The 52,500-nt window shown below is 34.4% G+C and overlaps 1 protein-coding gene and 1 pseudogene across 1 annotated transcript; both read left to right on the top strand.

Annotated features, from left to right (window-relative positions):
• The first annotated feature begins 12,956 nt into the window (after nucleotides 1-12,956).
• Nucleotides 12,957-14,143, top strand: LOC136835781 (uncharacterized; annotated as a pseudogene).
• Nucleotides 14,144-14,374: 231 nt separating this feature from the next.
• On the top strand, nucleotides 14,375-30,370 carry LOC136835780 (aspartic and glutamic acid-rich protein-like). Its single transcript, XM_067099638.1, has 6 exons — nucleotides 14,375-14,511; nucleotides 14,871-15,084; nucleotides 29,442-29,609; nucleotides 29,645-29,800; nucleotides 29,831-29,992; nucleotides 30,023-30,370. The coding sequence occupies exons 1-6, from the start codon at nucleotides 14,375-14,377 to the stop codon at nucleotides 30,368-30,370; spliced, it is 1,185 nt and encodes a 394-aa protein (XP_066955739.1).
• Nucleotides 30,371-52,500: the final 22,130 nt, after the last annotated feature.

Genomic DNA, 52,500 nt, shown 5'->3' with positions numbered 1-52,500 from the left:
TCCTAAAACTCTTGCAACACTCCAATGTGACCTCTTTCCGGAAGACAAAAATTAGAAAGGATATTAAAAAGAATTTTTATTCGTCATATCATTAACGCAAATTTACAAATAATATCGAATTTATAATTCTAAAGTTAATGATATTGCATCATACAATATTTTCAAGAATTAAAAATGGTATTTCAAGATCCTTGGGACAAAGTGGCAGTAATCTCGAAATACGGTTTAAACCACATAAATATGAAACTGGAACGAGTAATAATACTTGTAAGTTATCTCAACACATGGCTGAACGTGGCCAGGCAATCAACGGATAAAATGCAAAGAAGATCACGCTCTGTAAAGAAAAAAATGAAATGAAATATTGCCAAATCATGTATGATATAGAAATATCGTGTTGATTTGATCAACAACAGCCTAGGGCCGCACAGATTGGACGAACTACTTGTAAATAATATTTTTAGACGATTCGTTTTTAAAAATGTTTATGATAGATTTAATTTTTATGTGTTGCTGCCACAGAGGTGTTTTTTTAACAACTCGTGATTTTTTTAATCACTTAACCCTCGGGAGGTGTAGGAACACGATGTAGAAATATATATATATATATATATATATATATATATATATATATATATATATATATATATATATTATATAAAATATATATAATAAAATATATATGTATATATATATATATAATATATATATATATATATATATATATATATATATATATATATATATATATATATATATATATATATATATATATATATATATATATATATATATATATATATATATATATATATATATATATATATATATATATATATATATATATATATATATATATATATATATATATATATATATATATATATATATATATATATATATATATATATATATAGTATGTGTGTATGCGTGCATGCATGTAAATTTTAAGAAGAATGTAATAAATAGCAGTTTATCTATTATAGCTTAAAAAAAATAGTAAACACGCCAATAGAGAAGAAAAACTCGGCCAATAGAAAAAAGTTGCGGAGAGTTGGATTAAGTTTTATCGGTTCCCTTAAAAGGTACTTAATACCCTTATAACTTCGCACCCAACTGCGACCCTAGATTTAGCAACCATCTTGGAAATGGCGGCCATCGCCTCTTTGGAATATCACGCTCATGCTTGCTTCAAAGGAAAATGATTACGTCTTCTCAGCAAATTATCTGAAATATAGGAGTAACTGCCTCTGAGAGTTGATGTTACCAGCTGATAAAAAAGGTAGAAATTAGGAATATTAATCTCCATACAAAAGTGGTCATGATTTACAGAACACTCCGTCGAAGTATGCGAGGAAAATTCCTCCATGTCTTCACTCAGAAGGACGAGGGAGCTTAGTTTCTCAGATAACAAAAACGCTTAATGGATTCCCTTTAAAAGGAAAAAAAATTGCGTAGCCAACCAAGTAAAAAAATAAAAATAACCTGGTGCACAGAACCTTCATCGTATTCCCCCCGTGCAGGAAACGTTGGCAGTAGGTCAGGTACCCGGGGAGTTACTAAATAATTTCTGGAATATAGAAAAACATGTCGAAAGCGAAGAAGGAGAGATGTATTCGAAGGAGATGAAAACTGTATTAAGATCAGCTTTCATGATTAAATTCCTACATATTTTAAGATTTTACCAGATATCTTCACTTTATATTTATTGCACATCTTCAAATGCGACCACTAATAACTTTTAATAACTTTCAAGTTAATTTTGTGTATGAGCAGATGTTTAAAAAATAAAAAATCATTTTCGTGTTCTTAACGATCCAGTAGTTCGGCAGCTGCGGAGACAATCCTTTCGAATTCAGTTATCTATATAATCTCGATTCAGCGATTATTGTTAAGAATTCGCCACTAGAATCCTTAACATAAAATCGCATGCACTTGATAACTTGACGAAGGTATGATATAAACTACAGCACTTGGTTTGGTAAAATCTTATCTTTTCAAGGGGTATTTCTTTTTTTCTTGATTTAATGATTGTTAGAGTTATATCGTAACCAAACCAACACGGGTGTTTAAACCAAGGAAATAATACTGATGGAAATCAAATGCCCAGATATATAGGTGAAGACGGAAGTAAGATTCTAGCGACACAGCTTATTCATTAAGAAAATGACAGAATTTAGATGAAAGTTACACGATTTTTATAAGATTTATTTTCCAGATGAGAAAAGGGGAAGGTTACACATCGTTAGAAATGTGGCTGTTTCTATTCTTTCCTCACCAGTTTCAAACATTTATCAAACATTCCAAGAAGAACCGATCCATGAATAGGCATAAAGAGAAACCTCGAGTTTTCAAATGTCACAAAAAAAGTTTAACTGATTTCCTTAGAAATTTATGGTAAAAGGAAAAACATTGACAGAAAAACTTTCATAACATTCCTCAGTGCAGGAAGCAATGCCGGTATGTCAGGTACCATAAAAATAAATTGGTTTTTTCCAAATATAAAATGTACTAATCCAGGTGAAATAAAAAACGGAAGTAGTAAAAAGAATTTTAAAAAAGGAGAGTTTCTAGTGCATATATACAGAAAGGAATTTAGATTAACTTTCATACTTTTATACCTAAATACCTTTAGCATTTGCTTCGATTGTGGCCATCTGTCTGCGTTTATATGTATATATAAACAGTATAATATATATATATATATATATATATATATATATATATATATATATATATATATATATATATATAAAAAAAATATAATAATATATGTATGATGTATATAATATATACATAAACACACACAGACACATATATGTGTGTGTGTGTATATATATATATATATATATATATATATATATATATATATATATATATATATATATATATATATATATATATATATATATATATATATATATATATATATATATATATATATATATATATATATATATATATATATATATATATATATATATATATATATATATATATATATATATATATATATATATATATATATATATAATATATATATATATATATGTATGTATGTATAATTTCTTGTGGCACCCATGAGGATGCATAGGGCCTCGATGAACTCATGCCACCACATTCTGTCCTGGGCTAACTCCTCAAGATCTTCCCAACACTCATCTCCTGCTTCCCGCCTTATTGTCCTCAACCACGCCTCCTTCTTTGGAATACCTCTACCTCTTCTACTAAGGGCAACCCACCCTGGTGTATCTCGTACTATTCCCTGTCTTCTGTGCACATGGCCTAGCCACTACCAGCGTGAGAACCTAATATACTCATCGACCAGCTGCACCCCTGTTACTTCTCTGATTCTGCTATTTGCTAGCCTATCCCTCCAATTAATTCCTAATATTCTTCTGAGCGCCTTATTTTCAAATGCTAAGAATTTATTAACAGAAGTCACTGTACTGTACCATAACTCATGCCCATAAATCAAAATACTTCTAACCATTACCTTATAAATTTTGATTTTTGAATGCGCAGAAAAACTGATATTATTCCAAACATTTTTAAGCATTCCCATTGCCTGATGAGCATTTTTCAATCTTTCCATAAGTTCTGTGATCAGAGAACCATCCTTGTCTAAAGAAATACCTAAATATTTAAACTTATCCACACACACACACACACACATATATATATATATGAATATAAGAGGGCCCATAAAACACTATTTAAACGTTGAAACCATATATTTCGGGCACTTGCTTCTGTGCCCCTGTTCACTGGTAGAATATGGATAGAGAAATGTTACAAGGGTATATATACAAAACATAAAGGTGTGGCCTTAAGGCTCCGATGGTATGACGGTGACCGTTTCCTAAGAAGGAGGAGAGAGACCAATTCCCTAGTGGTTTTTGGCCTCATTAGCTCCCGTTTGGCGATGGATCTGGAGGTCGCGTTTCTTGGGTCATCTTCTTCAGGAGGGGTCTGAGGATTAAGGCGTCGATGTCGTCCGATTTCCAATGTCCTCCTGACAGGTTCATATTGTTGGCTTGATTGATGATAGCAGATTCCAGCATCTTTCTTTTGTACGGACAGCTACTTTTGAAAACCAACTCCGCCCCACTCCAGTTTATGACATGTCCTGTATTTCTGATATGTAGGAAAATCCCCGAACTCTCCGAAGTGTAACGTACTGATCTTTTGTGCTCTGTTATTCTTTGCGAGAGCGATCTACCTGTCTCGCCTATGTAAATGTCATTACAATTGCTACATGGTATCTTGTAAACTCCGGCTTCTTCCCCTTTGTTATTTAAGTATACGTTAATGAGCGAACTCCCGATGGATTTGGGATAATGAAAAATGAAGGGATTGTCAGACCTGAGTTGTTCGGTGGCTTTTTGGATGTTTTCGTCGTACGGAGGCTTTATTTTGTTGTTGAAATCTATTTGTCTGTTGTGAGTGGGACCTCTATAGTATATTTTATTCGCTTTGTTAATAGCCCTCTCGATAATGTGTGGTGGATAGAGCAGTTGCGTTAGGTGTTGGCAGATCGTGTTGAATTCTTTTATCTAGGTACTCATTTGAACATATCCTAAGTCCTCTGAGGAATAAGTTGCACCCTACCATGATTTTTACGGAGACGTCGTGGTAGCTTAAGAAATGAATGTAGGAAACAGCGAAGGTGGGTTTTCTATATACTGTAAATGCATATCTGTTCTGTTTTCTTATGATCAGTACATCTAGGAATGGCAGTTTTCCGTCCTTTTCCCATTCCGTTTTAAATTTTATGGTCGGAACTAGCGAATTTAGCCTATTAAAAAATTCATTAAAGTCCCCCCAGCTATTGTCCCAGAAAGTAAAGATATCATCTACGTATCTAAGCCAGATCATATTACGGGGTTTGATAGACGACAAAAGTTCTGTTTCAAAATATTCCATGTACAAGTTTGCTAGAAGGGGTGATAGGGGACTTCCCATGCTACAGCCAAATTTTTGTTTGTAAAAATTACCATTCAAAGAAAACACGTTGTTAGTTACACAGAGGTTGATAAGTTTTAAAGTTTTATCTATCCCAAGAGGAAAATGGTCTTCATATGGTTGTAACTTCCTCTCTAAGAAAGACCATAAAATTTAAAACGGAATGGGAAAAGGACGGAAAACTGCCGTTCCTAGATGTACTGATCATAAGAAAACAGAACAGATATGCATTTACAGTATATAGAAAACCAACCTTCGCTGTTTCCTACATTCATTTCTTAAGCTACCACGACGTCTCCGTAAAAATCATGGTAGGGTGCAACTTATTCCTCAGAGGACTTAGGATATGTTCAAATGAGTACCTAGATAAAGAATTCAACACGATCTGCCAACACCTAACGCAACTGCTCTATCCACCACACATTATCGAGAGGGCTATTAACAAAGCGAATAAAATATACTATAGAGGTCCCACTCACAACAGACAAATAGATTTCAACAACAAAATAAAGCTTCCATACGACGAAAACATCCAAAAAGCCACCGAACAACTCAGGTCTGACAAACCCTTCATTTTTCATTATCCCAAATCCATCGGGAGTTCGCTCATTACCGTATACTTAAATAACAAAGGGGAAGAAGCCGGAGTTTACAAGATACCGTGTAGCAATTGTAATGACATTTACATAGGCGAGACAGGTAGATCGCTCTCGCAAAGAATAACAGAGCACAAAAGATCAGTACGTTACGCTTCGGAGAGTTCGGGGATTTTCCTACATATCAGAAACACAGGAAATGTCATAAACTGGAGTGGGGCGGAGTTGGTTTTCAAAAGTAGCTGTCCATACAAAAGAAAGATGCTGGAATCTGCTATCATCAATCAAACCAACAATATGAACCTGTCAGGAGGACATTGAAATCGGACGACATCGACGCCTTAATCCTCAGACCCTCCTGAAGAAGATGACCCAAGAAACGCGACCTCCAGATCCATCGCCAAACGGAGCTAATGAGGCCAAAACCACTAGGGAATTGGTCTCTCTCCTCCTTCTTAGGAAATGGTCACCGTCATACCATCGGGCCTTAAGGCCACACCTTTATGTTTTGTATATATACCCTTGTAACATTTCTCTGTCCATATTCTACCAGTGAACAGGGCACAGAAGCAAGTGCCTGAAATATATGGTTTCAACGTTTAAATAGTGTTTTATGGGCCTTCTTATATTCATATTACACTGTAGTATTACAGGAAAAGACATTCATATATGTATATATATATATATATATATATATATATATATATATATATATATATATATATATATATATATATACATACATCATTCCAACTGTTAAATTTATTATATTGTGTATGTAAAATAGACCAGTGTTCAGAGACATATTCTCACTTGGTAACCTTCAATTCTTAGTTGTCTTTCAGTTATTCTGTTTGTCGTTTAATGAGGGTTTTTGTAATATACAGTATATATATATATATATATATATATATATATATATATATATATATATATATATATATATATATATATATATATATATATATATATATTACAAAAACCCCTCATTAAACCACAAACAGAATAACTGAAAGACAACTAAGATATATATATATATATATATATATATATATATATATATATATATATATATATATATATATATATATATATATATATATATATATAATTTATGGATTATGAGCAGGTGACTGCATTTTTCTTTACTTTATTAATCCTAGCCTTACAAAAACCCCTAATTAAACCACAAACAGAATAATTGAAAAGACAACTAACAATTGGAAGGTTACCAAGTGAGAATATGTCTTTCAACACTGGTCTATTTTACACACACAATATGATAAATTTAACAGTGGGAATGATGGACAAATCCATGTTCGTAGGAGGTGGGATTTATTTTTTTTGGGGGGGAGCACCAAATTTGCCCGAATTTCAGAAACCCACAGAGTTTTTTTCAAATTGCCATATATATCTGTGTAATAAACACCAAACTGCTGTTAAATTGTGTTCAGTAGGTGCGAATTTAAAGAAGTTCAGCAAAACCAGTTAGCTATTATTGTTTCTTCCGCTGAATGCCCGAATATCCCAACCCATTTGCCTGAATTTTAGCAGATTCCCAAATCCAGGGGGAGAAATTTCCCCCCTTGCCCCCCCCCCCGGCCTCCTACGCCTATGGACAATTCTCACTAAAACATACAGGTGGAAAAAGGGCACAACAGTAATTCACTTAGTGGATAAATAATGCATCAGTTGTACATGTAAATGGCCAATTGCAAGTGAGCTGTAAGCCAATTGGCAATGCAGTTATATCAGCCTCGGAATGGGCAGATTCTTCAGGCAATCAGGAACACAGAGGAACGACTACATAGGTATCTTGTACTGATAACACTCCTGGAAGTGAAATAACTCCATATAAGACTACTGACGAAGTACTATCTTTCTAAAAATGAGTTAATGCGTTAATTAGAGGTTATGGCCTTACTCTACTCACTTCTTGGCAAGGGGCAAGAATTATGTTCTTCACTGTTCAAGGAATTACACACTGGATAAAGAATTCACTTGAGTGGTGAAATGTGAGAGAGGGATGATAAAAAATGAGTCAAAGAAAAAGTACAGTGGTTGACCATTTCCCTTCTAGGGACATGCTGTGTTTGCATACTGGTACTGCTTGCACACACAACTCTTAGTTGACCGGATCATGGTTCCTCTTGGGCGGTATCCAGTAATGGGGTCATGATCAATCCAGTGTAAGTGAAAATGAGTTCCCATCTGCCCACGGTTCGATACTCAGACGGACAGAGATTTGCTGTGGTGACAAACAGACTAACTGGCGATGCAGGGCACTGGTTCCTAAGGGCGCATATGTTGCTTGGGGGCTTGACTTCAGGCACTGTCGCCAGCCATGACCTGTGGATTAGAGAAATGGTCTTGGGCCAGTAAGTGGAGGAAAAAGCAGCGGAGTTTAATTAAATTTTAGGATCTAGGCAGAGGAAACAGTGACCTTCTCCATGCGTTTTCCCCCCTGAGGCATTACGGGCTCAGCCTTTGAAGAGGGCTGCGAGGCCACTCCTAAATCCTACCCTGTCATTCCAAACCTTGTGGGTCTACCTACACCCATACTGTCTGGTATTTTCTCCATAACTTTATGAGTTAGCTATCCAGTGGTGTAAAACCATAAAAATATTACATACTTATTACAATATATATATAAATATATATATATATATATATATATATATATATATATATATATATATATATATATATATATATATATATATATATATATATATATATATATGTATATATATATATATATATATATATATATATATATATATATATATATATATATATATATATATATATGTGTGTGTGTGTGTGTGTGTGTGTGTGTGTGTGTGCATATGTATGTATGTATGTGCATATGTATACTAACAGAGCTTGGCATTTCCCTACGAGAATTTCGTTCAGACATGATGCTAATCTTCTTCGCTTCCAGTGGGAATATATTTTGCGCGGATTGAGGAAGACTCATGAGCCTATCAAGAAATGCAGCAAAGTGGCACGCAGATTGATGTGCAAATTAGGAAATGCAAATGAGAGGATTAGGAAAAATCCCGCTAAAGCGGATGTGGGATTCGCACGATCTGTCAGTCCTCAAAGCTCTCTGTCTTTGGACATGTTACGTACCCTACTTTTTGCTCTCTTTCTTCAAGCGTTGACGTTATTCCATGACAACACGCAGATGTTTACCTGTAATTATATATGTATGTATCTATACATATATATATATATATATATATATATATATATATATATATATATATATATATATATATATATATATATATATATATATATATGAAAAAACATCTGCGTGTTGTCATGGAATATATATATATATATATATATATATATATATATATATATATATATATATATATATATATATATATATATTAAACTTTATCACATACACAATTGTTCTGTGCATTAGTAGAATTGCTAAAAGGACCTCATTCAAACTGGATGGTATCTAATGGAGTTTTTATTCAAAAAGTTACAAGCTTTCTTGGACAAACAGTCCACATTATCAAGTATCCGTACAATGAGCAGACGCGTAGTCCGGCTGTATTTATATCTGTGTGCTGGGTACTTTTATTAATCGTATAATCGCCTAGCTCTTCCTGTGTGACCTCCACCCCCTCTTGACCTTGGTCTTTCTCTGATCCTTCCTCCTAGGTGACCGTTTTCCGTGCGTTCTCTTACGTTTTTTCTTCGTTTCCTTGCTACTGTGGAGTATACGATTTTTCTAGATATGCTGTCTTCAAAGCCGTTTCCGGTGTTCCCTGCCATCGTGTTGTTGGCGCAAGTTATGAAGGCGTTCTCTACAACCAGTCTAGATGTTTTGTTGGTGTTCCTGTAAAGAAAACTCATATTTTCCCAGTCTATTCTGTGATCATTTTCCCAACAGTGTTTGGCAACTGCCGACGTCTGATTATAATGCCTTATGTTCTGCAGATGTTGTTTGCTTCGCTCTTTACATGATTTGCCAGTTTCGCCATAGTACCCTTCTTCACAGTCTAGACACGCTGCCATATGAACCCCCTCTAATCTCTTCCCCCTCTACCGACTTTTTGTTTCTAACTATTTTATTCCTAATGGTGTTTTTGTAGCTGCCTATCAATTTGAAATTATTTAGCTTCCTGTTGATGGGTGCAATAGAGTTGTTGTCCGGGACTGTAATTATTTTCTTTCCTACCAAATGTTCCTTTTCTATCCTTTCCCTCTCCCCAAAATAGTTTCTCCTTGCTTTGATATGTGCCCACTCCCACCAATACTTAGGGTAGCCTAATCTCCTAAAACTCTCCCTCAGGTAATCCAACTCTTCGTCTAAAAATTCGGGACTGCAAATCCTATAAGCCCTGATGGCCAACCCTGTCATTAATCCTATTTTTATTTCTTTCCTATAACTGGAGAACCTATGTATGTATGAATTGGTGTGTGTCTTCTTCCTATATACCTTGAATTTTAAATTCTCCCCTACCCTCTTGACCAGGACATCCAAGAAAGGAATTTCTCCCTCCTTCTCTTCTTCTAATGTAAACTTGATGTGTTCATTTAGTTTATTTATGTTTTCTAAAAACTTATGTAGATCTTCCCTTTCTCCCTTGTAAATGATCAAGATGTCATCCACGTATCTTACCCATTTTACGATATTTAAGTTCCCTTTATTTACTTTGCCCACCTCTTCCTTTTCAAACCATTCCATAAGGATATTAGCTAGAATTGGTGAAAGACTTGAACCCATGGCCACGCCATTTTTTTGTATATAATGGTTTTCGCTTGCTTGAAAACATTAACGCTGAGGGCCGCTGTTAGCACTTTTATTAAAACGTCATGATCTATGTCGCATGTATAGACCCCCTCCTTCATATTCTTTTTATTATTTCCATCGTCGTCTTTACTGGTACGTTAGTGAACAGGAAGTTACATCCAAACTTGCAAATTTGCAGTCTTTTACGTTAATTTTGGATAATTCGTCTATCAGGTTCATGTTATGTTTTAAATGCCCTTCGGATACTAATCCTACAGCATATCTAGAAAAATCGTATACTCCACAGTAGCAAGGAAACGAAGAAAAAACGTAAGAGAACGCACGGAAAACGGTCACCTAGGAGGAGGGATCAGAGAAAGACCAAGGACAAGAGGGGGTGGAGGTCACACAGGAAGAGGTAGGCGATTATTGGATTAATAAAAGTACCCAGCACACAGATATAAATACAGCCGGACTACGCGTCTGCTCATTGTACGGATGCTTGATAATGTGGAATGTTTGTCCAAGAAAGCTTGTAACTTTTTGAATAAAAACTCCATTAGACATCATCCAGTTTGAATGAGGTCCTTTTAGCAATATATATATATATATATATATATATATATATATATATATATATATATATATATATATATATATATATATATATATATATATATATATATATATATATGCAGAAGTAGCAAGAAAAGTGAAATACTTGGAGTAAATCCCAGTGTAATATTTTCGCACGTAAATATGTGTGTGTGTGTGTTTGTACGAGTTATTCAACTATATTACCCTCTTTTGATATTTCAAAGGTATACTTATAGACAAAAGCACTCATATAACTTTTAATATTATTCGATTGAATTAAAAATCAAAATTTCACAACTCAATTTACTTTCTATACGTCCCACCCACAGTAAACGAAATGTAATTCCCTCGTATAGTTACATGTAAACAGTTAGTGTGTAAATATTACAGTAACGGACTTCAGTGACCGCTGTTAAGTGAAACTAGTTCTAAGAAAATCTTTTCGATTATTCTCTTTTTATATCCGAGTCTTTGATCACCTCATCTCCATTCCCTTCTCAAGTTCCCTCTCGTAAACTTTACGGTGTCATAAGACTTGAAGTGGAAAGTTTTTCATAATTCCCATTTGGAGAGATCAACGGATTTTAAGTTTTATGACCGGCTTGCATATAGATCGGCGTCGCCCCGACTTGGATATGCCCCGGGGAGAGATGAATCATCACTAAATGTGCGGATAATCGCCAGTTTCATAATGGGATCAGGACGGTGGTTGAAGCTGTCAGATATGACACTGAGAAATAGCGGAACCTATAATATGTCACATACCCAAAGGTGTCTCATATATTGCAAAGCACTGTATGGGGCACACACACATACACACACACACACACACACACACACACATATATATATATATATATATATATATATATATATATATATATATATATATATATATATATATATATATATATATGTATGTGTGTGTGTGTGTGTGTGTGTGTGTGTCATGTATGTGCGTGTGACAGTCAAGTTTCCAAATTACAGCGGACTCTGGAGACAAAATAAGAACATAGTACCTTCCTCTCGTTATCCGTTGTTGGATTAAGAATTAAACACCTTTGCAAAAAAATTCTTGGGTCCAGTCAGTCAATTTTAAACTTGCCCCTAAAGCGCTGACATTGCTACCCTACAAATTATAGTGCCGCAGATAAAATCATTTTTGCACTAAAATACTTTAGTTAATGATGCAAGCATGAAATTTGGCACATATCTTCTCCATAGGCCACTTTTTGAAAATTACTGGGTTTCCACTCAAAATTCCAAAATGGCTGCCGTTTTTGAAGATGGCCGCTAGTCAAGGTTTGAACATGGTACTCATGTGCCTCTGGTCATGTTTTTATGCATTTGTTTTGGTTATACACATTATAGGCAGAGTCACCAAGTAAAAGTAAAATGTATTTCTGTTAAAGGTTTCATATAGCATATATAAAGAAAGATGGCATCCAATGTGGCAGCCAAAAACCTTAAATAATCACGTCTCAAGATTCAGCAGGATTGGAAAAATGTCTTCCCGTTCAATATAATAGTTTGCAAGTGTATATATAATTTAGGTGTTGGTTTTATCTTTAGTTTTAGTTTAAAAGAGTGAATGTCAGCGCACATCCAGGACACATTGTTGACTCCACTGCTGTGTAATTCAGCATGGGGTTCAGTGTCAGCTAATCTTGCTTTACTTATGCTGTACCTAGCTTTGCTTTAGTGTAGTTTAGTCTCTCAAATGCTGTCTAATAGTCCCATATCAATTAGCTGGTAGAAAGTACAGTATATATATAGCTGGTAGACGTAGTTAGACAGCTGCACCTGATTTGACAGGAGGTGCCAACACAGGAGAGCCGAGCCAAGGATAAGTGGGGCTCTGCATGGCTTGTTCTACTTACTGGATGGTGTACAGATCACACGGGACTCAAATGGCACTGGATGAACGAGCAGGCTAGGTATAGGGTGACTGAACCTAGTTGTATCCCATGCATCAATGTTCATATCAGGTTAAGGTGGGAAAAGTATAACCCCTCGGCCTTAGTCAAGAGCTCATAATGGCAAGTGTAAATTCAGTCACAGACAAAAGGAAGACCGACTGGACCAAATGTTGTCTTTGTCAGGAAGAAAAGAAAAATGAAGGTCTAACTTCACCCTTGGCCTCTCTATATCATAATCCTGAAAATGATGGGTACATAATGATTTCGACCAATGTGCCATTGTTCCAGTAGATTGGTGAAATGCCACTTAACTTTGACCCGGCAAGGTTGGATGAAGGCAGTGGCATAGAGGCAACACTGCAACAAAACATGGCAAAATACCACAAGAGCTGTGGGTCACGTTTAATAATGCAAGACTTGATCGTGCAAGAAAGCGAAGATCTACAGTTGAAGGCAGTAAACCACAGTAAAAGCATACTAAACAGCATCAAATGAGTCATGGCAATGAAGCATGCATTTTTTGTGAAAATGTGGCACCTGTATCAGATCTTCGACAAGTAATGACCATGAATCTCAGCAGGAGACTACTAGAGTGCGCTCACACACTTAATGATGATAAATTATTGGCAAAACTATGTGCAGGTGATGCAATTGCAAAAGAGCGGAAAAACCATCTTGTATGTCTCAATGGCCTTTACAATAGGGAAAGGTCCCATCTTAGAAATCTTGAGAAAGAACAATGTCACAGTGAAGAACCAGATGTATATCCACTGGTTCTATCAGGGCTGGTTAATTATATCATTGAAACCAACTTGAGTTTGGATGGTCCTGCCATAGTTCCTCTTGCAGACATATCCCAATTATACCAGCAGCTCCTGGAACAATTGGGCATTGCCTCGCCCACTGTAAATACAACAAGATTAAAGGACAAATTGTTAGCAGAAATCCCTGAATTAGAAGCACACAAGAAAGGAAGAAGTGTGGTACTTGCCTTGTAGAAAGATGTAGCTGTAGCCCTATCTCAGGCATCTGACTACTCAGATACACTTGTGATTGCTAAAGCAGCAAAGATATTGAGGAAGCATATTCTGGATCATCAATCTAGGTTTGACAGCGCCTTTGGTGAAGGATGCATCAATGATGCAGTACCTCAAAGCCTGCTCCAGTTGACTAGTATGGTCGAACATGGAGCAGACATAAACTGACAGTTAAGGTTTGGCTCATCAAAGTCAGACCTGGCTATTGCTCAGCTCCTGCAGTACAACCACTTCTCAAAACAGAAGGAAGGAGCAAGTGTACATTGACACTCAAAGGATAGGGAAACTCCTTTTCCAGTGTTCATGGGCAGGACTATCTATGCCAAAACCAGGAAGAGAAACCTGGTAGAAATGCTTCATGATCATGGCATGAGCATTTCCTATGACTGGGTGCTGGAGATATTAGCCTAACTGGGAGATGCCACTGTCACCAAGTATGTGGAAGAGTGTGTAGTCTGTCCGTCTGTCTTGAGAAAAGGGTTGTTTACCATTGCAGTCATGGACAACATCACTCACAACCCTTCAGTAACTACAGCTAATACCTCTTTTCATGGGACCAGTATTGCGGTATTCCAGCACCCTGCCAAAGCAACCAGGGAAAAGAGCTTCAGCCAGTACAGTTTGGGCCAGAGAGGGTAAAATCTGTACCTGAGCTACCCGACTCCTTCACAAATATCCCCCCTGCTTCCTTCAAGTTCAAAAATGCTACAGGCTTGGGCTTACATACACAGCTTTGTGTAGCTGCAAATGTGAGGTGTAATCATGATGTGAGGTGTAACTATAATGTTGCAAATGATGCTTCAGATGCATCTGAATGAGAATTTCGTCACACTAAAGGGTGACACAATGCATCTTTAAAATCTTGCGTTCATTTCAGGCTTAAATAAAGACATTCAGACAGTGCTCGAACATAGATAAGATACTTTGTTATCATACTTCATTATAGTCTTGTGCTTGTATACTTTTCAGTAGCATTATGGGGTCCCTTTCCAAGATGTAATATTGATAATAGCCCAATACAAATGCTAGAAAGATTCTCTGGCCTCATAAATGTCGGCGTAGATAAAAATATCATGTCTCTGTCTTGTATAGTTGCAGAGTTATCAAGCAAAATGTTTGATGGCGGCCATTTTGTACGCCATCTTTATCACAATGGTAAACACAGTAGTAGGAGCTCTGGTGGTAGGATACTCTCCACAAACACCATGGTAGGATATTCTCCACAAACAACATGGCATATTATGTTCGAGTTGAGGTCAGTCTATTTATAGATGACTATTACCGTACTTCAGAAGTTATCAAGGATACATTTCTGGAGGCTGAACTCCCAGAGATACTAATACCCCTAGGCAGCGGAGCGACATGTTAGGAGAAATTGGCTCTTAATTGACGGAAGAACTTCTCTTCCTGAGGCCAATAACATCTTAGATAACTCGAAAGGAAAAAAATACCAATCTCGCTGCCTCTCTGTCTTGTGAAAGACATAAATAAATCTGAGGTCATGGGGTCTGTAAAACCCTCTTCTGCGCTGATATATATATATATATATATATATATATATATATATATATATATATATATATATATATATATATATATGTATATATATGTATATATATGTATTATATATATATATATATATATATATATATATATATATATATATATATATATATATATATATATATATATATATATATATATATATATATATATATATATATATATATATATATATGTATTATATATATATATATATATATATATATATATATATATATATATATATACATACATATATATATATATATATATATATATATATATATATATATATATATATATATATATATATATATATATATATATATATATATATATATATATATATATATATATATATATGTATGCATATAATATGCATACTATTATATGACTAAAAATATATATACATATCTCTAAATATATATAGTTTAAATATATATATAACGATATTGATATATATATGCATATATATATATAGATTTGGGAACAGAAGATGGATAAAAAGTGATGGGGTCAAAGGGATGCAATGCAATCAAATGCATACTAATAGTTAACAATATGACTGACTAAAAATTACTAGACAGGTTTGACAACCTGTACATATCTCTAAAAATAGACAGTTTAAACACAAAATACAAAAGTCGAAGGAAGTTGAGAGGAAAGCAAGAGAGAAACGGGTGGAGAAACTGCGTATGAGTTTGAAAAATGCATTTGGCTGAAAGCAGAGAGGAAGTTGGTCAGGATATAGATTTGGGAACAGAAGATGGAGGTTGAAAAAGTGATGGGGTCAAAGGGATGCAATGCCGCGCTGTTTTAGTATCCAGAGAGGACAGTTGAAATTTGATAATGTGGAATTGAAACGTTCGTCATGTTTTTCTGATGGAATGTAAAACTTTTACAATTGACAGAAATTACTAGACCCAGGAATTATACAAAACAACCTGTTCTGTCATTACAATGTATATTTTAATCAGATCACGAAATTTTAACTTTCCTTATAAATCAGAAAAGTCTGTGAGATGAAAATATTTGTGCTTCGGCAAAGTTGAAGGTTGTTAAGAGAACAAGAAAAGAAAATCATACACTTTTAGTTATTGAGAGAAAGAATTTAGTCCTTAGGCGAACTTTCAGTGACAAAATATTAAATGCACGGAACCAATATCCCATCCAGAGGTAACTCGGTTTTAATTGTACTGGGATCAACAAAGCTTTCAATAACTATTGTTCTGCACATGTCTCTTTCCTCCTCTCATCAGTCAGTTAACTAAAAAAATTCTTTATTCCTTTGCTAATAATTGTTCTTCTGCTACCAGTCATATTTTTCCAATGCTTTCGTTGCTCAAGCTTTATCAGTTATGTTTGACCAGGAAAAATTTGTTCCCTCTGGTAAAGCAGTTTGAAAACCATTTGTCTGATTTTGCTTCCTCCCTTTTAGTTTTCTGTAAAAGAAAACTATTGAGATGGATAGTTGTCTGTCCGTCCGCACTTTTTCTGTCCGCCCTCAGATCTTAAAAACTACTTAGGCTAAAGGGCTGAAAATTGGTATGTTGATCATCCACCCTCCAATCATCAACATACCAAATTGCAGCCCTCTAGCCTCAGTAGTTTTTATTTTATTTAAGGTTAAATTTAGCCATCATCGTGAGTCTGGCACCGCATTAGGTGACGACAGCATAGCCGACCACTGGACCGTGGCTGAGTTTCATGGCCCGCGGCTAATAGTTTCATGGGTCGTGTCGTGGCTGAGGCCACCACTGGACCGTGGCTGAGTTTCATGGGCCGCGGCTAAGAGTTTCATGGGCCATGGCTGAAAGTTTCATACAGCATTATACGCTGTGCAGAAAACTCGATTGCGTCGAAGAAACAGCGACGCATTTTTTACTTGTTATACTTAAAAACACTTTATAATGCGATCTTTCACACTTCTTTAAGGTCTTTATACGATTCCCTTAAAATGAAAAGTGCAATCAGCCCAAGTGGATGATGGGGTTGACCGGTGCAGCGCTAGGCTTGCTTTTGCAGAGTCAATGGGTCACTCTCGACCAATAGCCCACCATTCCCTCCAGCACTAAATGCGTATGTTAACACCACTAAAAATGATATCGAACTAAAAAAATACTCACGCATAAACAAACACACACACACACACACACACACACACACACACACACACACATATATATATATATATATATATATATATATATATATATATATATATATATATATATATATATATATTTAAATTTTACTACTATATCTTTCGATCGGTCTCATTTTGTTAAGTAATTGTAAGGCATAGCGTAGGTTCACGCAGTTCATGGAGCTTTATTGTATCATGTCTGTGTAACCCTTGCTCGTTGATATATCAGAGAGATTCGATATTATTAACAATATACAGAATAACCGTTTTCGTATACCGAGCTTTGAGAATTGCAATATAAATATTCTTGTATTCCCCTTTTCTTTACAAGGAAGTCTAAGAGTCCTTAGTCTTTGTCAGTTGCGTATTCATTCATTTAAATAAATTTCTATCATTCTTCAAACGTGGTTAATTAAAAGGTATATATCTCTTCAATAACAGGAGGTATGTCATGGATTATATTTAACTCACATGTATTACAAAAAGTTCTGAATACATGATAAAAGAAAATAGCGTTGGCCTAATTCCATTTTCTCCTGGGGATCCTAAGCCAGCAAATCTGTCAGATTTTCCATGAAACATGCTTGTCAAAAACACTACATCTTTATTAGGTAAGCAAATAATGTCCCGGAATATTATTCAAAATATTACTTCCATGAAAGAAAATCTGTAATCAGATTTCCAGTGCATTCTAACCATCGCCAGATGAGGTTGTATGACTAAGCAAAAACAGGACCAATTCTTTCGCCCCAGAGCTAGCATAGCCATAAAGCCTAAGAGGCTTTAAGCCTTACAATTTTTTCTTAACCTTAGGACATCGTAAAGTTTATGGTGGTGCCACGGAAGGAAAATTGAGATGGGCGGAAGGTTTCCTATCGAAAGAGATTACATTCGCATCAAGGAGGCCTTTCCTTCATGATCGGCTTTTGGGGGGGGGAAAGAAAGTTTCTGAAGACACTTTAATCTCAGAAGTCGGAAAAAAATTACCATAAAATTGATGGCAGCGGTGGCTTTTTATACATTAATCTATGAAGTGATGAGGCATGGCTTCCTTGCCCCCCACCCCTTTTCCGTCCCTCCTCTCCGCCTCCCCCAGACCCTTTACCCCGGCCTCACTTTCTCTATTACTTGTGGATTTCTTTTGTTGTTCCTGCCGCTTTCAAGCTAAGGGCATAAATAATAATAACAATAAAACGTACATAGTTATTACTAACATCTGTGGTAATTACAGCAATAATAAGTGTTTCTACTTCTTATCCTACATTTATTCCAACTTCAGTTTCATCTTATCAAGATTTAGACCTTATCAAGATGAAGACTATGAATGAAAAGACAAATGAATTAACAATACGATAGGAAGGTTGAATAAACCGAAAGATTATTCTCGACGGAAGGCTTAGGGAGCAAGGGACGCTTACGGTAAATGGGAGGAAGATGAAGATCCTCAAAAATCCCGATTATGTATAGGATTATAAAAGGCATGAATCCGGTGATAACACATAATAAAGACGGCATTATATTCCGAGGCAGAAATGTAAGTGAGAACCTTATCATAGAAGGAACCTAGAATTAAACGGTTCTAAATTTCATTATTTAAACGCGCATTCATAACGGTTTAAGATTAATTCTGTACCAATGACTGTAAAAAGAAGAGAATTAATAATCTGAAAGCAAATAACAATAACGAAAGATGATGGTTACTTAAGTTTTATTACAAACTACTGGTTAAAAGATGAGAACGTTCAACTCGAAATAACAGAAAATTAATATTGGTTGTCGTCTAATCCACTGTTAATACGAATGGAATAAGTTCATTATGTCAGGATGAAGATAATACCTAAAGACAATCTCAGAAAAAAATATATATAATATATATATATATATATATATATATATATATATATATATATATATATATATATAAAAGCACATTCAAAGTTTAATGATTCGTAATAAAATTGAATAACCAGAACTAAAAGACACATTTTTGGAATCTTACAGGGATATCAAGAAGGATTTACGCTTTAATCAGGATCAAAAGTGGAACAATATAAATATAAAGATGCTGGATTTCTTGAATAAAAAAGATGACATAAAACGGATGAAAAAGTAAAATGAGGAACGTAACGTGTGGTGCTGTAAGAACTCTGTAGGCTTAAGTACTGCTTTTCTTGCTTTAGCACTACTTTTCTTACTCCTATTTATTGGTACATTGTATGGAGGGGACTGGATAACTGTTGATGATCCCTCTCTGTGATGGGATAGATGTGGAAGGGGGGATAATGGCCGAATGCTTTCATTTTAAAAGAAAATATCTTGAAATAATAACATAGAATTTGCAGTTCCAGTAATGGTGAATTATATTTTAATGTACTGCATGGTATTGTCAAATATTTCTAATTCCAGTATTAACAATGATAACCTGAAAATAGTAGGAATCACATTCCAGTACTCTGTCACTGGCAAAGAGGAACAGAGGCTGGATGTGCTGTTCCATCTGATTTGTCTGCTGATATCAGATTAGCTTATCTGCACAATGAGCAAACAGCTCATTATTTACCTAAATCTTTGTAGAGGATATTTGTTATGAACAGCACGTGACATATAGACTATGCTCTCTCTCTATCTCTCTTTATATAGATATATATATATATATATATATATATATATATATATATATATATATATATATATAAAGAGAGATAGAGAGAGAAACATAGTTTATATTCCACGTGCTGTTCATAACAAATATTCTCTACAAAATTTAGGCTAAATAATGAGCTGTTTGCTCATTAATACAGATAAGCTAATATATATATTATATATATATATACATACATATATATATATATATATATATATATATATATATATATATATATATATATATATATATATATATACGAGTATATGTGTGTGTACATGTATGTATGCATGTATGTGTGCACGTATGTATGTATATCCATGCGCACACATATGTACTGTATATATGAGTGTGTGTGTGCATGTATATGTATATGTTTAGGCTTAAAGTACTTTTTGTAACAGGTGGGGAGGCGTGGCTCCCAAGACTAGAAAAGATGATGATCATTGTCATATTTTATATTTAAAGGGCTGATTCGTCGATGAACCCCTCTGCCATCTCATACACCTAAAAGGAAAGATTATCAGGATTTATTGACCATTTTACGCTACAATTATTTATGATTGACAATTATTTTGTAAATGTACGAATGCAAATGTGCAGTTATCAGTCTATCGAAGAGGCTTGACGGCTAAAGAATTCTTTGATGTTTTGTAAAAATTCCATGAATACTAATTTGTTACTTCAAAAAACAGTTTCGTGTACAACTCGCTTACAACACTAGCGGATCCAGGGGGTGGGGAACCAAGGGCACGTGCCCCACCCCTTGAAAAATAATGAGAAAATAATAATATTGAAGATTTAGATAATAACATAAACAAGGAATATAAAAATGGGAAAAAATCAAATTGATTAAAGAAATAATATATATATATATATATATATATATATATATATATATATATATATATATATATATATATATATATATATACATGCATACCTGTGTATGTATATATATATATATATATATATATATATATATATATATATATATATATATATATATATATATATATATATATATATATATACATATATATATATATATATATATATATATATATATATATATATATATATATATATATATATATATATATATATATATATATATATATATATGTGTGTGTGTGTGTGTGTGTGTGTGTGTGTGTGTACATCAAACGGGAAGGCGGACAGGAATACTCTTGAATAGTCATTTGATTACATGGTTATTCCCAACGTTTCATAATCCATGATTACATCATCAGGGGTTCTAGAATTAAAATCAAAAAGCATTGACAATAAAAGTTACAGAAAAAATATACAAAAGGCAAAGTCAGAACATAAAAAATTACAATCGACTTAAAAGGGAAATTTGTACACAAAGGACACCGAGGAACAGGCAAAACACTGAGAAATTAATTAAAACAATGCTTTTTGTTTTTTAATTCTAGAACCCCTGATGATGTAATCATGGATTATGAAACGTTGCGAATAAACAAGTAATCAAATGACTATTCAAGAGTATTCCTGTCCGCCTTCCCATTTGATGCCTGTATTCAGGCATTCCTGTCCTTGCTCATTTATATATATGTATATACATATATATATGTATATATATATATATATATATATATATATATATATATATATATATATATATATATATATATATATATATATATATATATATAATAATCTAATAGCCACAATGCCCTCTTAACTTCAACTTCCGATGGTGAGGATGGGTCTATTCCAGCTCTAATGAATATATCTGAAAACGACAGGTATATATATGTATGATAGACTTTTATCCTTCTCGTGGTTAGGTGGGCAACGTGACCTCCTTGTGATTAAGGTAACTCGGGTACAGGCTCTCCATTCTTCCCTTTGGATCTATCGGCTTCGTAGTTACAAGCATATCCAAAAAAGCGCGAAGAATTAGCAAAGTTAAGAGGGCATTGTGGCTATTAGAATTACATATGTGTCTGGTAAAAAGTGACCAGTAGATTCTGCATATATATATATATATATATATATATATTTATGTATATATATTATATATATATATATATATATACTGTATATATATATATATATATATATATATATATATATATACTGTATATATATATATATATATATATATATATATATATATATATATATATATATATATATATATATATATATATATATGAAAATTGGTGCCGCCCCCATGAAATTTTCTGGATTCGCTTGTGCTTACAGACCAACATCGCAGTTTGTCATCACTAATCAGTGGCAGCTGATAAAACCGAAAGTAAATTTGTTTATATTTTAATGCTTAATATCCTGTTTAATATATTTATTGAATCTGGAAGTGACGCATAAAAACTACGTTGTTGACCTTTGCTGAAGGATCTCTGAAATAATTGCTATATCACTTAATCAAACATCTCTCATGCCATCCATAGGAATTGTTACCATTTGTCAATATAAAGAAATAATTTCGACGTCAATATTAAGCTCAGCAACTGGCGTGAAATGGAACTGACATATACATTTGTATGAACAGCAGAAATTGTTTTCCGTTTCCATTAGCGACACAAGTTGAGACGAAAAGAGATATGCCCGTTTCTCAAATACAAAAGCCTTCCTCTTTTCCTTTTTGTCTATCCCAACACTGTCTCGTCTTTAAACGTTAGAGTTCTTGCTCCCCTCCGTCTGAATAGTGCAATTATTTTGGGGTGAAACACACTGTATTTCGAAATTAAAGCCATTATGACCGCTAACATGCTGTAGTTGGGGTTTCCGAGAAATAAAGCAACAAATTGCAATCTGGGGTGTCTGTATTCTTCTCTCATTTTTTTTTTTTTTCTGTGCGGTTTTAACATGAATTTTTGTTGAAACAAAATTCAGTAATGAGAGTATTTTGTCACCCAAAGTTGATTCATAAGATGACAAATATTAAATGTGAGCTACTGAGATATTCAATAATACTGAATAATTCTTATTCGCAAAGATGGAAAGCTGCCGTTCTTGTTTTGCTACTAGATAATGTTCATTAACTAATACATATAATTTTCTCTAATTCAACTGGTAAATACGTCATGCTGCATGGAAATGACTTTTATAGCAAGAGCAAGAAAAAAAACAGACAATGTGAAAAAGGGAAACCTCGACAATACATATAAAATAATGCCATATTTTCGAGAGACTGGGAGAAAACTGACTTCAGAATTCCAGGTCCGTGACCATCGAACAAGAAGGGCGTTTGCCTCCTCCATTTCCCGATTCAGTTCAGGTCCGATTTGATAAAAGTAAACGAAATTGCTCGAGATTGAGAGGGAGTCGTCTTTTGAAGGCTGAGAGCTGGAAATGGCCGATGAATTTAAACTCAAGTCCTCGACAAACGATTGAGAGTTTTGATAAGCTGAATGCCAGTGAATGGAATACCTAAATAAAATATATCGTTTAATATATATATATATATATATATATATATATATATATATATATATATATATATATATATATATATATATAATATATATATATATATATATATATATATATATATATATATATATACATTTTATATATATATATATATATATATATATATATATACATATATATATATATATATATATATATATATATATATATATATATATATATATATATATATATATATATATATATATATATATATATATATATATATATATATATATATATATATATATATATATATATACTGTATATATATATATATATATATATACATTATATATATACATATAATATATATATATATATATATATATATATATATATATATATATATATATATATATATATGTATATATATATATATATATATATATATATATATATATTTATATATATATATATATATATATATATATATATATATATATATATATATATATATATATATATATATATATATAATATATAATTATATATGTATATATATATATATATATATATATATATATATATAAATATATATATATATATATATATATACATATATATATATATACATATATATATATATATATATATATATATATATATATATATATATAAATATATATATATATATATATATATATATATATATATATATATATATATATATATATATATATATATATATATATATATATATATATATATATATATCTATATATACCAGTGCCACCTGTTTTCGTAGCTGAATGTAATTTGCACATGATTGTAGGATAACACAAAGTTACATTATTAGTCTTGCCATGAATTGATACATATATGTGTCATAAATACTTACTTTTATAAGAATACAGTGCCTAGCAGAATATCTCACGCAAGGAACAGCGAAAATGTGAATACCTCTAAACTTGCAATCATCCTTGTTGAACGGTACCAGGTGGTTTCAAGACTGTTTTTTTTTTCGATTAATGCTTTTATTTCCCTTGTATACTTTTTGTTAATTACAGCCAAACAAAGAACGATTTTCTTTGTGGAATGGATGGCATTCCGTATCTCTTTCTTGTGCAACATCGAGAGAGAGAGAGAGAGAGAGAGAGAGAGAGAGAGAGAGAGGTGAGTTGGAGTTAGGGCTCATGGCAATAGATATGACCTACATATTATGCCTCTTCGGGTTATATTCAATCCCATTATGAGTGTTTGTGAAAAGAAGACGGTCATGATATTTTCGCCCACCAGGATACCTTCGAGATGCAGGGGAGAACGAAAAATAATAGTTATTTTCTTATTTGATTATTGTGCAAGGAATATCATCTGAAATGAGTATTCTTAACGCCTTAGGAATCGCAGTGAGACGAAACTTACATGAATAATGTTGCGATATGAATAATGTTATACAACACAATACTCTTGTATCTTCTTGCTTGCATGGACAAGTGAACACTTTATTCTGACGAGCTCGAGCCTGTTTTCCAGCGCAGTTGACATCTTTTGTAGTAATGTAAATGTGTTGTGACTATTTTTATTTGAATATTACATATTTTGTCTTGGTGACAGACTCCTAAAATAATCTCAATAGAACCTCTTTCTTATAATGTATTTAGCAAGCTTGCTTTCAAGTTACTTGTTTGAAAAGTAAATTTCCTTTAGTTTATAAACTATGTCCACGCTCTCGGTGTTTACAAAAAGCATTCTAAGGTTGTTTCGGGGAGTGTTTCTTTAACTAAAGAACAAAATTTGTATCTACTTCTTAAGCTGAGTAGTTTCAAGGGTGATCGTACATCAAAATTTACTTATTGCGATATATATACGCACGCACGCACACACACGGATATATATATATATATATATGTATGTATGTATATAATTCCATCTATATTTATATATATTTCATATATACGTAATAAATGAAAAATGTTGATACGATATCATTTATAACGTCCGTGCATATATATATATATATAATACATATATATATAACATATATATATATATCTGTATATTTTTTTCATATATATTTATATTATCCATCAGTTTATATATATATGTCAGTGTTTTATATATATGGATATATATATATATATTTTGTATGTTTGTGTGTATAGGCTGCCTAATTCCATCTATATTTCTCTCAACAACATTTCATCAAAACGTAATAAATGAAAAATGTTGATACGAATCATTTTTCCAACGTCCCGTGCATAAGGAATCACATTCATGAAAACAAAACTGTCAATAACAAACACTCGCCAACTCTTCCTTCTGTAAGTTTTTTTTTTTTCGTGCAGCTTTTATATTATCCACTCAGTTTCTCTTTTTACCACCAGAAATAGCATCAATAATGTTTTTATTATGGATGACTAGAAATCTGCATAATAAAACTCTTTTTTTAAATGTTTACGAGGACTTCAAGTCCAAAGAAAAAGCTGTAAAGCAAAGTTCAGGGATTATCTCTCTCTCTCTCTACTCTCTCTCTCCAGTTATTTACCTTTCTTATTAAACAATTACAGTTTTGTCAAACGTAAAGGCGAATTAAATAATAAAAGAACATTTTCCGATCCAATGGATGGTTTCTTATCAATGTTTAGCAACATTTCTCTCCAAAACTCATCATAGATCAACAATTTTTCTTTTTTCTATATTCTTGCTCTGCCCATTAATATAATTTTCCCACATTTTTTACCACCAGAAATAGCATCAATAATTGAAGTTATGCTTTCAGATGACTAGAAATCTGGTATAATAAAACAAAGCGTAATTTTTAAATGTTGGGAAAATACAATCCAAAGAAAAAGCATAAATGCAATCGGGATTATCAGCGACGCATTACCTCCAGCCAGTTATGAAACTATTTTTCCATCAAACAATTCAACATATCTTGTCGATGAAAGCATTTAGATTTACTGCAGACATTTTCCGAAATAAAACCTTTCATTTATCACTTTTCTATACTTCGTAAACAGGCCAGTGTACATATCAATGTCAATTTTTTTCATCACTAACTTGTGTATTTGATTAGTACTAAAGTTGCGCTAAAAATCACACACATACATATATATATACACACATATATGCATGTATATATATATATATATAATATATATATATATATATATATATATATATATATATATATATATATATATATATATATAAATTATGTATATATATATTATATATATATATGTATAAATATAAATATAAAAATATATATATACATAAATATATATATACATATATATATATAGTATATAAATAAATATATATATATATATATATATATATATATATATATATTATATAATATATATATAGATTATATAATATATATTATATAATATATAATATATATATATATATATATATATATATATATATATATATATATATATATATATATATATATATATATATATATATATATATATATATATACATACACATATACTCATATAATTATGTGTGCGCGTTTCTCTGCTACGCGTATAAATAATTAAGCTTTGAAACCAAAATAACATATTTCACTACATCTGTAAACTTATATAAAAATTTCTTCCAATACTGCATCTAAACGAGGAACGAAGATACAAAATACAGCTCAATTCTTTTCCCGAATCTCTACAACGTGGGAGTGGAGAGGAGAAACAGAAAGATGGAGTGAAAATGAAGGAAGAGAGAGAGAGAGAGAGAGAGAGAGAGAGAGAGAGAGAGAGAGAGAGAGAGAGAGAGAGAGAGAGAGGATAATGGAAGACACTCACTTTCTCCGAAATAAGTCTTAAGAACCTTTAACTCGTTCGAGATTGGAAAACGTGAACCTGGCGATATCTTTCAATCTCCTTCATAAGTTAGTGCGGGGATATTTCCGTGATCTAGATTAGAGGATTCCCAATATACCCTGGTCATCAGATACTGCTTTTGTCATCGTATTTTCTTCGCGTTCTTTAGAGGACGTCCTATTTAGGAGTGGTCGATTTCTGGATTAGGAAACAATGCGGGAAAATTGGGGATGGGGCTCATGTCGCCTGTTTCATTCGAGTCTCTGACCTGTTTAGATTCAGTGTGTTTGTTTCTTCTTGCGTGTTTGCGTGTTGAATTTTAGGTTATCTGAATTTACAAAGCAATGAGAATCAACGTACTCATATGTATACGTACTATTTCATGTATATATATATATATATATATATATAATATTTATATATGTATGTATATATATATATATATATATATATATATATATATATATATATATATATATATATATATATATATATATATATATATATATATATATATATATATACATACATATATATACATGCATGAAATGTTCGTACGTATATATGTGAGTACGTTGCTTCTCATTGTTTTGTAAAGTCAGATAACCTTAAATATATATATATATATATATATATATATATATATATATATATATATATATATATATATATATATATATATATATATGCTATTATATATGTATATGTATACATACATACATATACAATGCCTGAAATATATAGTGAGTACTATAATAACACGATTAATGGTAAAAGCACAGTTACAAGTGTACATATTATATAACAACTTTGACTTACTTTCCGACGCTTGCAATATTTCACATTATCGCCTATGGTGTGTCCGCACTCTGATCCCAAACCTCCAACTCTGTTTGTTTCATTGAGGTCTGCCTCTCTTTTTGTCTTCAATATGAACTCGTGTTCAAAATACTCACCTGCACAAGTATTATAAATTGGAGAGATATTATATATATATATATATATATATATATATATATATATATATATATATATATATATATATATATATATATATATATATATATATATATATATATATATATATATATATATATATATATATATGAATTTTATCACTTCACACCATGATTCATATACAAGCATTAAGCCACAAGCGTCCTTTAATATATAATTCACTCTGCCTCGGAAATAATATCTGGGCAGGGTGAGTAATTTAAAGTCATGAATGTATACAGAAGACAGAGGAAAGGCAGACCTCAATGAAATTGTAGGGACACAAACCATAAGCAATAACACGAAATGTTGCAGACATCGGCGAATATACCTAAACTGTTTTATGGTATGTACCATTGTAACTATATATTTCAGGCATAGGCATGTGATAAAAGTATTGTTTGGGCTTGTAAAAAAGCGTGTTATGATATTGCCGTTCTGTATGATGTAGAGTCGTTACCGAGCGAGGATACTTGGACTTCTACATAACGTGGTATTACAGAGCTGTTGTGTATGTTTTGAGAATGCTGCTATGACAAACAGGATATCTTGGACTGTTCAGTACACGTTTCACATTAGTTTTTCAATTCTGCAATTTTATTTTATATTCTAACATTTATATATGCTAAGTTTTCCAATTCACTAAATGTGCATTCTTGTGGTAAGGACATTTACAATTATTCTAACTCTTAGTTATCGTTATCATTTCTGTTATTACTCTGCAGTGCACATGCATGGAAGAAAGAAAGTATAGAAGTAAAGACATATTGTTGCAAACTTGCTCTTTATGAACAGCATTGTTCTTTTCTGACCAGTCCGTCTGCCAATTATGTTTATTTGGTTACTGGCTCCCAGCTCAAGGATACTTATAGAAGTCTCTGTAATAAATTTATGGAGGACAATTAATGGGTTTCACGAGGGAAAGGGTGCAAAACCCTGAGTATAGGTGCAGTAGCACTCCACGAGCTCGAGGAAGATTTAGAGGACGACCTTTAGGACGACATCGAGGACGAGCTCGAGGACGAGCTCGAGGATGACTTCGAGGACGAGCTCGAGTACGACATCGAGGACGACTTCGAGGATGGGCTCGAGTACGATTTCGAGGTCGTCGACCTCGAACGACCTCGAGGTCGACTCGAGGTCGACTTTGAGGACGACCTCGAGGTCGACTTTGAGACGACCTCGAGGTCGACTTTGAGGACGACCTCGAGGACGACCTCGAGGACGACATCGAGGACGACTTCGAGGACGAGCTCGAAGATGACTTCGATTATGGGCTCGAGGACGAGTTCGAGGAAGACTTCGAGGACGACATCAAGGACGACCTCGAGGTTGACTTCGAGGACGACCTCGAGGTCGATTTCGAGGACGACATCGAGGACGAGCTCGAGGAGGACTTCGATTATGAGCTCGAGGAAGACTTCGAGGACGACCTCGAGGACGAGCTCGAGGATGACTTCGATTATGGGCTCGAGGACGAGCACGAGGAAGACTTCGAGGACGACATCAAGGACGACCTCGAGGTTGACTTCGAGGACGACCTCGAGGTCGATTTCGAGGACGACATCGAGGACGAGCTCGAGGACGACTTCGATTATGAGCTCGAGGACGAGCTCGAGGAAGACTTCGAGGACGACCTCGAGGACGACTTCGCGGACGACCTCGAGGACGTCTTCGAGCACGACCTCGAGGTCGACTTCGAGGTCGACGTCGAGGACGACTTCGAGGTCGACCTCGAGGTCGACCTCGAGGTCGACTTCAAGGACTACGTCGAGGACGACCTCGAGGTCGACTTCGAAGATGCCTTCGAGGTCGTCTTCGAGCACGACCTCGAGGTCGACTTCGAGGACGACCCCGAAGTCGACTTCGAAGGCGACCTCGTGGTCGACTTCGAGGACGACCTCCCACTCCTAGCTCTCTCTTGAATATTTCTAGCATCGTACCTTGTGCCGATGCGTCGCCAGACGCATTGCTCAGACTATCGATGTAAAGTAAGTTTCATCACTGAAGATTACATTTTTCCAGTCATCGATATCGTAAACATGTTGCAGAGCAAAGCCCAGACGAGTGTCACGATGCCATTCCTTTAATTCCTCTTTGACCTCCGGAACATGGCACCTGATCCCATGCTCCCTCAGTCGCTGTCTGGTTGTCTGTGGAGTGCACGAGAGATGCAATTCTTGCGTGATATTTACTGAGGTTTTCAGGGGGTCGTCTATGGATGCTGCAATGATTTGTTCGTCTTGTTGTCGTGTTGTTATGCGTGGGCGTCCTCTCCTAGGTCTGTTTGCCAATGTTCCCTCTTCCCGTCATCTTGATATCCACCTTTGTACTGTGAGAGTTGACACTCCAACGCTCACGGCAATATCTCGTGTTGGAACACCACGCTCCCACTCACCAATGATCCGACCTCTTTGAGTTATATGCTCAACAGAGTTGTCTTTGTTGCCCGCCGCCATCTCTACAAAAAAGAATGCCATATATAAGTATATATTATATAGACTAAAGAAGACAACAATATGGTGGAGATTGCCGTAATGTAGATAATCGTGTTTACCAGCTAATAAAGTTACACAGAGGCTGCAAAATCCCCAGCCGTCAAAACTACTCAGCTACTGGCTTTTGGGATACGCATCGTCCATGGCTGTGTCGCAAACTCCCTCGTCGGAAAACCAGGTCCCCCCACTTTCCCTCAAAACTATTCAGAACGTAAACGATGATTATAAGTAATGCTATAATGATACATATCTATGTCTCCATGGCGAATTGGAATAAAAGATGTTAACTGTTATCAATAAGGGTATTAATATCGCCACTTCAAATATGTTGATAAGCGAATCTCGTCAAGCCCTATCAAGTTCGCAGAATTTAAAGTTCTTCACCAAAACAAGTTTGCCTATATACCATTTTATATTCACCCCATTGCCCATCACTTTTAACCTCCTTATCATAATATCCTCCTACCCCCCGCCCCCCCGTGCTCGGTGCTTAAAAGAGATAATTAATATCGAAATAAAATACGATTACATTTCTTAAAATAAAATCTCTCTCTCTCTCTCTCTCTCTCTCTCTCTCTCTCTCTCTCTCTCTCTCTCTCTCTCTCTCCTTGAAATATATTTCAGTCATTATTGCACTTTTTTGTCTGAATTTGGTAATTTCCCTCCTCATCTCATTCGAACCATCGTAACTATGCATTGGTGGTTGTAACTTCAGCTACCGTTCAGAGCAAGAAGGACATGATCTCTCCCAGCAAGGTTTGGCGAGGCGACATCGGTTTTTTGTGCAAGGAACCCAAAGAAGATAGAATGACTGTCGGTACTGATGTGGTACAATGGAAGCGGTTTACTGCCATAGTTATTTGTTAAGTAAATTTGATATACGATGACTGCATAACAGCAGAGAAGAGTTAATGTATAGGTGAAATAAAGAATATAGTTGGGTAGGTGCAATATGTTGGAAATAGACTTGAGTGGCAATGTATGAAGGAATTATTAAGACACGTCTCCATAATTAGATTAATATATATGTTAACTGAAAGCGAAGTACATAAAAAAGGTTGAAGCTATTAAAAGAAGTATTTAAGTAGTATACACGACTTTACATGCCTTAAGAGGGTGAATAATATATGTAGTTAGGTGCATGTAGTTGCAACAAGTAAAAAATGCGCTGAGGTTTCTTCGGCGCAATCGAGTTTTCTGTACAGCGTATAATGCTGAATGAAGCTGAGCCACGTCCCATGAAACTCACAGACGCGGGCAATGAAACTCTCAGCCACGGCCCGGTGGTGGCCTGTGTTGTTGGGACCAACAGCGGTGCCTGACGGACGATCATGGCTAACTTTAACCTTAAAATAAAAACTACTAAGGCTAGAGGGCTGCAATTTGGTAAGTTTGATGATTGGAGGGTGGATGATCAACATACCAATTTGCAGCCCTCTAGCCTCAGTAATTCTTTTAAGATCTGAGGGCGGACAGAAAAAGTGCGGACGGACAGACACATAGCCATCTCAGTAGCTTGCTTTTCCAAAAAACTAAAAATTATTAGTTAGGTGAAAGGATGTCTCAGAGTTATTCAACATGGTTTGGTCATGTAGCAAGAATGGAAGCCGACAGACTGGTAAAAAGTCTGTATAATTCGGAATTTCAGGAGTGGGGAGGAGGGTTAATGAGAGACCAAGAAGGCAGTAGATAGATACTGTAAAATAAGTACTGGAAAGGAAGGGCATTGGTATAGAAGTGTATTAGAACTATCAAGATAGACTTTGGTGTATGAAGTGGCAGATGTTAGAAAATGCCACACATGTTATATATATATATATATATATATATATATATATATATATATATATATATATATATATATATATATATATATATATATATATATATATATATATATATATATATATATATATACACCACACACACACACACACATATATATATATATATATATATATATATATATATATATATATTTTACCTCAACCACTTATAAGATAAAAATCTCCTGTGATATCATCTCACAATTATCTACGAAACTTTGGACGTTAATGATTTTCCTTGCCAGTAATTATGGTACTTTCTCTTTGAGCGATCCATTATGTAATAGATTTCTTTTATTACGTACCCTTTTTTTATGGCAATATCTCTCTACCCTCTAACACAGCTATCTACTGCTCGGAGAGAGATGAGAAGAAGGGAAGTGAATGGAGAGAGAGAGAGAGAGAGAGAGAGAGAGAGAGAGAGAGAGAGAGAGAGAATTTAAAAGAGAGTTCCTCTTCAGTTTATCTAAGCAAAAGGGCAATCGCAGATTGCAAACTTCTGCAACTGAGCTTTAGAATACTTTCTCTAACAGTTTAGGATATTTGCGGAATTTTTATTAATCTAGGCTGTTGATAGATTTTAGTCATATTCATGCCAATAGTAATTAAAAACAAAAAATAAAGGATGAGTTCTAGACTCAAGTCCAAACAAAATATGGTCAATGGCTCATTCGGTCAAGGTATATCTTCAGAACAGCTTAAAGGTCCGTTTTTCCGTTTTCACCTAGTGATGAATGAGATGAATTAACATATAAGCTATACAGGAATATAAGGACTGTTACAGAAATTCTGTTATATATAAAGGTGAAGTTTAGGTGTCCTCTTGACATTTACCATTAAGTGAAAGAAAGACATCCGCAAAGTTGAACAAGATTTTGATATTTACCTTCCAGCACAATGCGCTGCACTGACTTCCTTTTTCTCATAATTTCAATATTCCAGTAATTTCAGTTCTCTGAAAAGAAAGCATTCTAGAAATGCTGCCAGTTTGACGAGAGATTTTTGCATGGCAGATTTATGAGCAGCGCGTCAGTCTCTTTTATATATATTTTGTAGCTCACCTTCTCGTATACTAAGTACCTTTTCCACTCCGTCTACGAAGCTTATTCTAGGTGTTCCTCTCTTTAATCTTGCCATTCCTAGAAATTATCACAATTCAGTAACTGAATGACTTCAATCCATCATTAGTTTTGATTAATCTGCACCCGTATGTCGATTGTTTTAATGATTTTACTTTCAAGATTCCTTTCTCAATCAAGATATTTTCACTTAAGGGCCATCTTCCCAGGGCTGATCCTTATCAATGTAGTTTACAGTTCGTCACATAAGTTCATCTTAATAGAATAAAAGGAAAATAGGCTTGAATCCTGTTTGTATCGTACACAATTCAGTGATTTTAACACCCTCGTTTCGAGGCTAGCAGACGAGCCCCTTACGCTTTTAGTTACTCCGTATAAAACAGCAGTCTCCCTCATTCAGCAATCCAACTGCCTCAGTTCATTAAACGTGGCACAGTCTTAAAACCATTCTCCACAACATCTTTCATTTTTTATAGTCACTGTTCTTAAAATGCGGAAATCCTTTTCTACCACACACATGGACTGTAAATTCGTCAGTGAACTGTATTTCATTTAATGTACTGTACATTTCTTTCATGTTTCATTGTAGTTTATTTGGTCCATACAATCTTTATTTAAAATATGTCCTCCAAGTTTTTTTGCTTTTTTTATCGCGTTTTATCCCAATATTAGTGTCAATACTAATTTTAGCTACTTCATTTTTTAATAATATATATATCTATCTATCTATAAGTCGAAGCTGAACCCGGCCCGAATAGTCACTCGGTCTGTGCCTTCAGCACCTTATGGTAGTTACTCCTCCCTATCCTTTGTACTTTACTTTTATATTATTTGTATATATGTATAAAGTTTTTTTTTTTTTACTTAATTTTAGTCCGAGTTTTTATTTTAACCTTTAACTTCTATTTTTATAGCTTGAAAATGGGACTTTAGTCCTGAAACGTCATAACAACAATAAAGTACCTTGAAAGGAATAATGGAATGAACCTTCACCCTAACCTATACTGATATCTATCTATATATATATATATATATGTATATATATATATATATATATATATATATATATATATATATATATATATATATATATATATTAGACGTAGCATAAAAGGTTAAACAAATATCCAATATTCCTTCACCTAAAAGGGGTCGAAGCATCAGAAGATCGCACATAGCAACACCTAGTAAAGATTGATGAAGGAAGGACTATCCTTGCTTTCTTGCCTGGAGGAAGTTGTTTGACCTGTGATGTCGAATCGATTGAAGGAAGTGCGCTGTTGCCAAGGAAGGACGAATTACTGCCGTATTAGGTAAGTGAAATGTTGAGCCCCGGAAAGGCAATTGCGCTCTGGTTATTGAAATGTCTGTTTATTGCTGTTCCTTATTATACGAGGAAATTTTATGATGACAATTCCTCTGTCAGAAGTGGATGTACATTTTTGTATGGATGTACATTTTCTGTACATCCACTTCTGACAGAGGAATTGTCAAAGTGGATGCACATTTCTAACCATACAAAAAAATACATCCACAATTCCTCTGTCAGAAGTGGATGTATTGTCATCCACTTCTGACAGAGGAATTGTCAGAAGTGGATGTACATTTCTGCTTAACCCATACAAAAATGTACATCCACTTCTGACAATTCCTCTGTCAGAAGTGGATGTACATTTTTGTATGGGTTAACAGAAATGACGCTATCAATGATCTTTATTATTGCATTTTGCAAGATTTCACACTCGTTTAGATCAGTGAAGTTTATCTACCATCGTAAGTTAAAGAAAAATAAATGATTGACTCAGCAGCCATTTGATTGTTAAGTAGGCAATATCGTTCGACTAATTTAAAATTTTATTTGTTTTCTTGTTTTAAATCTGCAAAGGTGGCATTTTTACACCTCTACTTATTAAAATGTATTTATTTGCGATAAGTTATGTGATGCGAATCAGTCTAGATGTGGTTAAGCTTGGAATGAAATATTTTTTAATATTTCTTTCCACACTTTATAATAGGGATTTAGTATTACTACTGTCTAATATTGATATATATATATATATATATATATATATATATATATATATATATATATATATATATATATATATATATATATATATATATATATATATATATATATATATATGTGTGTGTGTGTGTGTATATATATATATATATATATATATATATATATATATATATATATATATATATATATATATAATGCATATATATACATGCAATCATAGACAGATAGAAAGATACATAGTGGTACATTCCTTTTGTACTTACCATTCTATCAGGCAAATTATTAGTTATTCCTTGGAATACCGTTTGATATCTGAAAGTTCACAGCTCAAAGAAAGAATGTTTATTCAATCTAAATGTCATATTTATTTTGAAGTAAACGTTTGCAAAATCAGAGAAAACATTGTCGTTTCATAAATGGTTATTTTTGTATTGAAGACATAATTTAATGATTAATAATAAAACATGTAATAGTAAAAATTTAATTATAAAAATACCTTATACATCTGCTATTTTTCCTTCAGAGGAAAATGCAAAAAATATTTCACCCAGAGATCAAATCGATACTTTTCTTGAAATAGCCAAATATGGACTTTCCTGTTTTAGCGGATGCAATAATACGTTTAACGAGAACGGACCAATTGCACTGTTTAGTGAGGCGAGCGGGAGATAAGGGAATTGGTACTTAATGAGTAATCTCACATAAAAGGATTAATTAAAAGGGATTGATGTTATTGGTGCAGCAGCTTTCCGAGGAATTTATTAGAGAAGTGAATTTTTGTTTTTTGAATGATGCATTTTTTTTTGGGGGGGAGTCTTTTCTGCCTTAATATATACACATTTGATATTTTAATATTAACTCAGGTTAATAGTGCTTATTTCATTATTTGGACTGAACGATCATTTATCAAGTTCGCAGAATTTAATGTTCTTCACCAAAACAAATTTGCCTATATACCATTTTATATTCACATATTTATATATTCCCAGCAATGCATTCCAGTGTCTGATTTAGAGGCTTATAATTTCACAGTACTTGTCATTGGCTATTCCTCCATTTAAAATACCATACCATAAACCGTAATCGCCACAACTCGAAATAATAAGTGCCATATAAATGTAAATTTTTTCACCAGCATAAATCCGGGATCGTGGACAGCTTTCCAATGCTTTATGCTTTTTCATTGAAGCGTCCGAACGAAACTCTATGAAAATAACCAGAGATGCAAAGAAAAGTGTTTAGATGAAATCAATAATTTATGATCTGAACAAGTCTAAGTAAATGGTAAGCCAAGCGCTGGAGTTATCCTTTCTTTTATTCATAGGATAGGACAATTACCAAACAGGTAATTCCAAAAGGTAAATAAAACTATTTGGGACTCCGCACTACTAAGAATAGATAAATAAAACTTTCCAGTTACTGAACCCTGGAATAAAATTCACCCCGCCGGAAAGAACCAATTCATCAGTGAGTCGAATACGGGACAAAGCGAAAGCAGTCTTACCAAGTAATCTCACATGAAAGGATTAATTAAAAGGGGATTAAAGTTTCTGGTGGTGCTCTCCTGGCATTCCTGGTCGAGGGAGCTTCCGGTGTTCTCGCAAAAAAAGCTTCTCCTCTGTCAAAGTATCTAAAAATAATTGTAAACACTTCACAATTTATTGCACTGGATTTTTATGTCTCAATAAAATGCAAACAGTTCCCTTTGATTTATGTGTGAAAAGTTTTATTTTTTTTTCCACAATTCAGAAAAAAAGGAAGTTTTTTTTTTTATAAAACCAACTCGGCATTTCTGCTCATATTATGTGGCTTTGATCATTTTTTAAATATGTTTTATGTAATGCTGACACTATTGCTACGACAGTTCAACCCTTTGTCTGTCCCTCACTGCGCAGCAGAAATTAGGTTGTCAAACCGTTGGAAATGCATGCAAGTAAAGGCTGACTCACATTATAACATCACGTCACCGACACATCACGTCACGTCAAAGTATATGAGAATTTCTTACATGTTATCAAATGGACTTTGTTCACACCATCACGTCACATCACCATCAAGCACACGCCATCCACCGTCACATCACGACACGTTTTCTTGGAAAGAATATTTTGACGTGACGTGACGTGACGGAACTTCTGCAAGTTTCTTAACGCCAAATCTGTGAGTCGCTGAGGTTGGGCACGAACTGAACGGGATTGTGATGGATAGTGTGAATACAAGGCACGGCTGATGGGACGGCGACGTGACGTGATGTGTCGATAACGTGATGGTATAATGTGAATCAGCCTTAAATATGAAAGAATTTGTTTTCATTTACTAAGAGCGATAGTATTATTTCTTGAATGATTAAATGATTTTCTCAGAATTCACCATATTTTCTTTTTTTCCCAGTATTGGTGGAGAATATTTTCACTGTAAAAGTTCTTAATTGATCCCATTTACCATTGTACACATGGTTCCAAGATGCTTACAATGGTAAATGGGATCATTTAAGAACTTTTACAGTGAAAATATTCTCCACCATTACTGGGAAAACTGGTTCCAAGATGCTAAAGTTCTTCATTGTAGAAGTGGGTAGAGCTCTCGGCTAGCAAACTGGTGGGTAGAGCTCTCGGCTAGCACACTGTTGGCCCAGCGTTCGACTCTCCGACCGGCCAGTGAAGAATTAGAGGAATTTATTTCTGGTGACAGAAATTCATTTCTCGTCATAATGTGGTTCGGATTCCACTATAAGCTGTAGGTCCCATTGCTAGGTAACTAGTTGGTTCTTAGCCACGTAAAATAAGTCTAACTCTTCGGGCCAGCCCTGGGAGAGCTGTTAATCAGCTCAGTGGTCTGGTTAAACTAAGTTATACTTTTTTCAAGACGCTAGTGCCGTACGTTTGTTAAGGAGCGAGTACAGGTGGGGACCTTCGGAATCATTCCAACTAACCGCGACTGATCGCTAGGAAAGTTCAGAAATGAAGTAGAAATATTCTTTTTTATATTTAATAACTTGATGAAATATGAAGATCTAAAACATATTTCATCCTTTATACATCGTGTCAGCACGATTTCTTGTTTGATTGATTATGAAATTTAGGTCTTGAAGACCAAGCGCCGGAACCCATCGGGATTATTCAGCGTGATTGATAATGGAAAGGTGAATGACAACATACTGTACTAGTAAAATTCAGTGTTAAAATATGAACTTAAAAATGAAGAATGATAATAGATAAAACCCATAAAAAATAAATATAAAACTTTTATATTTAAAACATATTTCTTGTTGCCTGATAGGATAAAATGAATTTGAACAGAAACGGTTACTCGTCGGGACTCTTATCCTTTTAGTTGCCGAATAAGCATGGAGTCCCAAGCTGAATATCATTTCCCAGGGCCATAAGCATTCGAGCATCTACTAACCCCATGGCTCATCACCTACCATTTCGTATTTCCGGTTTATAGCTTCCAACTCTTACTTCCCAGGTAGTTCCCCAATTTTACACCTTTTACTAATTCGTCCTTTGTTCTTTCCGCGTGACATAGCCTGTTCAAAGCACGTATTACAGTTGCTTACCTCCTGAAGGAATAAAATGAAGGTTATAAGTGGATAACCATATCTAGTGATTCATTCTTTGCGCCCACTGCCGTACTGCGACTTTAATATGTAGGTTGGTCAGCTGTTGAAAACAGCTTTTTGCAAATAATGAGTTCACGTTTACGAACTAATACAGCATACCCTTTAAACGTATGTTAAGGAATCACTTATCGGTATCCCAAAATAACTAAAGAAAATATGTTCAAAACATATTTTTTCAGTGGTAATTCAGCAACAACCCACGCATTAACTGAAGGTGCAACAAAAACATCAGGGGAATGATGCTATTAGATGTTTAGTTGACGGTATATGATTTAAATATTTTCACAGTAACCATATTCTACATTCACTTAAAATCTAATAGCAGAGGAGTGATATGAAAACGCGTAAGCAGCAGTCTGCCATATACTACATGAATGAAGACGCAGCATGAAAGGAGGTAATTACGAAGGTATGCTTTAGGCTGCGTCCACACGATTGAACTTTGTTCGATGTGACGTCAGAAGCGGAGAAACAGTGGGCGAAGTTATGTATGGTTTTTTTCGTATGATTATCGAAGTAACGAGGCTTTGCTCGTTGAGAGTTAAAATTGGGGGATTTAGAGAAGTCGTTGTCTGACGTACGAAGTTACGTTGTTCATCAATGTTAGTGAACTATCATTCCTTTTATTCCCTACATTTAAACATGCCCAAAGTTTACTGGTCTCGTGAGTTAACTTTGAGCTTGATAGAGTTATATCATCAACACCCATGCCTTTGCGATGTGAGAGACGATGTATATAACGGTCCATTTTCTCGTACACCAATCACTCTTGCTGCCGTCAGCACCAGCCCCACAATGCTCAACTGACATCGTTTGGACACCAGCATAAAAATCGTTACCGATCTTTGTTCGACAAGAAGCAAAGTTCATCGAACAAAGTTCGATTGTGTGGACGCAGCCTTAGACCGAGTCTGAGTTCTATGCGTAATCGAGTAGCTTCCGTTCAAAGGCTGTAGTCAACATTTACACATAGGTTGCTTCAATACTTCTGCTGGTCGGATTTAATTAATCTGCCTTGAGTCAATTATTAAACGGAGGAGTTTAATTAAGGTTAGGGTAATTTGTTTTCACAAGAGAGACAGCCGAAATGAGTTTCGTAAACGCTATTCAAAAATATATTTACCTGGGTACACGGCTAGTGGCCTGTGGCGTCCTCAGAATCATCTCCTCGGGTAAATCTGTTGTTTATCTTCATCTCCTTCCTCTTTTAATTTTATATTTAATATTCTTTTTTTATTTTCCGGGTCTCTCCTTTTAGGTAAAGTAATAATATTTTCCCTATTACGCAGCAGTGATTTGTGTTATCTAAAATTCTCAAGGAAACTTAAATTCTTGCTTAAATGAACATGTTAGCATGTTAGCAGATGGGTGTTGCCACACGCTTGAATGTAATTGCACATGTACGTACATTTATTCCTGTCATCTTACGTTTGCAATAGGCCAAAATCGAGCCTTCACGTGCCAGGATAAGATGATTATCAGTATTAACATTGTAATTGCTGCCTTTCTGACAAATCAAGCCTTTTACTTCATAATATCGGTTTGTTATGTATCAGTCATATTGAAAACTATATTTTTTTCCATTACTTAAGCCGGAAAGAATAGACCACTGTTGGAAATGTAGCGGGAAATCTCATCTTTGAATAAGTTATTGAAGACAGTAACAGATACTGGGTGATTATCATGATGTCATGAAATATATGCTCTTATTTATACTGTTCTATCATCACCGTGATAAAGAAATTGTACTGATTACACAAACTGTTCTCTGTTTGGCTGCTTCAAAGATACCAACGAAATTTCGTTGCTTCACGTCTATCTCGGTCTCTCTGAACCCCGGGGGAAATAAAAGATCGATAAAAGTTCGGAAAACTTCCGTTGAACATATGATCAGCCCTTACACAGATGTCAGATGAATTTAGGAATACATTTGATCGAGTAAAACATTTTACTTTTTACGTTGCTTGTTTCTCTCGCGAGCACTGCGGTAGAACACCAATTATCGTAGACTCTGGAATCGATTTTCGCTGTCTTTTGAGTTTTCTGTAAAAGAAAACTATTGAGATGGCTATTTGTCTGTCCTTCGGCATTTTTTCTCTCCTCCTCAGATCTTAAAAACCACTGAGTCTAGAGGGCTGCAAATTGTTATGTTAATCATCCACCCTCCAATTATCAAACATACCAAATTGCAGGCCGCTAGCCTCGGTGGTTTTTATTTTATTTAAGGTTAAAGTTAGCCATGATCGTGCATGTGGGATCGCTATAAGGACAAACAACACAGGCCACCACCAGGCCGTGGCTGAAAGTTCCATGGGACGCGGCTGAGAGTTTCATGGGCCGTGGTTGACAGTTTCATACAGCATTATACGCTGTACAGAAAACTCGATTGCGCCCAAGGAACTTCGGCGCATTTCTTACTTGTTTTTTAGTGAAGCTAATCGTGACTGGCTGTTCATGCTTACGGCACATTTGTAGGCTATAGGTAGTAATATTTTCTTCGTAGTTATCTTTATTGCAGTGTCTGGCACCATGAGTTATTTGTTTTCCATTCGTCAGATTGTGGAACAGTCGTCTTGACAATGATATATATATATATATATATATATATATATATATATATATATATATATATATATATATATATATATATATATATATAAAGATGAAATCCACCAAGGAAACGGAAACTGCTGCGAGGCCTTTCGACGCTAGGTCCTTTACTTAGCAGACTGAAGAAATATTTCGGGTATTTTATCTTTATTTATATATTCATCACGTTCCATATTTTCGTGATTCAGTTATACTTACACACACACACACACACACACACACACATATATATATATATATATATATATATATATATATATATATATATATATATATATATATATATATATACATATACAGTACAGTATATATATACACACATATCTATCTATCTATCTATCTGTCTATATATATATATATATATATATATATATATACATATCTATATATCTATCTATCTATCTATCTATATATATATATATATATATATATATATATATATATATATATATATATATATATATATATATATATATAGCACTATCTGACATTGTGGAATAGTAACTCATGAGGTTGAACACTGCAACGATAAAGATAACCACGAAGAACATATTAGTAGCTTTATAAGCTGGGCTGCCAATCGCGATTAGCTTTAGTAAAACAAATACACAGCAAAATCGTTTCCAAAGGTGTTGGCGACTGGTGTTCTACTGCGGTGCCCGAGAAGGGAACAATAATTAACGTAGAGAATAAAATGCTTTACCTGAGTAAAAGCAATCCTAAATTCATCTGCCATAAAGCAAAAAAATGTTGCTCGCATCTTTGAAACAGCGAAACAGAGAACAATTTTCAGAATGAATACTATGTCCTTATTACGGTGATAGCAGAACAAGTTAAAAAGTATACCTTAGTTTTACCAGACCACTGAGCTGATTAACAGCTCTCCTAGGAGCTGGCGAAAGGATAGACTTATTTTACGTGGCTAGAACCAATTGGTTCTAGCAACGGAACCTGCAGCTTATTGCGGATCGAACACATTATAGCGAGAAATGAATTTCTATTACTGAAATAAATTCCCTCCTAATTCCTCATTAGCCGCCGGAGAATCGGACTCCGCTTTCTTGAGTGCTAGCCGATAACTCTACTGACTCTCCCAACGAGGAACTGATAACAATATAAATAAGAGCATATATTTCTTTGGAATGACGTCATAATATTCACACAGCATGTCTCTCCGTCTTCACGCATGTATTGAGAGCTGCAATTTCTCCCTGCATTTCCAATAGTGGTATATTCTTTCCAGTTTGAACAGTAGAAAAAAATTTCGTTTTCATTATGACTGATACACAACAAACCGATATCATGAAGTAAAAAGACTGATTTGTCAGAAAGACAGCAATTACAATGTTTATACAGACTCTCATCTTATCCAGGCACTTGACGACTCGATTTAGGCCTATCTTAAAGGGAAGATGACAGAAATGAAATGTGTATATGCGCAATTATATATTTAAACGTGTAGTGACACCCACTTACAGTATTAACATGTTCATTTAAGCAAAAGTTTAAGTTTCCTGAGAATATTATATAGCACTCATGTACAATACACACATACTTGCACACACACACACACACACACACACACACACACATATATATATATATATATATATATATATATATATATATATATATATATATATATATATATATATTTTATGTAAAATAACTGACGAACGTTTCTATCATTCCGGAGGAGTACTGCTTCGATATTCCTTCTCTTTGAGAACGACAGACAGACAGACAGAGCTAAGATAATATCGTATTTCTCCCTGAATCTCCAAAGAAAAAAAAAGAAGGTAGACTCGGAGAAACCTGATTTTTCAATAAAGTTTCGTCACATCTTTGGAGGGAGTCTCATGTTCCCTAATCTTTGAATAGTCGTCGCCCGAACATTCAGCGGAAAGGGAAAAATTCCGGAGAAAATCTCTTTAAAACAGGTGCATTAGCCCAATTTTCTCTCCTCACGGTCTCACGGTAAAGTTAGGCTGAATGAGGCATTTTTCTTCGGCTAAACTTGACTGAAGTTCCTCTAATTGGGCAACTTCTCATTAGTCTTATGATGGTCTCTGTTTTATGATATTTTCTTCATAAACAAATGAAGCGCGATCCAATTACGTAACTTCTATAAATATCTTACTTATTTCTTGATTAAAGTTTCCTAATTTAAGAGTTTTTTGGGGGTAAATACTCTTCTAACTACATGATAACATTTCCTTTGCGTATATTCCGAATTTCTACATATTTTCTTGTAAAACGTTTTATGTCGCCAAAAATGTTAGAGATTGCAGTTCCCATTTCGTTTACTATAATCAGAAAATTTTTTGTGAGCTCGAAATATTAAAATGAGTCCGTGAGAACAATGCTGAAGGTTGAATAATCTCTCCGATGTGTCATATGATAAAGTTATGTCCCGCAACAGGCATAGAGTATAATTCTCTTTCTTCTACAGTGACCAAAATTGCCATTCTTGCTCTACTTTTCTTTCAGCTGCCCGAAAGTAAATTAATCCTTTCTGAGTCCAGTTGAAGTAGGCTGGACCGATGGACAGATGAAAATGGTAAGAGTATAGAATTATATGAAAAATATTTTACAAGTAGATTTGTCGTTTTACTCACAGCATCAGCCATTCACACTCATGCGTATGATCAAGAAAATAAGTAAGTTAGGAAAATTGGAATATTCATGTCAATAAAGCAATTAAGTTAAAAATAAGCTAAAATAAATACATCCAGGAAATAATAATATTTCTCTACTCCTCATAACTTTAAAAACAATGATATAGGAAAGTTTTCATTATCTCAAAAAATGTCATTATATATACAATCTCCCTTGATGGCCATTATACTTTGAGCAGTGCACTTAAGTATGCCTTGTATGAAGCCAAATCGATCAATAAAATGACGTTGTGATTAATGCAAAGGAGCATTTGAAAGTATATCATACGAGCTTGCTGGGGCGCGCTACGTGCGTTGGAACCCGGCGCTGCTGTCTCCCGTAACCTCCCGATCCCCTACCTACCCCACCCCCACCCGGGGCAGACAAACGTAAAAAAATGCGCCGAAGTTTCATCGGCGCATTTTTCTGTACAGCGCATAATGCTGAATGAAACTCTCAGGCACGGCCCATGACATTTTCATCCACGGCCCAGTGGTGGCCTGTGTTGTTGGCACCTATTGTGGTGCTAGACACACGATCATGGCTAACTTTAAACTGAAATAAAATAAAAACTACTGCTAGCGGGCTGCAATTTGATGTTTGATGATTGGAGGGTGGATGATCAACATTGGAGGGTGGATGATCAACATACCAATTTGCAGCTCTCTAGCCTCAGTAGTTTTTAAGATCTGAGGGCGGACAGAAAAAGTGCGGACGGACGGACAAAACTAAAATTATGTAACTTCACTCAGCTCTCATTCTCTTTTTCTTTCAGTATATGTATGTCTTGTCATCGGAATGGTATTTGTCATGTCATGTGCACCGCACAACTCCTTAGCTATGATTCTGCTTGATTAACGTTCGTCCTATACATTCGTATATTAATTTACTAAAAACAAAAACAAAATCAACCTTTTCCTGTCTCTCATGCCTTCTCCAAGTTATCTTATCTCTCTTGAAAACATATCTGGACAGGGAGCTTAAAAATATTATCTAAGGCTTCCCATAGGTACTTCCCAGACCATCATATTTATTTGATTATCACTCTGAACTTATCTTATGGGGTCTGTGTCATCCAAACTATACGGCGTGCTGGTAAAATATTAGAGTTTTCAATAAAGGCTGTGAATTATTTTCATCCTGTCAAATACTAAATTTTATTTCAGTTGAATGATTTCTCTTGATACATTGCTGCCATACGTTGGTTCAGTTCTTATTTAACCCCAACAAAGCTGATTCCTATTTAATTCGTGGAGAAACAACTTTGACGTTTCAGTTAATTAGATAAAGCCAGCAGGCCCACACAGGACGGTCCAATTACTTTAACATTTACCGTAATTATGGTATGCCTTAAGGCAAGGGAAATGCTGGCATGTGGTCCGCTTTAATTTATAACGAACGAACTAACAGTTGTGCCCTTGCCTCCTATATTAATGAAGCTTTCCTTTCTCGTAAAATAGCCTATGTCTTTCTGTCAGCATGATGGAAATAGTTCCGTCTCGAACCAGGAAATCTGATAAGTTAACCTGCCCGCCAGATCTCGCGTTCATCAGTCCGGTGATGCTCCCTCTCCTCGCACTGGCAAGCTCAGGGGTGTTCTAATCGCTTCTTCGTCTTCTCTGAAGAAGTGCAGGGAAGATTATGATAATTGTAGTGCATCAGTTGTTTCATGATAATTATAATTTATGATATAGCACGATTAACGTGAAAAAGATTCCGAAAACACTCATTTATAGGTCTAATTCTTGCAGTAATTACTGTATATAGAAGTTCTTAGGAAGTAGCAGAATCGAGTGATCAATGATAGCTCTCACTAACATATTAAAGATATTAATCATTTTTTACGTGTTTATTTAAGCAAAATTCTCAGTTATATTTTCGCTTTCCTTTTACATGGATTCTCTCGTAGCTGGAGTAACCTCCTTCTGCAGTAGTGTATGTCTGTTATAGTAGTTTTGAAATTTACCTGCACACAAAGAGTGATGATACAAGAACTATGAGAAATACAAAGACTGCAGAAATATTGTGAAAGCCAAACAATAAGAATAATTCTAGAGGTTTTATTGAGCAAAATGTGAGGAAAAATCGACACTTATTCGTGAGAGCAACGTGGAGGCAGAGTGACTATTTCAAGTGTGATATGACTGAAAATGTCAGCAAGGTAGAAACTGTGTACCTTCCGAACTGAGAGTGAGTACGTGTTTAAAATTTTACATATGGCTGACTTGCTTTGCGGTATGATTCACTGATGGACATGAAATGCCAAAGAAAAAATAGCTCACGACTTCGGATTTACGTTGTTTTTTACTTTCTTTAAATCAAGGAATAGTTAGGTTAAAGCATTATAACTCTGGAGAAAAAATAACTGCCATTTATAATGGGGATTTTAACAAGCTCATGACCTATGACCCAAAATACTCAAAAGAGAAACAAGATGCGATAATTATGTTGAACGAATATTCCATGATTTGACATTAGCAGACATCAGTTTCAATATCTCTGTTATGTTACAGAACCAAACATACAAGGAAGTGAAGTTATTATTAATTGAATTTTGGATGCAGACGAGTCTGATAGGAAGCTCATTGCATATACCATGTTGAATAGATATTCTTTTGATATGTATCTCGATAGTACAGTTTATACAATATGTTGTAACACCTAATTTTAAATTAATTTCACCTACTTCCTTTACTTTACTTTCCGCCGTTGGTGAGACAAGGGAGCCACTCTGTTCGTATAAAGTTTATTATTTAATGTAGCCAATGATATTTAACAAAGAAAGCTTGGATAGGAAGATCCTCTGTTTCCAATAGATTACGCAGACAAATACGATGGGAAGATACTTCAGAACATATAAAGGATATAACAAAGAGTAATCCGTTTCGCCACAATAACGATTAGGAAAATGTTAGTAATAAGTTCCACGTGTCAAGATCAAAGGTGAGGTAACGCGATCAGCAGCCCTTGGCATAAACCGCTCTCTCTCTCTCTCTCTCTCTCTCTCTCTCTCTCTCTCTCTCTCTCTCTCTCTCTAAAGGCTTCTGGAGCTGAAAAAAAAAAAACGAAATATCGATGACGCGTAAGGGTCTCGATCTAGTTTTCTAAATCTAAAGAAAAATAGGCGTTTTGAGATGGAAAGATAATGTGATCAGAGATTTAAAAGAACTGTAGCGCTCAAAAGGGGACGGGTGGGGAGGTATGGTCAAAGCGGCCATGGGCCACCAAGAGGCCCGAGAACCACCCGGAGTGGTGAGTGAGTGAATTTTAACACAGAAATTTTCAGTTTTAGCATATATATATATATATATATATATATATATATATATATAATATATATATAATGTGTGTGTGTGTCATGTGTGTGTGTGTGTGTGTGTGTGTGCGTGTGTGTGTGTGTGTGTATATCATTCCTTATATATATATATATATGTATCATTCATATATATATATATATATATATATATATATATATATATTATATATTATATATTATATATTATATATAAAATTTCAGTAATGCTCCTTTCCTTTGGAAATTTAATGCTATTCAGGAACAAGAACACCAGTGCTAAAACCCGTAACATGGTCTTTATTCTCGTTAACAACGTCTTGGGTATGCTCTGTCCCCGTCATCATGAGAAAATATAGAATAAAAAACAATCATAATAATATAGAACACCCACAAAATCTAAATATTCGTATGTATAGATATATTAGATATACAAATGTGATAGCACGTAAGGGGCATGAGATATGACAGCTGAAATATTTACAGTAATAAAGTGAACTTAGCAAAAAAATAAAGGAATGAACATGTTCATCCAAAACGTGCGGTTAGCCTAATTGTAAAAGATTGACTGCCATTAACATTAAAGAAAAAGAAAAGGAACTAGACAACAACTGAAATACCTGTTGAATTTGAAGTAGGTACGGTGCTATTTCATGAACAGCTGAATAGGCAGTATATTACCACTAAGTTCTGGTTTCATTCTCCTAATACAAACAGATACTGTAATGAGAGGGTCCAGTTTGACTGTTGCTTTATACAGGATTATAAAGTCTTGGTGACTGAAACTATGGTCTTTCTGGTGAGAGTGCTCTCTAATAGCTGAGTGTGATGATTTTGTTTGTGAAACCTTGTTCTGATGCTCCTTCCCATGTGCTCATAAATTCTGTTCTGCAACCAGTGGTTACAACTACCAATATACCTGGTATTACAACCAGGACAAGTAAACTGATAAGCCAGCAGGCAGCAGTTCCTTCTTCTTGGGTAAGAGCCAATTGTAGATTTATTAGTAAAAACAAACCTAAACTGTATCTGTTGGTAGGCATTTCTTAATATATTGCAAATGTTCTTTCGTATTTCAAAGCTAAGATTTCCCAAGTATGGAAGTTTTATAAATCTAATGTTCTTTAGTAAATGAACATTTGGGACTTGTGGGATGAACTTAATGAGAGAGGATCTAAGAACTTTCCGAAACAAAGTGACTGGAAATGAATTAGAACAAAAGGAGTTTTGTAAGTAATGAATCTCCTGATGAAATCTGATGAAATTGGAAGTGATGTTGTATGCTCGATTGACAAGGGTCTTTATGCTATTAATTTTGAGAAGAAGTGGTGAAAAGCTTAAAATATTGGTGCCTAGTTCAGTATGTATGGATTATCTGTTAATTGAAATAGAAAATGTGTTGTTATCTCTAATAGTGGTGGTGTGCAGTTATTTAAAACTTCACATGTGAATTTCATATTTGGATGTTAAATATTCAAATATCTATATGTATGAATATTAAGATTGTTTAGATGTTCTATATAATCATGATTGTTTATTATTCTATATTTTCTAGTCTCACAGCTTGATGATGGGGACAGAGTATACCCGAAACGTTGCTAATGAGAATAAAGTCGATGTTACGAATTTTAGCACTGGTGTTCTTGTTCCTGAATAGAATATATATATTTGTGTGCGTGTGTTTACATATTTGCTGCTTACCACAATCTAAATATCTATGATTCTTTGTATGACTGGTTCGTGGGGAAGATTAGTAGATTCAAAAGCTTCATTCCTTATTTGTGGAGACTGCAATGCAAAGCACATGGATTGGCTTAATTCAAATTCCGCACATCAACATGACTGGTCTGCTCTTGAGTTCTGTGTATCCTCTGATTTTGTCCAGCTATTTGAAGAGCCCACACATATTTCTGGTAATAGATTAAACCTGATACTGATAGATGCTCCTGCTATTATCAAGTCCATGGTCTGCGAGTATATATGCACTTCCAACCATTGCGCCATTGAGATGGACATATCTGTCAATTAGTACGTGCTTAATGCCACCACTGGAAAAACGGTCTGGCTGCAATCTAGAGACAATTGGGATTGCATTATTGAAGCTTTAAAGGCATTTAATATTTCAGATACTATATCAGATCTAGATCACAATAAGAAGTTAAATGAAATGCTGAAGGTTATTTTAATAAGGTATATCCCTAGAAAGGCCAAGAAATTGAGGACAAATGATCAGCCGTGGTTTGATGATACATATACGCGAGCTTACCATGACAAACAGACCAAATTCAACACATGGAGACGAAATTGCTCACCTGAAAATTACACCATTTTTGAATCAGACTTGTCTGCCATTCCACCACTACCAGCAGCTGATGGTAGATTGGTTATTGACTCTAAGGAAAAGACTGAACTGCGTCATTGAGCTTTTGAAGCAAAGCAATCAGCTGAGGATGTCCCTCTCTGATACGTGTCATCCTGAACCTACTCTTATAAAATTTGCATTTCGCTCTAAGGATGTAAAGAAAATTCTTGATGATCTTGATAGTTGGGGTGGAGAAGATCCTGGTGGCTTCTTTCCTGTTTTTTTAAAAAGGTTTCTAGTGCGTTGTCTCCCAAGATTAGTAGATTCCATAGGTTGTAAGGTCGCCACAATATTTTTGTGGATGAGCGAAAACTTAGCAATACAGTGCCTTTTCCAAAGAGTGGCATATTTGCAGACTGAAGTAACTACAGGCCAATTTCTATTCTCCATGTGCTCTCCAAAGATGCAGAAAAACTGATCTTTAAGACACTATACAAGTATGTGGAACTGAAAGGATTGTTAGCTGATAGTCATTATGCACATCGGAAGCAGATAGGTACCTGTGATGCTCCTTTAGACTTAGCTTGTCAATTGCAAGAGAATCGTGATAAGGGTTTTGAGTACAGAGTAATTCAAACAGATTTTAGTGCTGCTTCCGATTTAGTAAATCACAAGACACTTATTTATAAACTTTAGAAACTTGGAGTGGGAGGATATGTTTTAGGATTACTTCAAGATTTCCTTACAGGTAGGCACCACCGAGTCACTGTTGATCGGGTCTTTAATGAACTAAGACCTATTGTGTCTGGAGTTCCACAGGGTAGTGTTCTTGGTCCGTTATTTTTAATGTATACAAGTGATATGGTTGTTGGCCTGGAAAACAAGATTGTTTAGTATCCGCTGATGCAACGCTTGTGGTGTAGTAAAGTCCCCATTTATGAGAAATGAAGCTGTTCTTAGTCTCAGTTGTGGTGCAGCAGATTAGAGAACGGTGCAGTCGGTGGGGTATGAAGCTGAACTCCAGCAAAACGAAAACACTAATGATTAGTGGATCTCGTACAGATTTTCCACCCCATTCCCCCTTCAGGTGGATGAGACTAAGCTGAATGAGTCTGCAGCTTTAACTATTCTTGTATCTTTTGACTTACATCTTACTTTTGAGAAATATCTAATGAAAGTGTCAGCAAATGCCGCACGAAAGTTAGGTATTGTACTTAGTGCCTCGTGCATTCATAGCGATAAAATCAATGTAACCTGTTTTAGGTCATTTGTCTTCCTTTTGTCTGCCCGAGATTTACCTTTTTTAGATAGAATGGTTTGTGATGGTAGGTTTCTATTTCCTTACATTAGTAGTTATGACTTGGACTATCGACAGAAGGTCTCTTGTTTGTCAGCTTTTTTTTATAAGTTATATTTTAACGGAGTTCTGTTACATTGACAATTGATCACTGATCCCCTTTTCCTGCCGAGAGCAACCAGATTCGCTGAACAGCAGCACAAATATGCAGTAAATGTGCATCGTTGACGAACATCTCAGTTCCAGAGGTCTTTTATTCCCGAAACTGTTGGACTGTGAAACAGTTTCTCTGAGGATGTCGTGCAATTGGAACTTCAAAAGCCCAACCGAAGATGCAGTGCATTACTACCGTTAATCAAGTTTTCTTGTATTTTAATAATTTACTTAAATTTTTATCTATTTATGTATTACTTTTTTTAAATTTATGATTTCTATTTTAACAACTTATCTGTTCTTCCTGTATTTCCCATTACCTTTTGTTACTTCATTCTAATGAACACCATGTTCTTTGGAAGCTTGAAATTCAAGTCGATGGACCTTGTGGGCTGGTCCCTCATGAATAGGGGTCATGTTCTGAATAATAATAAGGGGAATAGAACAGATTCCTGAAAGCTCTCTGTTTAGATTTATTTCTAAACATATTTGTACACATACATAACTGTGGATTTGTTTTCCAATAATATATATATATATATATATATATATATATATATAGTATATATATATATATATATATATATATAGGTTTTTGATGAATACCCATTTCTCATTCTAGAACAATTTAGATTAACCCTGGATTTCCACTATAGCCGTAAAAAAATTATATTGTTTTGGAATAATAT

The sequence above is a fragment of the Macrobrachium rosenbergii genome, chromosome 55 (assembly GCF_040412425.1).
Source record: "Macrobrachium rosenbergii isolate ZJJX-2024 chromosome 55, ASM4041242v1, whole genome shotgun sequence".
Lineage (NCBI taxonomy): Eukaryota > Metazoa > Arthropoda > Malacostraca > Decapoda > Palaemonidae > Macrobrachium > Macrobrachium rosenbergii.
The sequence above is the reverse complement of the archived record's forward strand: the minus strand, read 5'-3'. Positions and strand labels throughout refer to the sequence as shown.

Excerpts from the sequence above, each read along its gene's own strand:
- LOC136835780 (XM_067099638.1), top strand. The coding sequence starts at position 14,375 with ATGGACAACATCACTCACAACCCTTCAGTAACTACAGCTAATACCTCT. Across the intron at positions 29,610-29,644 it reads ACTTTGAGGACGACCTCGAG|GACGACCTCGAGGACGACCT; the intron begins GTCGACTTTGAG and ends GTCGACTTTGAG. Across the intron at positions 29,801-29,830 it reads ACTTCGAGGACGACCTCGAG|CTCGAGGAGGACTTCGATTA; the intron begins GTCGATTTCGAG and ends ATCGAGGACGAG.